Here is a 60,948-nt window from a genome sequence, read left to right as displayed (position 1 = left end):
ACTTTTTCGCTGCGTTTCCAGCAAAAACCTCTGGAAAGGCAATTAAAAGTTCCAAGCTGTTTACCGGCGGGCGAGCAAAAGCCGTGAACAGGTAAACAGAGAATTAAAGTTTCCGAAACGAAACGGGTTCGCCGGCTAGTGCTTAACGAGGACTCACGAAATGCGTCTTTTTAAAAATCCCGTAATTATGAAAACCTTCGTTATAAACTCCACCGACCAATCGTAAAATTTTAATGGTGCCACTTGGATCTTTACTCTTATTAATTTGATTTCACGCGTATAATTATCGCGGGAATAACGGCGCTGGCGGCGGCGCGTCGCTGTATATAAATGAGAAGCTTTATGCACGACATCGATCGAGTTCCAAAAACAGAGAGATATAGTCGAACACAGTGAACAGATTCCGCGTTATAACGCTTTAAAAGTATTTCCTTAGTTTTCTCTTATCGCCGAATGCCAGACCGTCATTTACGTTCACGGATATCGAATTTTAAACATCGTTATCAAGTCTCTTCCTTTAGTTACTTCGTGTTATTATAGAGTCACAACGTTTAATTGCTTCTTCGCGTGTTCGTTTCTATTCGATGAAACGATGAAACTATCGACGAGTTCGTTCCTACAATATTGATAGGTCGTTTGGCAATCGTGCCGAACTTATTTGCAGCAAGACTTTTTGCACGGTGTCCAACCCCGATAACGATCGGATAATGCACCATCCGTGGCAGAGAATCGAATCTAGAATCGGAAGTTTGAGATCTTAATCTACTTTTAATATCCTGCGTCTGAGAGGTCTCCCGTAGCTCAATGATCGCGGATCAACGCCAAGGAATGGAAAAGTTTGCTCGTTCGACTGGTGAACCGAGAGATACCGGTCGTTCATTTTCTCACGGAGATTGCAATGGAAAAGAAAAGAATACCCATCGATGGAAACCGAAGCTAACTACCCCGAGATCCTGGCCATCCATAGGGTCAAAGAGAAATGTCACGGAGGTGAATCTTGTCGAAACTCCAGACATCCTACCATTCCGTTTTCAACTCTGTCAAGATCATGGAAATTCATCAATCTTTGTACGGACAATCCTTGTCGCGGCTTAATCTGCAAACGTATGTATCTCTCGTCACGTCTGACACGTTCTACTTTCTAACGAATAAAGTTCTATTCAATTGCGTTCCGATCGATCTTCCACGAATCTTATTAAACGATTATTTGTCTTCCAACTTGATCGTTCTCGCGATATCGGCCGGATCATTTCTCCATCGTTAATAAAATGTCGAGCGTAACTAATACGCAATTAATACCCGGCACAGACCGAGCTATCGATGATTCAATGATTAGAAGTAGCTTCAACTAATTACACGCGTATCGCTCCGACCCTACGATTAATCATTAATTATCCTGGCTAATGAATTTCACGCAAATAAATACGATAACGTAGCGAAAAGTTTGATCTATGGCCACAATATACGGAAATACCGATGCTTCCAGTCGAACGATAAATTCAGAACTCCGAGATTAAATATATATATCTTCTTCGATCAAGAAGCAAACACCTGTTTCAGAATAAAAATTCATTACTTTCATTAACTCTGTCGTCGTTTCGCTCGCGCTTACGATACATTTTTGTTACTTGGTCCGTCATTCGTGCGTGTATGTGGGTCGAATGAACGCGATTTCTCTTTCGCCGGGCTAAAAAAGCTTGGTGCATATTAAAGTACATCGTGGCCAACTGCAAATCATAAATCAAAGATTATGTCTAAACCGCGTGCATTTTAAATAGCAATTAAATGTTTTTCCGCCACGTAGAAAATTTAATACATCTTCGTTCTAATTACTTTCCCTTCAGAGTGCTACTTACGCGCTCTTGCGCGTGGTTGCAACAACGCTTCAACATTTTTCCAGCATTTTCTCCCCACATTTTTAATCTTTCCTTCTGCATAGATTTTTTTGTTCGTTCGAAATTTGGTTGACCGCTGTAATAATTTTCGTTAAGTCAGATCCTGTGCTGCTAAGAGATATAGAGTAGGATAGTGTAGAAAAGTTTTGATATACATGATACAGCGTGTCATCCGCATGCACTCGTTAATTTATGAAACTGCGAACCATCGTTTCTTGAACGAAACCGACCTTCATCTACTTCTAAGATATTTCACGCTTCTCAGACGTATATGACAAAAATTGTGAAATGGCAAGTTCGAATGGATTCAACTTACAGTCATGCCGGTATGGAATAGCGTCGATTGAATTCTACTCGAGATCTGAAAAAAGTATTATTAAGACGATAATATTAATTTTCAGGCGGCGTATAATATGTGCGAGACTGCGAGATCAATTACTCTTGGAATCGTGTTACAAATTGTTTAACAGCACACACAATATTGAATTTCGACAGACTACTCTGTTTCGATTACATTCGAGGGTAACGGAATACATACCTTGTCTGCTTACTACCTAATGTATATCTGCTTACCAGAGATCCTTCATCAGTTGAATTCTAGGGGCGTTTGACTCGCAATATGCACAACGATCTCCAGTTGCAAGTTTACTTGGGCTCCGTTCATAATGGAATTGCAAGCGAAAACTGACTTTCGTCAATTCAAACGATCTTTTTCTTTTAATGCACGCCTTCTTGCTCTCTTTACGTATCGTCTGGTATGAAAACGAATCGTCTGGTAAAAATCAAAGTTTAACGTGGGAAGGTAAGAGCTGAAAGCGAGGTTTGCAATCCGTCATGAAACACCGACTATGTGATAGGTAAACGCATACTTTGTGAAACTTTCAAAACACAACACAGTGAATATAATCGCTGTAACGCATCGATTAAATTAACGAGACAAACGAGTGGAACTCGTCGCATGACTATGGCTTTCAGAAACTGTCTCTCGGTTGTCTAGCGGGTATATCATCGATATGATCGAGTCTGCTATCGACTAACTTGTATCACCTTCGATTCACGGTAACGGCGAATTCCCTCGAGTCTCGGTACCGACGTCTTACTTTATCAAATTTTATGGAATGGAAAACCCGAGTATTTTCTCTGTTCGCTGGACAAGCGGCTTCTCGTGGGGATCAGTGAAACAATTTGTAATATATCGAAAGCAACAAACGGCAAGGAAACGTTGGATTAAATGAAATTGATAAGCGAAACGATCGCTGTCTTTCTCTCTCTCTCTCTCCTCTTTCTTCGTAGCTGATATTTCTTTTTTCTCTCTTGTCAGAGCAACAACGTATTTGCTTGTGATCGTAGAATCCTTCAGGAAACCACTGCATCTCCAGAGACATCGCAGGAAATCTTCATTACCGGTATAGATAGGAAGAGGAGAAAATCCGATGAAATAGTCGGACGACGAGGCAGATCGGGGCAGGTGTGGAAGTTTCGAATCCAACGGGAGAGAGACTGCGTACACGGGTCTTGCATCAGAGCGTAATAAAGGCGATGAGCGTTCTTTCATCAGGGAAAAAAGTTTTGTCCCGTTTTGCCGCGGGAACTTCCGCGGCGCCAAGAAAATCTAGTTTGTCCCTGAGTGAATATGCATGGAATAGGAAAGGGAGAAAATATAGATATCGTTCTTAATGCGACGCGCGAAGATACGTTCACCAAGGTAAGAAGCAGAGGAGAAAAAGGAAAGAAACGAAAGGAAGAACCGCGTTAACCTTTGTCTTTTGAAATGGGAAACGCTATTTTTATTCGGCTAAATACAACGGAAACATTCCACGGCAAAGAAAGGTAATTTACAATATGGCAAGGGGAAGGTTTTAACGTTATATACCAGCGAACCAAATGAAACGAACAGTCGATTCTATATCATCGACGTGCGAAACCCTGAATGATCATCGAATGAGCAATTATATTTCGAAGAGATGGAGCTGGTTTCGATCGAAGGAACGATAATATTTTACTGAACGACCAAGTTAGAAAAGAGAGAAACCAAGGATGATGGAGGAGAAAGAAGAGATTAACGCGTTTTACGCACGACCCACCATTGTTTTAATTTAATTTTTACTCGCGCGTCTGTATAATCCGCAAGGGAATACTAGCAAACGTTTTCCTTATCGTGTTCGTTTTACCCTGTGTATGGCGCGTTCGTTTTATCGGTATACTTCTAGTTCCATTACACGTATATACAAACAGGCACGTACCAGCGTAAATACAATCAGAGTTTTTAAAGCCAAGAAGTGTGGAAATATTGTGTTCCTAGCGTCTGTATTAGAACGCACAAGCTTTTTCAGTCTCTCCCACCTTTTGTCTTCAAATTGGCGCGCTCGCGCCGCTGCAGCCGGAATATGAGCACCAGACGCGTACATTTTGCTTAACTTTACACGTTGTTCTCCTCCTGTATCCTTTCGCCAGGAAGCTTTGTAACTTTGTCGCGCTAAACGAAAGAGTTCAACGTTTTCTCTTATCCAGTTTCTTAATTTCTTTTCCATTTCCAAATTCTCCCACCTAATCTATACTTAGAGCTTTAACTTTATTTATAATTTAAGCGTATAACGTGGCAAGTTCTGATCAAATTTCTTGTTTCAAATGTAAAGTTACTGCATACCGTGTTCAACCGAAACCGTGCACACGGTTATGCACGCTTGAACAAGGATAGGTAAGAAAAAAAAAAAAAAAAATCGAGTTGACCGATTCGTCGGTTATTCCATTAACTTTGGTCAGTGAGCAGTAACGAAGCGGGGCTCGGCAGGGAGTGCAATGTAAATTGGCGGTAAAATAAAAAGAGAGGAAATTGACCAGGGGGTGGTGGCGATAGGCAGCGCGCGTATGGAATTTCCGGTGGTGTCCTTTGAGCCTTCAGTGGCGAAATGAGAAGCAAAAAGTGCCGGAAACAGATGTATCCGTGCAGTTTTTGCTTTTTCCTCGCCTCCCTCCCTATCTCTCTCTCTCTCTCTCTCTCTCTCTCTTTCTCTTCCTCTGCCTCTCTTTCTCTCGATCGATTCACCATTTTTCTATTTTTTCCTTTTCCTTTTTTCGTTTCGAAACACGGTGGCTTCCTATGGTGATATCGAGGGGATGCACTTGATCGCTAAAACGCGTAACATTCTTTGCATATAGATACGATATCTCGGTTTTTCTTTTATGATGCATTCACCTTCAAACATTCACCTATAGATATACATACAGAGTGATAAAAGTCGAATTTGAAAAATTTATGTTAAAGTAATACGATATATCTTATTTCTACTGTTTTTTCATAGACAAATTATTGATTGTTTGTGAATTATCTTCGCCGTGTTTCTGATAAATATCTCCTCAAAAAATATGCACGATCTATAACAACGAAATTGTTTCGTAGAGTCATAAAGCTTCGGTGAAATCCCAGGCCACGAAAAACGATTGCCTTTCCAATTATACAACATAATCAACGATGATGCATTAGGCGATCCATCGTTCCCAGTAGGAACCAGTTGCGAACGAACTCTCTGTTTGATTTCAATCTCTGAAGAAGTAGAACTGAGAAGATATTTGCCCGGTAATCCACAGGGTAAGCGTATCCACAAATCTAATAACGTAATTGCATGATACGAAGAACGAGCTACTGATACCCGTTCTTCAAGGCGAACAAAATAAGGGAAATAAATAACACGTCCACGCGAAACTAGTTTTTTGCTATATAAAACAAAAGGGGAATAACAACGTTCGTTCCTATTCATGACCACAAATATATCCGAATATTCGTCATTGATTCGTACAAAACTACACCTGTGTGCTACATATATCTATCTATATATATGAGTGTTCAGCATTCACATAAAATATGTTATCTACGCCAGATAAGATACTCTTTCCACGTCGGCGAGTATAGCAATAAAATCAAACGTAGTAAGCGTCGATCCGTCAATCGATCGTTTTATCGGCGTCGTGAACTTTGCCACGTAGATAATACCGTAGAACAGGTAGAAACTTTCCGCATTTGGTCGTCGGTTATCGAGCGAAATGTTTTCACCAGCTACGCTCTTGTTTTTCCTCTCATCTGTTGTTCTTTGTCTAACAGCAGAATCCACGGTACGTATTTACACGTTTTTAACACGTTTAATTGTACGAACATTAATTAAGCACTTTCAGAACGCTTGTACTCTATTTTCTGTTCCATCCACCATAGCATAGTTATAGGAATTCATTAATAGTCATGCAAACTCCGTTGCCTAATTTCAAACAAATTTTCGTTAGATTTCCAGAGAGTATAGTGAATACTTACAACGCACGAGGTAATTCATGACAGCGAGTATTGCAAAATATTCGTCGGCACGTAAATACAGGCGAGTTAGCGAGGAAAGCAGAGACGTTCCGAGAGTTGAACGTCGTCAGCAGCCGTCTTCTTGCAATCGGTGTAAAATTGGAAAGGAAGGAAACCGTAGGTTCCAGTAGGCGTTGAACGCTCTCCTCGGGGAGCTTTAAAGCCGAAACTTCTCTGGTTTTCGTCGTCTGCATAACTATTGGTTGGCGCGCGCACACGACCTCGTAAAGTTCTGCGCGTCGAAAGTCCGCTCCCGGTTATCGCGTGATTAAGCTGTTTATGCGACCGATATTGCGTTTCCGGGTCACATGATTTTAACAAGGCAAGTTAAATAATAAACGAAAGAACCGTCCTATCTGACAAACTTTTAACGAGAACAACAAGACAAGCGGTTGGCCAACAAATATTTTAACTTAATTTCGTGAGAGATCTCGAGATCGTGAGATTGTGCCTTATTTTCTCGCGATAGCAATGGAATTCTTGCAATTTTCCCTTTGTAGGGATCGTAAAATCGAAAAACATTCCCTCGATTCGATTTTCGAATCGGAACAGAGTTTCAATTTTAGTTATAATATCGTCGTGTTGGAAATGAACCGCCAAAAATGTAGGTGAAATTATTATTGGGCCTTTTGCGAGCGTGTCACAGAAAAAATGTCGATCGGTATCTATATAGACGTTTACTTTATGGAAATGTGGCGTCATGGACTACGCTAGGAGATTCCAATTTCGATATTCGTACATTCAGCTTTTCTTGCTATTGACAAAAGAGCAAATATTTCGTTGGAGAAAGTTATTTCAGTTGTTTGCCTTTAAGAAAAATTCATACGAATACCGGACTTTTATGATTCTTATAGAACATCTTCTTTTCCTTACAACCACAATCCTTGCAGCCTTTCCTATTTCCTTGAGCGTTGTCTCTCTGTCGCGCTGTTAAGCTTCGTGTTTATATTCTAATGAATCGATGTCCAACTTTGATACGACAAACGTATTACAATATAACTCAAAGAAATCGTGAGTTACCACGGGATCAATACGATTTACGGAACGAATCTTTGGTGTTTCAGCGGACGTAGCGAATAAGAAAGAGAATGGTCAAAGTTTTACTTGTTTAGTTAATTATAGACCGATTCGTCGGTAAGAATGAAATTTTGTTTGTTTCGGTTGCCCCCGAGTTCGGTTCAACGAAACAAAGGCCCGGAGAATATTTGCATCGAAAACTGGATTATAAAGTTTCGTTGTGTTATCACTACTTAAGAGATTAAGGTTTTCTTGAGCAGAGTCTCTTGGGAATTCTAATCGTGCTCGTTAACACTTTGAAACTCGATCGAGGGTCTTTGTCTTCTCCGTGACCAAGAAAAATTGCGCTCCATCGTTGATTAGAATTCTCATATGTCGCAGGAAGCTACAATGAAGAACACAGTTGTCACGTTATCAGACTCGGAGATTCTTCTAACAGTAACGGCTTGCACGACTGCGCCCGTATTAGTCGTTCTTCTTCCCACGCTCATTTACTAGTAGGTATCCTATAAAAAGAAAGGAGCGTTTTAGCCATTTTGTGAAATGTACGTTCTTTGTCCTAGTCGTTTGCTCGATATCGACGGTACGTCACGCCATAGACGGTATAGAACGTATTTTGCACTAATGAAAGAACGTATTCTCAGAGGGTGATAAGGTTAATCGAACTGGCTAATGAAATCGCTTTGTTTCTGTCTTCTATTTTATCAGTTTAATTTTCGTCGTGTATCACGTGGTAGCGTCTTGTGTCAAATAAAATAATTCCTATGTTTTTATTCGTTTAAGAATACGATACTTCGACTACTAATTCATACCTTCTATTTTGTTTAGCAAATACTGTAAAAGCGACTTGCTAAATCAAGTCGTATAGAGCTGAGCATTGACCAAAAGCACGGGGACAACACGACCGTCGTAGTATAAAATGTTGTAAAATGTTTAAATGTGTAAACACGTAAATTGTTATGGAATATGTAAAATGATGTAAAATACAGATCTCAATTTTCATAAAACCAGTTCGTCTATCTTGTTGAATTGAATTGAATGAATGAGCGAATCCGAGTCAACCGCAATTATCAATTTCATAGGGCATTTCATATGGGAAATACGATGTCCACCGGTGTCCTCGTTATACAAATTTTCTATCCTCATTACGATGAAACGCTACTGTCCACTCGCTATTAGTACCGTTAACGCAGAATTAAACGTAAAATCATGTATGATACATGCGCACCGATTTTGATTCGTGAATAAAGTTTTACGATTAGCAAAGGATCAGCCAGTATAGATCGAATAGTCTTTTAAACTCGATAATAGTGTTTGAACGTCGTTATATGTTGTCGATAACGGTATGGCAACGAACACAACGGTGTGTGGACTACGTTCGCGTTGTAATTTTGGGGAATGAAATTTTGGAGAACGTCGGTTCGGATAATTACTAGGATGTATCGGCATGTGTTTGTTAAAGCCGGTTATTGAATAATAATTTCGGCCATGCAGTCGCGGCATCGAATAGTCGAGTGGTTTGGAATAAAAACGTGGACCCATCGTTACCGATCACGCTGTTCGCGTTTAGTTACGCAGGACGCGCGACCATTTCGTTTAATGGAATATCAGTACACGATTGAACAAATCGATCGGCAGAATTTATCATATTACTACGGGGCGTTGAGGAACACGATGCTTTCCGATTCGTTTGGCCGGCTACGACATCATGGGAACAATTGAAATTGCTGATAATATGTTTCATCGATTCAGTCAGTTTAACCCGTACGATGTTTTAACTTCGATGGATATTCATTTTTCATTTCTTATCGTACATCGCGAATATTTTCTTGGTCCGGTAGTTGTTTCTTTTTTCCAGTTCACTATTTTCGTAAATTGAATATCATATAGCGGGAGAATAGGGAAATTGTTTTAAAATTAGATCGAAGGATCAACGTTTGGCTCTTGTCGCCGCCACTTATACTGTCATGCTCCATCTTTCCTTGACAACTCTGTTAGTTCAACGTGTAATTGCACACAACGAAGTATAGAAATTCGTCACTGTAAATTCCGTATAAGCGCTCGAACTTGTGTCACAGATACATGTCATTCGCGTTCAGCAATCTAATTCGTAATGTATTACACTTCCATTGGCGTTTGTAATTATACAAACTCCAAACAAGCTTGAAACAAGAGAGTTTCTATATTCGTTTACAAAGGATAACGTCGAATATTCATTACATTTTGCAATTCAGTCGAGTTGAATACAACTAATTTAAAGAGCAAAAATTTCCAAGAGCATAGGACAATGTAGTAAAATAAACCGTATACATAAAGCGAATAATAATATCAAATTTGATATAACCAGAAACTTTCGCGAGGTATGATCGGATCGTTACCCGACTCGGCAATGTTTTCTTTCATTGCATTGCAAATTCGAAACGTCTCGTTAACGCGTGAAAACGTCAAGTTTTATAGAAACGTAGAAGCTTACTCAGGAATTTCAAAGCTACTCACCGTGAAAATTTTCTTGTCGGTCGTATATATGTAAAGTTACAACGCGTATTTTTATTCATTTCCAGTGAATAAACAGCAAACACCTTTCCCGAATCTTTTTATACCTGAAATCATTCAATAGGTATACCCGCTGCCAATTAACCACGCTTATTGATTTATCTTAATAAATCAGTTATTTCCTTGGTAAATTTATCCACAGAATCGTATTGCACAATAATTTACTAACCAATAATATTAATGAATTGACAAGTGATGAATTATGAATTCGAAATGTTTGTTCCACGAACACTCCTTATCATTTCACCTCCCATACGACAATTCGCTGACCTATAATCTGTAAAATTTACTTAAGCATTACTCGTTTTATTATTACACTTATTATTGTTACGTAAGAATATCTATTTATTAGTATTTTTATAATACTTGTAGAATTTTATTAACAATTTTCGTTTTATTTTATTCAATGCAACCCGAATGATAATATAGAGCGATATCGATCGTCTATACGTTTTCATTGTACGGTAAGTACGATTTTACCTACCGTCGACAATACAATATCACATAGAGGTAAACCTTACTATTGGCAGTGATAAGAAGTCGGAACACGTCTCGAATTCTAAAGGTGTAAAGCTTAGGAGGTGAATGAAAAGTCACGCGATAAGGTGAACAAATATTCGGGTTTACCGTGTCGCATAGGGTAGTAGTATAAATTTGTGGTATAGGTAAGTCGTATTGTACTACTGCAGCTTTCAATTGGATTACTATAATGGGATAAACTAAACCTCGATAACGGATTCGGTATCGCATGTATCCCAACCGCGGAGGTTTACGTGCATGTGCTAAAGAGTATTTTAGATCTCAAAAGCAAAAGAATTCGGCGGTGCTCCGAAGCTCTAAAGTAACAGAATCTTTACACCTTAAAACATCGTAGCACTTTGAATTTCGTGGCGTTGTGCATCGTGTATGCCATGTGAAGCAACTACCTGCGTATGGATGCAACAGAGAATGAAATAATCGAATATGAAAGATATACGTATAGATGATAACATCTGTATCGTGCATACACCAACCCCGTTCCCTATAATCTTCGTTACTATCCAACAATTACGTTATAAAACACTACTTGGAACATCGAGGAAACTACAAAACGGACCCTTTACTGGGAAATAATAACTCGGGTTTTCCGGATACTCTGCGTGTGATATGTAATAGTCCCACACTGAATGATTAATGAGAATAATTTATTGATCTTCGTTGGCCGCTGTTTTACGAACATTTACATCAGGGTGAAAGTTATTTCGTTCGGTGTTCCATGTTTCTAAAGAACATTCAGTGAAATGAGCATGTTTAACGTGAACATTCGTCAAGTACTGTACATAGTGGAATTGGCTGGAATGTTCACGTGCACCTGGCCAATTGATCCGAATAGTAGTAAGAAACAAATCTTTTTTCGCAACATTCGATGGTCGTTTGCGATATTAAATGTTATTTTCCTAACGATATCCTTGGTGTTCGCTATCTTTCACTTTCGACACGATATACCTATTTTAATGAAAACTGTCTCCGAAGTAACAGCTCTACTGGAGGTGCTCTTCGATTTGATTCTTTGTAGAAGGAATAACGCTCAACTACAGGTTATTTGGGTTTGAAGCACGAGCTTAACGATGTTTCACACTAAAGATACGGTAAAAAGATTTGTCGATTTTTTTAATCAATTCAGGTTCTGATAGGAAAAGTCAAAGCATTCCTGGAAGTGGCCAGTGAACATGAGACTGAGGCAATAGAAAGATACATGGATCGTTACAAGCAATTTCTCTCGGTAACTGCAATGGGATATATCGCAACCGCGATCTCATTTAGTTTGGCGCCTTTCTTCTCGGCCCAAGAATTACCAGCAGATGGATGGCTTCCATTTTCCACCGAATCACTCGGAATATATTGCATGGTCTACGTTAACCAAGTTTACTGCATTTTTCAAACGGCATTCTGCATTGGCGTTGATTTCACGATCGCTGTTTTGTTCAGTTTCTCCGCAGCCAGACTAGACATACTAAGAATGAAACTACGGCACGTGAATAGCTCTGACATACTGGTAAGCTGTATCAAGGAACACCAAGAAATAATAGGGTAAGATAAATTTCTTTTCTATTAAGATATACATACAAATATAGCCTTAGTGTAACGTTTGGGCAACAGAACAACGCACAATGAGATATTTGAAAAAATTAAGTTAATCAGATATTTCAGAAAATTGAAAAACATAGTAAGGAAATAATGGTTTGAAAAACAGGCTACTGACTATGAAGCGAATTTTTAAAATACTTACTGTCAATCGCTCTAAAGATAACATCCAAGGTAGCATAGCGGTAAGAAATGCACTCCTCTCACACGCACATCGTTTCTTCCAAGTGTTCTCCTCAGGGCGACAACACCATTTGACTGATTTCTAATAAATATACATATACAGGGTGATTGGTAACTGGTGGTACAAGCGGAAAGGGGGTGATTCTACGCGAAAAAAGAAGTCGAAAATATAGAATAACAATTTTTCGTTTGAGGCATTGTTTTCGAGAAAATCGACTTTGAATTTTCGCTCGGTACGCGTGCACTTTATCACGTCTCGTTATAACGGATCTCACTGTAGATCGTTGTCTCGATGGAAAAATTAAAAAGAAAAATTAAAAAAAATTTTTATTCCATATTTTCGATTTCTTTTTTCGCGTAGAATCACCCCCTTTCCGCTTGTACCACCAGTTACCAACTACTCTGTATAAATATCATATGCTCTATGATACAATCGCGATATTTTGCTAATTCATCGTACTAATAGATTGTACTGACATAATCAGTAGCTTCGTCTAAACATGAATTTCAATTTTTGTACTATTATCTCATGTTATCACTTTGTTATTAAATACCTATCAAATAATCGTTTAAGAAAACAGCCGAACATGACGCTAATGTCTTTTGTTATTTGAATTTTTCTTTTATATAATCAATATTTCATTGACTGCGTTGAATCAATGCATGATGCAGTGCATCGTACTGCATTTATCATTTAAAGGTATAGAATAAACAATGCCAGAGAGTTAAATCTTTACCGAATTAAGTAAATTGAGACCGTGTCATGGTCAGATTTGTGGAGGATACTAAAGCTACTGTTGAGACTTTATTATTCAAAACGAACGCCACGATGGGAAGCGCTGTGATATGCGGAGCTTTCCCTCTGATTTACGTGAGTCTGGCCTGCTCGACAGCTTTCCTTTCTGCACCATTCGTAGCGTAGCGTAATAAATAAGCAAGGAATGGGATCTTAATGTATCACACATCGAGTTGTTTTAAATGAATATTTTTATAATAACATTCAGAATCAATCATTGGCCGTAATGAGTCAGTATCTTTCTTTTGTGGTGTCTGGTTGTACCCGCCTGTACGTCATCTCCTGGCCAGCGGACGATTTAAAAGAAAGTGTAAGCCAACCAAATAGTAATGTTGATAGAACATCATCTCATCTGGCATCGACATCGTCTTCATACATTTTCTTTGCAATTAAACGAAATTCTACTTTCCTCGATTCCAGAGCCCATAATTTTTAGCTTGATAATTGAAGCTAAACTTCTATTTGCAGAGCGTGCAGTTCGCAAAATCGATCACCGACGTTCAATGGTTAGGAAAGCCAAAAGACATGAAAAGCTCCATGCTTATTATGATGCAGAGAAGTCAAAAACCGCTACTCATTAGAATGAGTGGTTTGCTACCGCCTCTTACCTTGGAATATTTCGCAAACGTAAGCATGTTACTTTCAGAAGTATTTCTTAAAAAACTGATATAATTATTTGGTACAATGATTTATAGTTTATAACTACAGTATCGTCCTACTTCATGGCAATGAGATCAATGATTGAATCGTAATTTTCCTGATATACGTTATTTGAATATGTAAATTACTGAAACATGTAATAAATTTATTGTGTTCGAACAGAAAGTCGTACAATATTTGCTTAATATGTTTCTTTAGAATTAGATATATTAACACTAACTTTACCAGGCCATTATCAGGCCAACATCGATCAATTTCTCAATTTTTGTTAATATAACACGTTTTGTTAATATTACGTAAAGAAATTAGACGAACAAAAGAAATAACAATGAATGTAGCATTTGAAATTAAATTTTGAAACCGGTCATTTTACCGTGCCTGGTAACGTTAGTGTTAGTGAAATGTCTTACCGATTAATCTAAAGTTTCGATGCGTTGAACTTCTTTAATACCAGTTTTAGCTAATTGTAAGATCTGTGTTCATCGACGTTCACATGTATTTTTCTGCTTGCGTCACTTACAGTATATTTCGCGACATTTCTAAAGACGTTTGTAATAGCACTTTTGGTTCTTTCGAGTGGCAACGTAAGAAGATCGCTTCAGAAATAGGGACGTGCACTGTAGCTTCGTGTAGATATAGAAAACAAGTATTTGTATAGCTGAATATATACATGACTTTATGCACGTATACAATTCTTTTTCGAAGAACGTTTTCTTACTTTCCTGAATTATTAGCCCTGTTGCGTGATAACTACCCTTTGCACCTGTCTAACATGGTACGTACTCTTAATGTATAATGCAACCAATAATGATTAGCGTTAAGTCAGCTAGCAGCGCACTACTGTAAAGAAAATCACAAACCGGTGGAACATGTTCTTGGATGTAATAATTTATTGAATTTCTCGTATGTGTACAGTAATTATATTCAAGTAACATCTATGAATACTCAGTTGCTTTTAAAGCACTTTAGTTACATATATTCTGGATAGTTTGTAATATATCACACCATTGTGCCGGTTCTATCTACTTCGTTGGATTCATAAGGCAACCAATTTATATAGTTATGTTGAAACAAATAACACCAGAGAAAGTTATACATATTACTTGGCTCAGCGTAGTGATAAGCCTTTGTTGGCCACTTCCTATCAATAGCAACAGAAATAAAATCTTTTGTTTCAAGATTCTACAAATCTGTAGCGGTATTAGTGGCTGCTTGCTATTTATGCCAATATTATATTCGATTTATTTGCACTTAAATGATATCGTCATTACTTCTTCCTGTATGTGCCTTTTATTAGGAGTGTCTCAAAATATTTTCCAGACTCTTATATGCTTCATCAAGCACGATTCTCTACAGGTAAGCTTTAATTTCAATCATCATTTGACGTAAAACTAGGTATGTAATTGTTTAGAATACGAGACATCTCACCGATTCCGATAAGCTTGAGATCTTTCTGAGTATGTGCTGCAGTATCAGAAGTGATAAGATTAATCTTAACGACATATTTCAAACTTATCTAAATCGGTGAGACGTGCCCCATTCTACACACTTGCCTCAAATTAAACCAATGTGTTGTAATTACGCGTTACAGCGTACAGTCGAGGAAATGATGACTTATGTTAAAGAAGCACAACAATACGAGAAAAAAATCTTCTACAAGTACATCAAGAAATGCTATGTTTTCTGCGGTGGTTCCATGGCATGTACGTATGTGACAGCGACTTGTTTTTCGTTACGACCTATAATCTTGCCAGTTTCTCTCCCATTTGATGCGGAGTATCCATTTCCTATCAATTATACATCAATGTATGTTATCATATATATGCACCATGCTTGCCTTTGTATTCAAACCGCTGCACATGTATGCGTAAGCTCATTTGGGGCGCTTTTACTTTGGTTTACGGTAGCGAGATTTGAGTGTTTAGCCGCGGAATTGGAGAGGAGCACGGACATCAATGCGTTGGTTGTTTGCGTAAAGAAACAATTACATTTAAAAAGGTAAAGATAGTATTTGAAAGGTAATATGTGTATCAAACGATGCATTTATGTTTTAGTAATATTTTTCTAGATACGCGGAAGAAGTGTTTAATAGTTTTCGATTTTTGGTACTGTATGCCATTGGAGTAGCCACGTTTGGTATTACTCTGTGTTTTCTTATGGTGCTTGTAGTAAGTGAAATTTATAAATTTATCACATTTTATATACATAAATTTTACATAAATTTATCACACTTTACATATAGTGTAATGTAACGTAAAATGATGCTACTATTTAATTATTGACATAATTTATTTAAATAGAATGTACCTCTATTTGTGAAACTACAGTTTATAGGCGTATGTGCCACTGTACTTATGGAAATTTACTTATACGCGTGGCCAGCTGATTATTTGAAAGATATGGTAGTAATAAAGATGTGGTTTCTATGTTCCGGAGAAATACAAATGTTCACTTTTTTAAAATCAGTTAATTTTTCATAATTTCTAGAGTATGGACGCTCCACAAAGTATATATAACTCAACATGGTATGAACAGAAATTGGGAATGCAGAAAAGTCTACTGAATGTGTTAATATATCGACAACCGCTAACGCTTTCAATCGCATGCATAGTGCCAGAGCTCTCTTTGCGTTACTACTGTTCGGTAAGTTGATGTTCGCGTGCCATAATTGTGATGAGGAAATTATTCAAAGATCTTGAATAAATGGCAAATTTATAATATTTCAGTACCTGTCCAATGCCTTCTCCATCTTCACTACTTTGCGCGTTATGATACACAATTAATCCAGGATGGATGTGTTCTGAATGTGGTTCTATTCGTATAAAGGAACATTCGTTGCAATAATCGTGATTAATGTCGCTAAATTTTATAACTAATTGTGTAATAATATCGTATTTTATGGATATAACACACAAATATATGTACGAATAAAAGCTATTATCAAAGTATAATTATGAAACCTATGAAATATGTCTAATTAAATGCGCACAGTTAACAGTGCTAAGTCATTGACAAAATTTGTAACAGAGTATGGAATGATTCTGTGATGAAAAAGAGATGAATAAACTTACATACCTTAAAGAGCATATGACAATACAATAATGGTAGTAGTAAAATTTGTTGCTTCGAATGAAGTATCATAATTAAACACGCGTTTATTATCAGAGTGGAAAAACCACGCGAAAAGTTTATGCAATAAATTTATTTCGTCTGAATTGCAAGCAGTAAGAACATTTCGTTGAATATATTTCTTTAATATCAAATATATAATATTAATAGAATTATTTACCGGGAAATCGAAACCTAAAATTTCTAAGCATCGAGCTTCTTCAATGTCAGTTATGATTAAGGATTGTGTTCATAATCGTTCGCATTTCCCTTCTCGTTGCATTACTTACAGTATATTTCGGAACATTTCGGTGCTTTTTGGATTCGACGTAAGAAGATCGCTTGAGAAAAAAGGACGTGGCCCGTAGCTTCGAGCGGATATCGCAAACAAACTTTTGTGTGACTGAATATGCATATAACATTGTACGTGTACAACTTTATTTTAACGAACGCTCCTTGACTTTCGCGAATATTAACTCCGTTGCGTGATAACTACCCTTTGCACGTGTCTAATACGGTACATACTTTTAATGTATAATGCAAGCAATAATGATTAGCGTCAAGTCAGCTGGCAGCGGCCTACTGTGAAGAAAATCGCAAACCGATAAAACTTGTTCTTCAATGTAATAATTTATTAAATTTCTCGTACGTACAAACCAATTATATGCCAATGACGATTGTGAATATCCGCTTGGATTAAAAACGATTAAATTACATCTGTTCTATCCCTCGATAGTCTGTATATATCGAACTCTGGCACCAGTTAAATCTATTGTATTAGATTCACAGGGCAAACACTTTTTGAAGTCATGACGAAACAAATAACACCAGAGAAAGTTATTCACATTGCGTGGCTCAGTGTAGTTATAACTCTTTGTTGGCCGCTTCCTATCAACAGCGACAGAAATAAAATCTTTTGTTTCAAAATATTGCAGATCTGCAGTATTATAAGCGCCTGTTTGCTATTTCTGCCAATGCTATATTTTTGCTATGTACACTTTGACGATTTGGTCGCTACTTCCTCGTGTGTCTGCCTTACAATAGGTGTATCACAAAATATATTTCAGACTATTGTATGCTGCGTCAAACACGTGTCTTTACAGGTAAGTTTTAGTACCTGTCGTTACTTGATGTAACAATAGATAATTATTTGGAATAAAGGACGCTTCATCGATTTTGTTGAATTTGAGGTATTTTGTAAAGATTAATACTTTTTCTTAGTATGTGCTGCAGCCTCTGGTTTAATGATATTCATCTCATTATTTACTATCATGATTTAGATGGCTGTAGGACTTTTGGCAATCTAACATTATTGTTGTGTCTGATTTAGTTTACTTTTGAAGCATTAATACAGGTAGAAGGGTTAATAACGTAGATCAAACCTAACTTAAATCTAACACAAACCTAATTCAGATAAATTCAAACAAATTCGAAACATTAAGAACATGGTACATAGTAACAATATTTTTACATATCACTGGAAAATTTTAAGCGAGTTAGAATTGTGTGTATAGGGAAAAATTATGCAGCATATAGATCTCGATATCATACATACTTCAGACCTATCAAAATCAGCGTGACGTCCCCTATACCACAGCCAAAATTATACCAATTCATCCTAATTATGAGTTACAGCGTATAGTCGAGGAAATGATGGTTTGTATCAAAGAAGCGGAACAATATGAACGAGAAATTTTCTACAAGTACATCAAGAAGTGCTATGTTTTCTGCGGTTGTTCCATAGCATGTACGTATGTAACTGCGGTTGGGTTTTCATTACGACCTGCAATTTTGCCAGTTCCTTTCCCATTTGATGTGGAATATCCGTTTCCTGTAAATTATACATCAGTATATATTATCATATATATGCAACATGTTTGCGTTTGTTTTCAATCCGCTGCGCAAATATGCATAAGCTCGTTTGGAGGGCTTTTACTTTGGTTCACGGCAGCGAGATTTGAGTGTTTGGCCGTAAATTTGCAGCGGAGCACAGACACTGATACGTTGATCGATTGCGTTAAGAAACAATTACATTTAAGAAGGTAAAAATAACATGTAGAAGATGAAGCGTGTATTAAACGATACATTTATGTACAATATTAGCGATTATTTTTTATAGATACGGAGAAGAAGTGCTTAATAATTTTCGTTTTATGGTACTTTACGCTGTTGGAGTAGCCACATTTGCTTTGACTTTGTGTTGTATTATGATGATCGTAGTACGTATACTTTATAACGTTTTGCGTATAGTATAATGCATGTGACAATGATTATTCTATTTAAGTATTGACACAAATTTGTTAAACAGGATGTACCTCTGTTCGTGAAGATACAGTATATAGGTGCATGTGTTACTGTACTTACGGAAATTTACTTATACACATGGCCAGCTGACTACTTGATAGATATGGTAAATCATATTGTATTTTCCGAAGAAGTAAATATTTAATCTTTGTTAATGTGTCGTAATTCTTAGAGCATGGGCATTCCGCAAAGTGCATATAATTCGACCTGGTATGACCGGAGGTTGGAAATGCAGAAAAATCTACTGAATATGTTAACATATCAAAAACCATTAGTACTTTCCATAAGATGTATAGTGCCAGAACTCTCATTGCGTTATTATTGTTCGGTAAGGCAAATTGGTGTTGAAGTGTCATAGTTATGAAAGAATTAATCAAAGGTATTATATAAATAATAAATCTTTAACATTTCAGTACCTGTCCAATGCCTTCTCCATCTTCACTACTTTGCGCGTCATGATACAGAATTAATTCAAGATGAATGTGCTCTGAACGTGGTTCTATTCGTATAAAAAACCATTCTTTGTGATAATCGCGATTAATGTCACTCTATTTCATAACTAATCGTGTATTAACATTGGCTTTTTATGGATTTTTATGAACACAAATATTTATTTGAATGAAGATCACGAGAAGAATATAACTTGGATCATTGTAGCAGCTAAATTATTCGTAATTGGATACTTGTGTTCATGGAGCTTATACTAATGGAGGGGTCCCAGCACGTACGGATAGGATCAACGGAAAGAAATACACTTTTCTGTTCCTAGTCATTATCGTGGTTGCTGGCCTTGTGGTCATATACCCGTAAGTGTGTGGTCTGATGACCGTATTCTACTTTATCTCTCAAATAACTAAAAGCTCTTTGACCAATAATTTCAAATCTTTTTGTATAATTAAAAAAGTATACGATAATATTGTTGAAATTAATAAACTAGGTCAGGCATGATATTTGCATCATTGATATGGTGCAAAATATAAATTACTTATTAGAGATAATTAACGAAATATAAATGCACAAACAGTTAAACAAAATAGATACATACATATAGTATATATATATACACAATGAAAAAATCACTCTCCTTCGCCCCCACCGCGATCCGTCGTTGTTTGAATAGCGCCCCGCAAGAGAAAAACTCAGAGTGAAGGAATTACTATAGAGACAAAAGGAATACCTCTCGCATAATCACACCTGATACGCATTTTCTTATGCCTGGTATATGGCCAAGACTCCTCCATAGGTATAACCTCTCTGCCTGTGCTATAGTAGCTTACAAACAATACTTTTCATTTAATTCATAGTACCTCCACATGTAACATAACGATAACACTTCGAGAATAACTTAACATCAATTATTTGTTTACTTGGACAGGCAATTTTATTACCTAAGCTATTATCGTTCAAACATTTCGTATACAATTATTATTTCTAATACGCGCAGATAGTGAACTTATGTTACACATTGTACTACGAAATGTATCCAGTAATTTGCTGGCTGTTCCATATGGGATGTCTCCCACAGCAGTAACCACACATGGGTGAATTACGTAATAAAGCGGAATTCAAAAGAAAACTCTCAGGCTGTTATTAGTGCTGCAATAGGGATTCTTTCATATTTTATTTCAATCGTACTAAGAATACTCGCATAACTGTATACAATCGAATCATTACCTCTATATGGTTTCATTATTTGTTTCATTACAATTCTTAAGAATTATTTCAAAGCAAAGCGTTCTGCTTGAAGACAGAACGTTGTGATATCTTGACACGGTAGTTGGCTTTAACTTCGCGGCGGTATGTTTCGAAATGCGACGCCAGAAACGGCAATAGCTTTTACTGAACTTATCCTGGGATTATCCTGTTGTTGGCCGCTTCCATCGACAGCTACCAAGTCTCAGATACTTTATTTCAAAATTTTGAGATCCGTGTTATTTCTCAACTCACTTTTACTCTTTTGTCCCTTGGTATATGCAATATATGTGCACCGTGAGGATACAGCAATGTTTTGTAAATCAGTTTCTTTGACACTTGCTGTTGTACATGTACCTCTGCATTCCACCTACTGCTTCAGTCAACACGATCGATATCAGGTAAAATTCATCTTTAATAGTCATCTCAAAATTTAGTGATCCAAATAACGTACTGCAGCGATTAATCGAAGAGATGAAATCTTGTTGCGAGAAAGGAAATTCGTACGAAAGACAAATCTTCCAACGATACGTGGACAAGTACGCCATATACTACGCAGCATCTGCAATTTGGTTTTATTGGAGCCCATCTATTATTCTCATCGGAACGTTCTTCATATCTGATCCCTTCCCAACAAATGCAGAATATCCGTTCCCAGTTGATTTCGAACCCGTGAGGAGCATTATTTTCTTGCAACAATCGCTCGTCGGTATGCAATGTGCGTCACTTCTGTGCACCAATATACTTTGCGCGTTACTGTTGCTCTTCGCTGCAGCGCGCTTCGAGATTTTAATGACCGAAATACGTGCCGTTAACGGTGTTAAATCATTGATAAAATGCGTAAAAAAGTATTACACTCTGAAAAGGTATGCAACGATTCTACGGTGAAAAAGAACTCGATTAAACTGTATATCTTAGAGAATATAAGGTATTAGAAAATATCATAGATATTTTTCAAACGTGTGGTTTTAGATACGCAGAAGAAGTGGCGAACACAGCTCGATATACAACTCTAATTACGCTATGCATCTGTGGCATAGAAAGCGTATTTGCTGGTATCATTTTTATCGGAGTGAGTAACGAATAAGACAAATTAATGTGCTATTACAATTAAGATTATTAAAATCTGTTCGAACAAATAGCGACAACCATTTACTGTGAAACTTCAATTCGTTACCGTATCTATAACTGTGCTATTGGCGGTATTCATGTGCGCGTGGCCAGCTGACAACTTAATAGATGTAGTAAGTTTTAAATTTTAGTACTGTAACTTCAAATTAAGAATTACAGTTAAGTGTATTTTTCTACCAGAGTGAAAGTACCATGCGGACGGTTTACCAATCTAAATGGTATGAACAGCCTTTGAGGATACAAAAATTTATATTGTTCATGATGATTCCACAATCTCCGGTGATCTTAAGAATCAGGTGTATCATTCCAGCTTTCTCACTCAACTATTATTGCTCGGTAATGGAATGATTTTTCTTAATCGATTTCACTGCCATCTTTATCATTGTAATAATATACGTACCAATTATTTGATATTTCAGTTCATCACAAACGTGCTTTCTATGTTTACGGCTCTACGAGTTGTCATGTTTCAAGATGAAGATGGAATACTTGACGATATTTAGCAGTCGTTTGAATTTTGTAAATTAGGTAATGGTTTAATTGTTATGCAGTAAATTGTTTTTCGTGATTTGCTTATTTTATTGATTAAATTTCACTAGTTCAACTGTTAGGTAAGTTGCATAAGGGAAAGAACGCGTTTCGAATCCGTGGTGCACTGAACATTAAGCTCTACGATAAGTCTTACGGAAAAAATTTGAAGCAATGAATAAAAATTGAGTAAGCTGTCTGATTTAAAAATCTAGTGAAAGAAAATTTATCTAACTGTAAGGTGCCTACCGCTTGCTTGTACAATACCACATAGTAATTTTGTTCTTGAACGGGTGCTTGTTAGAGCAGTGTGAGTTGATGATTGAGCTAAATTTGAGAAATAGAGTAGCAGATGCAATTTGCTATTACAAATAGGAAACATACGGGTCTGTTATTTCATAGAAATAATTACATGCATTGAACAGTTGCTACTTTTGAGAAATAGAAGTTTTGTGCTTCGACCACCTGTGTGGCAGCGCTCAAATGGTACGTGAGTAATTTAGCGGATATGCTATACCCTTTTAACTTGTTCACGCCACTTTTCCGGTGCTTAATAACTGAGACTCTGTCATAAACCTTGGAGTTTTCAAACGGTCATACTACGGCCAATCTAATGGTTTTCGTGATATAAGCTGAACCCTTTTGAATATTCCTCAAGGTTGTATGTTCCACTTCCTGGATACTCGCACATAACACTGGGCCTCGATGACCCTTCCAACGGGCACAACGTGCAATGGAAGGGAACATACGAGGTATTAAGAATACTGAAACAGCACATTTTCGTCAGAATTCTAGTCATATCTGAAAAAAGGCAAGTCAAATTGCTATCTCTCAGTAAATCGCTTCACACATCGCGAGGCGTTTTAATATCGTAACAGTATCGCGAACTCTGCATAGCTATATACACATATATAAAAATCACAATCAATCAATAGTAATTAATCTATCTCTTGTAACTACACATCACAAGAGCAAACATTGTTGGTTACACCCCTTAATCAAATGGGAATCCTTCCGCTCGATTCCACATGGTTCTTGGAACCGTATATCGGTACCAAGGAGGAAGCATCAGTCCGGAAGAAATTGAAGATCACATCACTGAAGTCAGTGACATCAGGAGTGTCATCCTCGGAAGAAGAACTCTATCGAACCTGTGTTTAGAAGAACTCATCGTCGTCAAAGGAGTCGGTTACTCGGAAAAAGTGATATCCAACAACGACAGAATCGAATGAAGCAAATGAAGTCAACCGTTCAAGAAAATTGACATCCGCTCTCAGGACAGGAGCCATAGCTTAGAATCAATTGCATCAGAAGCGTTAGGATCATCACATCCACGTAACACCCCTTCAACGACAAGTGATCACCATGTAAAGTTGTAGTATTCGTAAGCTTGACTAGAAGCAGCACATATCTCTTCATCGTGCCAGTCGTATCGCCGCTTCGAACAGTCAGTCGTACTTTTGCTCCCGAATCACTTATTTATATCACTTAGATTCCGTGTTTTCTTACCCTATCTTCACATAAAAACACATAATATGGCTCCTAGTCACGAAGATCGCATGAAGTTTTTGAAATCGAAACGTGACCCATTTAAAGTAGAATTCGCACGCTTACTCGATAACTATGAAGAAGAAACACCCGTAACGAATATTGGCGTATAGTTAGAAGATTCAGAAGACGAATTTATCTCCTTCATTAAATCACAGATCGAATTAGTTCAGACTGACGTCGTACACTCAGCTCCAATGATCTTAACATTGAGAGATGTTATAGAGAAGAAGGTCTTGACTCATATTCACTTTGTCCGAAGTGTGGGACGATCGTGACTCAAAAGATCTAACCTATCTATGCCTTATCACTGTTACGATCGCAATCCTATGCAGATGCTTATGCAATTTCACTTTCAACCACCTGCATTGGAGTAAATGTAATGTAATAAATACCATTTTCTTTTTTGTCATATATTTTGAACCGCGATCGGTTCACACCACGAGCGAATAATTTATGTGTATAACTTATGACTCTCCGCTCTACAGCATATCCAAAATTCAACGCATAATATAAAACACATGACATGAATTTAACACACAACAATTGGAGTTGAGACCCTCTTTTGTGCATAATTATCAATTGCTCTACTCAATCACAAAATTCGACAGAAAATACACGGAACTTTCAAAACACATTTCAGTCTCATACCGACTTCTTATAAAATGAAATCACATTTTCTAAAATAAATTTACCAATATTTATGGATTCTTACGAAGAATGGCACTGTTCACGACAATATATGAATCGATGAAGAAAATTCATGTATATACTTGCGGTCCTGCCTACGACACGAAATCAGTTAAGGCGATTGAATCTTTCGGTAACAACGGGATAAACTATTCACCTGTTTGGAGAATTCTAGAAAAACGATATAATCAACCAGCAATAATCGTTACATCGCTTGGAGGTTCTACTTGAACTACCGTGAACTTATCGCGCTTAGAACCAAGACCTTCGATGATTCTTAAATCACAGAAAATCTCACTATCGCGCCTTAGAAGCTCTCACGCAACCGACTGTAGATACCCTCCTTTAATACTTATTTAAGTAAAAAATAGACCGCGAGATAACACTGAAATAGAAAGAACTCATACAACACAAAACATTCCCAAAGTTAGAGAAATGGTTCATACTCTTATACGATCGCTACAAGATTTCAGAACCAGTCGGATCTAGTTCGTGCGTTTCATCAATATTAAATATTGAAAAAGTCACCCATTGACGTAATCAGCAATCTTTCAGTCGTAATGCACCACACACAACACGACAAACGTGACGCGAATTATGGCCAATCGTTCAGTGTTCCTTCGTCATCACCAAGATTGCGTGTAGCTTTTCCCAAGAATCACATCTTTTGCAGAACTGCAAATTTACTCATTTACATTAATACTTTCCCTCAGACGTATAGCACTAGAATTCCCTTTGTGTCATTTCTCTTCGTTAACGTAAGTTAGCGTTCGAGTGTCATAATTATGAAAGAATTAATCAGAGGTACTGAATGAACCATATAATAAGAACGTAAAGAACCATTCCTTGTGATAATCGCGACTAATGTCACACTATTTCATAACTAATCGCGTATTAACATCGGCTTTTTATGAATTTCTATGAACACAGATATTTATTTCAATGAAAACCACTTTCGAAATATAACTACGGACATTGTAGAAACTGCGTTATTCGTAATTGGATACTACAGTAACTGAACAAACGATACCTTTCGTTTCATTACTTGTACTTACACATGTAATAAATGCCTGAATCATTTAACATCAATTATTTGTTTACTTGGAAAGGGATCTTTATTACCTAAGCTATCATCGTTCAAACATTTTGTGTATAATTATTACTTCTAATACTCGCAGATAGTGAACTTATGTTAGACATCGTACTGCGAAATGTGTCGACTAATTTGCAGCCTGTTCCATATGCGATATCTCCCACAGTAGTAGCACATAAAGGAGAATTAAGTATTCAAGCGGAATTCGAGAGAAAACTCTCAGGCTGTTATTAGTATTGCAACAGGGATTATTTCATACTTTATTTCTTTCATACTAAGAATACATACTAGTAATTGCATACAACTGAACTATTACCTCTACACGATTTCTTTATTAGTTTCATTAGAATTCTCGCGAATTATTTCAAAGTAAAACGTTCTGCTTGAAGACAGAACGTTGTGATCTCTTGACACGGTAGTTGGCTTTAAGTTCGCGTCGGTATGTTTCGAAATGTAGCGCCAAAAACAGCGATTGCTTTTACTCAATTTATCCTGGGATTGTCCTGTTGTTGGCCGCTTTCATCGACAGCTACAAAGTTTCAGACACTTTGCTTCAAAATCTTGAGATCCGTGTTATTTCTCAATGCACTTTTACTCTTTTGTCCTTTGTTGTATGCAATATATGTGCACCGCTATGATACAGTAATGTTTTGTAAAGCAATTTCTTTGGCACTTGCTGTTCTACAAGTACTTCTGCATTCCTTCTACAGTTTCAATCAGTATGATCGATATCAGGTAAGATTCATCTGTAATAGCAGTCTCAAAAGTTAGTGATTCCAAGAACGTATTGCAGCGATTAATCGAAGAGATGAAATCTTGTTGTAAGAAAGCAAATTCATACGAGAAACAGGTCTTCCAACGATACGTGGACAAGTACGCCATATACTACGCGGCATCTGCAGCTTGGTTTTATTGGTGCGGTGCAATTGTTCCCATTGGAACGTTCTTCTTACCCGATCCCTTTCCAACGAATGCAGAATATCCGTTCCCAGTTGATTTTGAACCCGTGAGGAGCATTATTTTCTTGCAACAATCGCTCGTGGGTATGCAGTGCTCGTCACTTCTGTGCACCAATATACTTTGCGCGTTACTGTTGCTCTTCGCTGCAGCGCGCTTCGAGATTTTAATGATCGAAATACGTACCGCTAACAGTGTTAAATCATTGATAAAATGCGTAAAAAAATATTATTCTCTGAAAAGGTATGCAACGATTCTACGATGAAAAAGAACTCGATTAAATTGTATATCTTTGAGAATATAAGGTATTAGAAAATATCATAGATATTTTTCAAACGTGTGGTTTTAGATACGCAGAAGAAGTGGCGAACACAGCTCGATATACAACTCTGATTACGCTATGCATCTGTGGCGTAGAAAGCGTATTTGCTGGTATCATTTTTATCGGAGTGAGTAACGAATAAGACAAATTAATATGCTATTACAATTAAGATTATTAAAATCTGCTCGAACAAATAGCGACAACCATTTACTCTGAAACTTCAATTCGTTACCGTATCTGTAACTGTGCTAATGGCGGTATTCATGTGCGCGTGGCCAGCTGACAACTTAATAGATGTAGTAAGTTTTAAAATTTAATATTGTAGCTTCAGATTAAGAATTACAGTTAAGTGTATTTTTCTACCAGAGTGAAAATACTATGCGAGCGGTTTACCAATCTAAATGGTATGAACAGTCTCTAAGGATGCAAAAATTTATATTATTCATGATGATTCCACAATCTCCGGTCATCTTAAGAATCAGGTGTATCATTCCAGCTTTCTCACTCAACTATTATTGCTCGGTAATGGAATGGTTTTTCTTAATCGATTTCACTGCCATCTTTATCATTGTAATAATTTAGGTACCAACTATTTGATATTTCAGTTCATCACAAACGTGCTTTCTATGTTTACGGCTCTACGAGTTGTCATGTATCAAGATGAAGATTGAGTAGTTGACGATATTTAGCAATCATTTATGAATTGTGTAATGATTTAATTGTTACACAGTAAATTGTTTCCCGTGATCTGCTTATTTCATTGATTAAATTCCACTAGTTTCAACCGTTAGGAAAGTTACGCAGAGGAAAGATGACGCGCTTCTAATCTGCACTGAACATTAAGCTCTACGATGAGTTTTACGGGAAAATTTTTAAGTGTAAAATTGAGTAAGCTGCCTTATCTAGAGATTTAGTGGAAGAAAGTTTATCTAATTGTAAGGTACCTACCGTTTATTCATATAATGCCAGCTAATACTTTTATTCTTGATTGGTTGCGCAGTAAAGCAGTGTGGTTTGATGATAGAGCTAAATTGGAAAAATAAAGTAGCAGGTGCTATTTGTTATTACAGATAGAAGATATACAGGTCTGCTATACCATAGAAATCATATTATGCATCGGAATAAATTTTCGACTAATTTTTTTATTATTTCCTTCGGGAATTTATTTTCCGTAGTTGTCCCGTTTGCGGGATAATTTTTTGAGCATGATGTGCATATTTTTATATTTGACGTTACATCTTAATAATTTTTTATATTTCATTCTCAGAGCACTACAGATCAAAAGGATAAATTTGAGATGCTGGCAAGATTATAGAAACGATTTTATAGGTTAATTCGTAAGGATTACCTGTACATCTAAAATAGGCACGTAACGTTGCCTATAATGTTCATGGTGTCCCATGGATGGAGATAATGACAAACGTCCGTAAAGATATACGGACTTCAAAGTGCCTGTCTTTCAAATTCTATGTGAAGGTAATCTGGATCTTATAATTTAGAAGTATTGTTAAAAGATTTCTTTTTATATCCATTTTGCAGGTTCTGTACGCCTTTAAGTTTTTAACTTTTTCTCAACATCAAATGTCCGATTACGCGTCTAAACAGTCTCGAATAGATAATAAATTAAACCAAAATCCTTTCTAACAATATTTTATTTCATTTTTTCTATTGACGTAATGAATGTTCAATAAAAATGTACGATAAATCACAACTACTGTTATTTAGTCTAAATTATGCCTCGCTGTATTCGAAGTGTTGATTTAATAACAAAAAACATAATATATTCCTATCTATGCGTTTCTTTGCAGTAACTAGTACTTGATTATTATCGTATAGACTAATATCTATTCACGAAACGGAAACGAAGTGGCTTATTGGGTACATTCACCATCATAAAATTGCTTTTGATGTCAGCATAATCATATTCAACTCTGAATTGTCGTACAAGCTGAAATACGAATAACGCGATCAATTAATAACGATTACAATAATATAATTAAATCTAACAGTAAATACCTTTGCTGTCAGTAGCATCATTTTTAGTTCAGCCATACTTTTCCCTAAACATGATCTCACACCATATCCAAAAGGTAAATAGCTGAAGTCTGTATCTTCTTTTGCATAATTAGACAACCATCTTTCTGGCCGGAATTTTAACGGATCCTCGAAGTTCTCCTCGCGTTGCGAAGTAATTTGATTTGCCATTATGACAAATGTCTATAAGAATTTATTTCTTAACGAAGCAATAATCTTATTTAACTATATTTTGCTATTACGCTTACCCCTTTAGGTATCGTATATCCATGAAGATGTATGGTTTTTGGCAACAGCCTAGTGATGTAGGGGATAGCAGGATGTAGTCTTTGAATCAAATAAATCATTATCGTAATAATATAATAGTGATGTCTACTTGATATGTACTCTTATGAAAATTACTACCTTAAAGTTTCTTGAAGACAAGCTTTCAGATATGGCATATTTTTCAATGTTCTTTCCGTGAAAGGAGCATCGTTATTTGGCAAAACAGAAGTAATTTCATCGTAGAGTCTTCTTTGTGTCCGTGGATTCTTTGCCAAATTATATAATATAAACGCCTCGGAGTTTGCCGTCTAAAAATCGAATAAACATTAAATTTCATTATACATAATTGTCACTGCTGTTATGCTGTCAATAATTACCGCTTGAACACCTAAAATGATCATATCCATCAGCAACGTACAAATGTCGTCTGGATGAATACCTTCGTTCACGAGAAGCTTTTCCAAAACAGGTGAACTATCCTCAGCCATTAAACTTTTCTCTGCATGAGATTTGCGAATTCGAAGTTTACCTTGAGCTTGGCGGACATATTTTCCTATGACACTGAAGAAGACGTTCACGAAATTTCCTGGAAATAATTCCATGTACAAAATTTTGATCATCAACTTACTTATCGAGCACGTCACAAGCTTCGAAGAGCTTCTTAGCGAATGGAGTCAAGAAAAATCGCCACACTTGAAAGCCAGTTTCACAGCGGCTCATGTACTTGTGAGCTGTTAACAAGGCGTTAATAATTCTTGATGTTTCAGACGTCGGATTGTAGCCTGGTGATTCCAAAAAGCCGAGCCGCTTGTTGAATGTTACGTCGTAAAAACACTCCAGGGCCCAGCGAATCATGTCTTCGTGGAAACTAGCAGACACCTATTCGCGTCATTAATTTATCGTGTTGTATCGTAAGGCTTACATTACCAAATTGTATAAACTGTAATATATATACTTCATTTTGTCTGTTACGTATTTTGTATATCCTAGTAATAACTTCGTCGCAAATCGTATCGATCTTCCCAAAAAAGCTTGGGGCAATTTGACCGAATATTTGCTCCACCTTTTCTCTCACTTCTACCCATTCTGTACCTTGCCTAAATAATTTTTTGATCAATAGATTTCAATTTTACGTGTATACAAATTATCTGTGATAGGTGCAGGTATTTACTTACATAGAAAACGGCCCTGCAAGACGATATTTACGATAGTTCAGACGATAATGTTGTAGAATATCGATTCCGCTTCTTATAGGCGTATCGCCTTCCTGCTTAAGGACCTCTGCTATGTGTTCGGGTCTACATTAATGAACAAGGGTAATGAGCAAAAGCGTAATAAGACAGAGCTATCGAAAATTATTACCTTGGAAAAGGTTACCTGTGAATCATGACAATGTCTCCTGAAAGAGGTCCATTAATTCTTACGATACAACCGTATTCGTTGAATAAATATTTTAAGGGTGTTACATTGCGATTCCACGTCAGTCGTCCTGAAAATTTGTTCGTCGTTTGAAATTTAACAATCACCTATCTCCGCAGAGACAGGATTGACACTGAGCTATTTCAAACTTTTACGAGATTTACGTGATGAATTTTTTTATTTTTTGTAACTATTCTTTCATCGAGATACCAAAGGGAACGCGCAATTGGAAATTCGAAGAGCAAATCGAATTTTCCTTTTAAAAGTTTTCTGTCCACTATTTCTTACAATCACATTTAAAATTCTCCAACGATAATTGTACAGATAGAAACAATACTGGTCTCTTCGAATTTCAACCTATTGGTACTTCAACAGATCGTACCCTGGGTGAATCTGTTGATTAGCAGACTGGAAAGCACTTGCGTACCGAGGAGCGGCACGTATTTCCAATATTTCTCCCAGATCTTCAAAATCGCCGGTCCAGGGATCTCTTCGAATGGCAATGGCGTCTTATCACCGATAATCTGCGACTCGATCTTCGATGTGGTTACCTCGAACGTAGTAGTTGAAACTTCTGCGGCCGTTTGATCCAGCAGAGGAATCGCATCTGCGCGTAAAGACTCGTTGACGACAGAAGCTGCTTGTGACTGAGTCATGGATGCAGCTAAAATGCAGAGAAATATTGATAACCTAACGAGGACAGTGTTTTCAAAAATACTTACAGAGAAGATCGGAAGTGTCGATATTTAGACATTTCTGACTCTCGCTTGCTGCCAGAGGTTTCGACATCTTCATCACCGAATATTGTCGAGAAATCGACATTAAACGTGGTAATAATCGTTGCATTTTAAACCGCAGTTTGTTAGCCCCCGATTAATATTTTCTTTTAGGAAAGAAATAACAGCTTAGTTGTCCTGGTAACCGGCAAAAAAAATGTTAATATCGTTTTTGCAAATGGCGTCACAACAGGGTGAAGTACGTGTCGAATCCAAACAAACAGAATAAAGCTATTTACGTATAAACTTTATTTAACATAAAAATTTATCATTACAGATTACAAACTAGACGATATGAAACATCGTAAATGTACATTGTAAAATTCACACATCAACTTCGATCTCCACATCCTCTTCGTCTTCCGAAACAGTCTTTTCAGTCGTTGCACTCTTTGTATCATCCTTCGCTAATTTTCTAGACGATTCCTTCTGGGAATCGGAGTTCGATAAAGCAGTGTTTTCGCTCTCTTTCGTATGCCGCCATTTCATTCGTCGATTTTGAAACCAGACTTTTACCTGAGGAGAACAGATCATCGTTCGAATTCGACTTTTCCAATTGCTTTACGTTCGCAGCTAATTTAATGTTATACTTGTGCGTCTGTCAAGCCTAAAGTAGCAGCAAGTTGCCGCCTGTCCGGTTTCGTGATGTACTTTTGCAGAGAAAATCTTCTTTCCAAACCTTTTCGTTGCAAAGAACTGAACACAGCCCTCGACCACGATCTTTTTCTTCTGGTATTGGTCTCTGATTGATTGGTCGGTGTCGAGGCAGACGATATCGGTACTGTAAAAGTTCGTAAAAAGCTAAAAGGTTTTAATCGCTCTCGAAATATTTCTAGAACCTACACAAACACGGTAAGGGGAAGTGCTTGGTTGGATAAAACAGAGGCCTGAGGATTCGTCGCGGTGGACGCTAGTACAAGATTACAAATTAGAGGGAAACGTGACATGATGTAAACATTGTAAACGGTAGTCTTAGCTGGATGGGTGTCTGTTTCAACAGATCCTATCCCGAACAAGAGGCCTCCAAGATTGGGTACTTCTGGCTGATTTACAGCCCTACAGAAGTATACAACATGTGTACGAGTTTAAACAGTGTGGTTCTCTCTCCGGTTGGTACGGTCCTCCGCATGAATTGGATGGCTAACAGTTAGTAAGGTCATACTTATTTCGGGAACTTTGTGCTATCGTTTGAAAGTGCAACTTCTATTGATAAATTCTTACTTATTCTATTGTTAGTCGTCGATTATAAGCGGTTGAATCATTTGGAAACATCCGTTTCTGCTTAGTTTTCGGTGATCTTTTATTATATCAATATTTTTATCACATGTAAACAATATACGAACGAAAAGCAAAGGGGAGTCCAGGTTTTCGACTTTTTAGCTAACCAAGAAGGAGTACGACGAAACCGCTGTTTACATCGACTATAAACGAATGGTGGCACTTAAGATGTCGTTTAAACACGAACAGGAAACACGGGAATACACTGACGCGTAAATATTTTGCTCTACTTGCTGTCGAGTATTCGGAGACAAGACAGTAGTCCATATGGTCACATTTGTTAATGACGCAACTTTCGTTTCATGAGCCAGGGTTTTTAGACGATTTCCGCTAAAGGCATCGAAACGATCACGAATAACGTTAAATCGATTAACTCGCGTAATATAGTTGTATTAATTTTAGAAATACGTCTATACATAGAACAAAGAATAGATTACGAGCAAAGATTACACTTTTCAATTTCTCACCTCTGGGAACAGGTCGAAGTGGAGCCGGTCGATAAATACTGGTATAATTTTCGACTACTCCGTTTCCATGGTTGGTACTTGCGTAGTTTCCAGAAATCGCAGTTTGAACGTAAGAAAATGGAGGGCAAATTCGTAGGGCTTCGCACCTGACGCAACCTCCAGGACAAGGACACCGCACCGTAGAAAATTGTACCGGAAGCGGCCTTAGTACATCTTTCGAAACATATATATATATTCAGAAGTTGACCATGCAGGTCTAACAGGCAGTACGATGTCCATTTCATAACGATTACTTTTTTTGAAAATCGAGTCAACTAATGGAAATAAAGAAAATAATTTCAAGAACACGATAGATAGCCGTTTTTCGTTCCATTACCTGTTTTCTTCGATGAAATTTCATCCGACAATATACGTTCTACTCCAAACTTCAATTGCTTTGAACAATTCGTATCCACAACGCGGGTTTTCACTTCGTTCATCTTTATCTTTTCCCTTTAACTCACTTACACAAGATTCCGATTATCCTAATATTTCCGACGCACACTTTTAACGACTACGACATTTTCCAACAATGCTCCACTTAAAATCGTAATCCAAATAAATCACGCACAAGTACACTCCACCGAACTACGAAGTTTATGTCATGATTAAAAGTGGACACAGTGTTTTTGACAATGATCCGATTCTTCGCCGATTACAAATAGAAGATGATCGAATTATCAGTCACTGGTGTCAACGAAAATAGTTACACGCTAAACAATGACTTTCACGGAAGTGCATCAGAATGAACGAGTGAACGAGTTCCTGCCATGTTCAGAACGGAATTTGGTTTAAAAAAAAAATGATCCGAGCTCGCTGCAATTTCGTACGTGGGATTGGTCCACATGGACGGTGTAGGCGTGGCTCTCAGAAGATTGGTCCCTGAAGGACGATGAGTCTGATGTCAGACTCGATGGAGCATTGCTCGGAAGAATTCCCGTTTCGATGCGTTTCACCAAATAAATATTATAAAATACGCTTAACGCATAAAACGGGATAAATTACCGGGAAATTTAAAAATAAATTTAAGAAAAAAAATATAAAATATAATTAAGAGAACACTTTGATATTGCAACTAGATATAGTTCCATTTTATTCGGATATAATTTATTATACAGGTTACAATTCTTTAAGGTCATCTTTTTATAGAAATTATAGTTTTCACATATACTACTGTAGATCGTTACCTACCGCTATCATTAAATAAATTCGATTACATCGAGGAATCACGAGAACGAAAATTTTGAACGTAATCGGTAATCTTTTTAGAAATGAAGTTCCAAAAAACAGAAATAGACGCTATTCGGGTTATACATGTCTGAGGAATAATAGCATAGAGACGTATGGCTGATGATATCTCTGGAAGCCATATGGTTATCTTTGCATGCAGACTTTCGGAGTATACAGTCACTTAGGTGTTTATTTGAAGAGCCATGTTTGAAGCAGCCTCTACCCACATGCTAAGAATATTCTTCGGGATATGTACACACCGTGATCCTCTATTCGATTTTATTAGGTTTTAGGATTTTCAAGAGTCCGGCGAATCATGATAAGCGAACCCCTAATTGAGTCCGTCAATCACGATCAGAAATTTTTACCACGAATCTCTTATATTCTCGTGTCAATCGATCAGATCGATCCTCGAATACGAAACTTACGTTTTCAACTATCCGAGATTCTACTATCCGTGATTTTCTAGCAAAAGTCTAGCGATATCCATCGATAGTGGCGAACGTAAGTCTTGTATTTCTACTTTTAGATCCATTCAAAGCATCATCAGTTAATATTGTACATTGTATAAGATTTTGACAGCAGGATCATTCCCTGGTACAGCTTCTCGATTTCGGAATCGTTCTCTGCCGCATTGTGCATAAGGGAGTTTCTTTTTGGACGATTATAGTTTTGCAAACCCTGCAGATTCTGAAATCCGAATGTCATTTTTGTATGTAGAATATTTCAGCTTTGATTCTCAATTTTGTAACTCGATCGCCTAAAACAAAAGATCAACTCACTGAGAGCACTATAACGTTTCCATTGCCCGTGTTTCCCATTGCGTTTTGACGAATTGCTGTTATTATAAGAGTAAGCAAATAGCCACCGAAAGCAAGAAACGAAAGCGCTGTGACTGACAATTGGAATATCTTTGAAATTTTCGTATCTTTTCCTTTCTCTTCGTGATAATCTTCGTAACGTCTCATTGGCTTTTTGTTCATTCTTTTCAAGGGCTGTGCAACGGGCAATGATGACGAAAATGTTTTACTCGATATCTCTTCGGCTTGTACATCTTCCTCGACAACATCTACGCTCGTAAATTTATTTGATTTCATTTTTCAATTACCTTGTTAAGTTGAATGTGTTTCTAAGGTTTCGAAAAAGTTTACCTTCTTCATCCGCGAGTGAGGACTTTATTTGAATTAATTCACTCATTGGTAGTTCGCTCAAACAATAAACTTCCTGCGTATAAAACGATGTCCGATTTGCCAATGTAACTTTCAAGCAGAGACATATCAATAGAAACGGTATCACGCCGATATTCATGTTAAACTGTATTTTACGATTTAAACTAAGTTGTGAATCTCGCGAACGATGCTTCACCGACAACGATGTTTCATCGACAAGGTTCGTTTCGTACTAGTTCGAAAAGGTAATGAGGTTCTCCGAATCTGGAGATCTCGTCTCTCGTGCTTGGTTGACAAAGCGAAAAGAGTTTGAATCGTGGTCATCACGCGACCAACTAGGAACAGGAACGTTACGAATCAACAAGGTGGAAACAAGTAATTAACATCCGTTAGAACCAGGTCGAATGTAACTCTTAGTGTAGGAAAAGCTCCAGTCGCGATACAATGCAGAAGTTTTTGTGTACCGCCTTCTGCATTTCCACTATAGCGTTTTGTGCCTCCGGTTTACCTCAAGAGGATGATGGTTAGTCGCAAAACTTAAGCTTCACGATAAATCAACAGCCCGTTAATTGATTCGACTCGTAGGTGTTCTCGACAAGATAAAGACAGGCTTGGAATATGCGACCGATTACCTGGAGACTGCGAAGGATATCGCTGATCTGGTTGCAAAAAGTTTAGGCGCTAAGCAGAAGGAAAGACGAGGAGAGGATGATAAAACAAAGGAGAAAGGAAGTTTTGGTCCTTCTAACGTTATGTCCGCGTTCTTCCGTCTTTTTGGACTGGATTCGCAGAAAGTTACAGCCATTGCTGTGAACAGCGTTATATTTCTTGCGCAAATGGTACGTGTCTATTGCTCGATGTTTTACTATCAAATAATGGCGAGTCTCCGATCTGCAGATAAGTTCGTTGTTTAACTTGAAACCTCCGAAAGAAAATTCCGCCAGGAGTTTGGAAGACGAGACTGATGCTTCATCTTGGAATCCAGCTAAACTTATCACGGAGAGCAAGAGCGAGAGAGTGAGTCACACTGAATACAAAAATGAAACAGAAATTGTAAGTTACGAGATAACAGATGCGAATAATTTTCTTTTTAGATACAAAACTTAATCGAGCAAGCTCATGACGAGAATCTACCGGTTCGACTGATCGAGAAACTGGATGGTGCTGATTCCGCGTGTATCAGATTGCTGGTATGCAAAATTTCACCGGTGATAAGGGCGACGCAGAATTTCCTAAAAAACAAAGCCCAATGTAAATCACATCAAATGACTTCGTGGTTGCCCAAAAGAGACGAGTTCGAGGAAAACAGCGATGAATGCGAAAACACGCATACCGATTGCAATTTATTTTCCTAGCGGTAGTTATTGAATCGACCTGTAGTTTATTTAACTTTATTTGCCGCGAACTTGGTCGGAAAAAAATGACGGTAGGCCTGCAGGAATTTTTCAGAAACGCTGTAAAACTGAACACTTCGAATATCGTATAACATTCACGTATTAAATTGAAAGGAAAATAGTCGAGACCTCTTTACGTGTAATAGCTGCGTATGATGGAATTTGCTAGGGATGAAGGTGTTGGTTTGCATAGCATATATATTTGCGTCCATACAAATATATACTATAATACAGAATATACAAGGTATTCCAAAATTAATTTACTGAACATTGCACATAGTAATATCTCTGGCGTACCGCGAGCATTCGTCGATGAACGAAAAGAAGAAAACAGCGAAGTCAGAACTATCTTCTTTTCTTCAAATATGCGCCATTTATTTTGAAATAAACAGCGGTGAATTAAGTTTGGCAATACCCTTTATATTTCGAGCCATCTCCGGGATGGCTGCGGCCGCATTCGATTATCCAAATAAAATTATATTGCTTGAAGTCGTTTAATCTTTACAAACAACATTTGTCTCTTGTATGTTACATAAGAAAATGCTTGTGATCATGGAGTATGGAATCGAAGCGTTTTCATGGAAAAATTATCCCGACCGTGTTACGAGGACGCTTATCGTCCGCTTACCGATTTTTAGCGACGATTAACGAAATATTCATCGATAATATCTGTATAAAACGCATTGTGCGAGAGACATAATATTCAGTTACGTAACAAAACTACTCAATCGAGTTATAAAATGAACTACTCGCAAATTATTGCACTGTAGACGAAGCACCTTTTGACCGATTAAATAAACGTAGAACCATCGGACGTAATATATTAACGATTTATCAACTTCCGAAGCAATAAACGATGACGATACATATTTTTCACCGAGGGAAGATACTTGTATGATTTATAAGGACGGTGCTAATGAATGATCTCTACTCTTTGAAATCTTCGTGTCAGACGAAAGTGTCAAACATCTTAAAGTGACCCTACGATTCCAAATATAGACTCAATGTCCTATTGGCATTAACTTTAATCGATACAAAATCAACTATATAGTTTGTTCGATCGCTGTTCTTACGATACACGAACATCGATTAATATCAGGGCCGATTGCTAAGTAAAAGAATATCGAATGAAATATCAATGATAAGATTATAACAAGAAAGAAGGAACCATTCGAGCAATAACTACTTTGAAACAAGGTTCCTTGCGAAATTACCGGAAAGTTTTCTACGGTATAGTTACGTGTCACACATTTCAGTGTAAGCTGTCACGTTCCACAGTGTAGAAACTTTAATCGTTCTACGCTATACATCTAATGAGATCAAAATTATTGCGATCCATATGCTGTCGAAGGTTAAATGTCGATCGAACGTTTCTAAAATTAATAAATCGATACGATAGCGTTAATTAGTGGCTTCTGATGATCGATCGATCGAGAAACCTTACGGTATATACCGTACTTACGCGCGAATCAGTTTAGAAAGTCGATAATTATGAAACTTTGACGTTTGATAGACATCATGGTAAACGCAGCAGAGAACTTCGTATGCGCTGCAAGTTCGAAGCTCGAAGAAGTTGTCGATAAACTAACTCGAGTCGTCTACGAATCCCTGTTTACTATGGTATGCGACTTACAACATACACGATAATTAAGTAACTCGATACAAAAGCTAAGTCTTTCCGTTGACAATTTTGATTCAGATATCACATACGATCTGATAAAAGAAAAACCGTATCGACACTTCTCGTACGACGAAGATCACGCATCGGTTTCATCGCATATCCGTCTCAAACGCGATGAACGTTACCTGAAATCATTCGAAATATCCGATACATGTATATTATAGTAACCGTATATGATATAGGAGGTACGCATATTATACATTCTCGTTACATTTACGGAAAAATCGATCTCGAAAATATATAAAGGTTCAACAGACTGTTCGGGAAAAAGGAACCAGCGGGTCGTATCGAGCGATACGGCCATCGAGAAATTCTTATTTACAACAGAACTCCGTCGCGCCTGTATTGATCTTTGGGCTTCGCGCAAATTCACGCATTTGGCTCGTTCCCTCAACGACTCACGAGCTTTGCACGCTGAACGGCGCGATGATTCGTTTCCCTTTATGAAAGTCTTCCGTTTTTACATGGTCATCCACTGTAACGTTAAAGTTACTATTAAACGAACAGTGTCGGTTAAAATTTTTGGGTAAAATAATAATTACATCGTCCTATAGGCTGCTGTTCCGGATAAAATTTTAAGGAACGCCGATGCGACCGACCGTATTAGAAATGTAACGCGATCACGTGCATGACAGTAGTCTCGTCTCGAAGCTCGTATCCGTTTCGTTTGATGTTAGAAGCTCGAGACGACGACCCTGCGTGCATTCGGTGAACGTCCGCGCTTCATTGCAGTCTTTGTGGTAGATTCAGCGATGAAACGAACTGAACTCGATAGGAACAAGCAAAAAGGAGGTTCTCGAATCAGCATAATAGGCTTGGCCAAGATGGGTACACGATCCAAAACGTGTTAACGACGAATATCGATCGAAACTCTCGCTTCCAAACGACTTCTAACGACTAACGAAAACACGTTTTCTTGAATTGGTTTAGAAACACGTGTAAGTACATAGAATCTACATCAACGAAACGGGTACTCGAATCCCCTAGCGTATGTCGTTTGGAACCAAACTTTTCGATGGACTGTGGATTGTTTTTTAGAGTGTCGTTCGACCTGGGCTGATCTGTGCTCTCGACGCAAGTTTGTCGCAGCCAATCCCGTAGATTCCACGTTCTCTCCATCAGGTTCGAAGAGTTCTTCTCAACGGTACAAACGCTGGTAGTGAAACCGCTATTAGGACCATATTGGGCGATGATGTTTTGCGTGTTGGGTGTCGGTGGTTGCGTTACAGTTAACTGAGACAAGATGTTTGACTGAATATTCGGCGTACCGAATGTCCCTGAAAGAATTTCGGAACTTAAAGAGAAAGTCTTCGTGAAATTATCCAAACGAAGATTTATACTCACCTTGTATATTGTTCGATTCGGCTGTAAGGTGGTGGAAACGTAGCCATCGCAAATAAGAATACATCAAAGTCGGCGGCGGTGGTATATTAGTATCCTGGCGTTTATTCAGCACGCCCCAGATCTCACGTATTTCCGAGTTTAGGTTTTCCAGGCTTGCGATGATTTCCGTCGACTCCTGGTAGTGATCCGGTTTGTCTGAGTACGAAGGATCAAGACCACAAGATCGAAAACAAATTCTTGAGTGGAAAGAAATAAACGAAAACAACGCTTCGATAGATTCGAGGAAAATCATTTAAATCATTTGTGAAAATAACTAATTAAGTGACAAAGAAAAGGAAGGCAATGAAACAATAACTGATAGCGGAATAGTGAGAAAGAGAGAGAAAGAGAGAGAGAGAGAGAGAGGGTCCGTTACAGAAACTTACCTATAAACGTATCCGTTCCCAAGTCGGTTGAACTGATACCACTGCTCACGCTAGACATATCGCTCAACGTCAGTTCTTCGTTTTTCGTCGTAGTCGCGTCATTTTCGTTGGTTTTAGCAGTAACCACTCTCTCCAGAGATTGCTCCAAGTGCCTTAATTTTATCACTTTCTCACCCAGAAGGCTCTTAGTTCGATGCAAGTTCACTTCCATGTCCGAGAGTTCGCGTTCCTCCTAAAATTCATCGTGCGGATTTAACGCGCAGCTTTTAGAAAATACAGATTGAGACGCAGGTGTATAAAAATAATACCTGAACTAATTGCTCGAGAGTTATTCGGACGCTACGTTGTTTCCAAGCCCTCTGCCGTCCCTGGAATACGTTCTCCTGGTGTCGAAGCGCCTCCCGTGCCCTCTTCACTGAATCCCTTTCGACGTGAATTCGGTGCCGAAAGAACTCCAGCTCCGAAGAGGCATTCGCCGGCGCTAAAAAATCGAGCAAAATCCTTTTCGATGTCATCCGACTAGGTCGCACACGCGCGATGCTGGTGAAAGTAGCGTGCAAAGAAAGATGTAACGAAAAAAGAACCAACGAGGACAGACTCGACTCGTGGCGATAGAAAGAAAATAAAAAATCTGGTGGCGCACTTACGAGCAGGTGAAAGAATACAAGCCGCTAGTTAAAGTAGAGTGTACAGATGCCTGGGAAAAAACAAATAATAACCGATTCTCAAATTTCAGAAATAAACATGGGAGTATTGGGAGTAATCGAGAGAAACAAACGACTAATAAAAAGAAATTCTCATCTACGTTTCGCGCGCGTCAGAAATGGAAGCAAATAAGCGGTGAATTTTTAATTATCCGTTTCTGAAACATTCAGATTGCTAAAAAATGAATATCGTACTAATAACTAGGTGGAAATCTTCTGAAGAGAGTTACCTTTGTCTTGGAAAGGATATCGCAATGTATAGGCCGTTTCGTTGCTTGGCAATTGATCACCGAGATCCTCGAGCTTTTCCAATTGTTTCCTAATGTTCTCGACCGGGTTCTCGAGGTTATTATTATTGTTATTATTGTTGTTTCCGGTGGTAGCGGTGGGTTTCGCGGTGCTGGTTACTTTCTTGCTGATGTTCTTCTTCGTGGTGGTTGTGTTCGCGTTCGTCTCGCTGGCGATGCTCGTGTCGTCAGGTTGGAATCTCACGTTCTTCGCGTTCGACGTAGCTGTGCTCTTCTGAAACCCCGAGTTCGCCTTCTGAACGTTCGGTTCGTTCGGATCGTGTAATTCTTCCGACTGCTCGTTCATGGTCGTCTGAGTCTCGTGCACTTTAGTGTTCGTCGTCGCCGAGCTCGAGTGCGTGTTTCGTAGTGGAGTACTGCGAGCACGATTTAAGGCCTATAGCCAGACATTAGGACGAATCGTATGAACGTGAGGGAGTACCTTCACAGTTTCTATCTCGCTACGTGAATAATTGAACGAACACCGATGGGTTTAGTTATTTACAAAGAGCGTCGAATTTCATCATCGAGATATGGAAGATATACAACATACAGAAGATATACAACAAATGTGCTTGGTCAAGGTATAGTAAGTGGTATTAACTATGAAGGTACTGGAACTGGTGACAAGGAGAATGGATGTGCAAGAACTTAATACTAATATAGTGAACACTTGATCCAAACATATGAGTAAATATCGTAACACGTAGATAAAAACTGTGCTTCCGACTGATTTGTTAAAGTCATGGCACGTACAAGTAGTTCAGAGCGCGATCCAACGTGTCAACCCTTCGCGATTCAATTCGTTTTTCTGATTTCACGCGCCCTCCTCTTGTATAACGCCGCCACAATGGCGCGACATCCTAAAATATTGCAATGAAATACCGAATATTGCACCAAGTATGTATCTAATTATGTATGTATTACGGGAAAAACACACGGTTGATCGGAAGAAAAACTAGCGAAGCGACAAATCTAAACTCGACTCACTTTTGTTCCGATGACTCGGTTCTGTCGGTTCTCGTTCTCGTTGACGTTGACCTTTCGGTTTCCGAAGCCGTGGTGTATCCCTCCTTCCTTCTGTTCCTCTTGTCGATAGCCGAACGAACCTCCTTCTTTAACTTTATATATTTCTCCTTCAACGCCATATATTTGTCTTGTATCAGTCGCTTTTCGCAACGCATTTTCTCGAATTCGATGCTCTCTTGGTGAGTAGCTTTTCCTGTCTGTTTCCTCGCTTCTTTTTCTACTTCGCGTGAAAAATCGGCACGAATCTCCTCCAAATGTTGCTTATACATCTTGCGAGTGCGATCCTCCTGAAACCGCAACAGCGAATTTTTTCCAGTCACGTGTAATCGCAAATACGTAATGTAACCTTTCTTTCAGCTCTGCGTCTTCCATCGTGTCAAGAATGAGTTGAAGTAGTTCTTTTTCTTTTTTTTTAACATACATGTATTACAGGTAATCAGCATGTCGTGTGTGTCTAGGTTAAAGTATAAATGTAAGAGTGCAATTTTGTAATAGTATGCTCTGCAGCTTTATTGCTCTTCGAGTATAATTTTTCAAGATACAACAAGAATTTAGAAGAATCTGTCTTAAAGCTATCTTATAAGGCGTGTTCGAAGCTGGACGGTGTTATACAATCGTGGGTAAAACTGGGAAATTGAATGACATATTTATTTATACCAAAGTAGCTGGTAAATGGATCGCTTTAATGCGTTCGCAGAAAAAAATTGCGCCTAATGGGTTAACTAATCATTGCATAACATTCATAGTTCGCATCATATACACAATCTAATATCCTTAAGAAACAATGAACATTGGACTAATAACACATTCAACAAGGAAAATAAAAATCTTCGGAAACAAGAAAAGAATGTTGCATACCACGCAACAACAAAGAGTTAAGTTTTTTATTAGAATAACAGACATCGTCAGGTACTCACGTTGATTCTAAAATCGCGTACAATTGCAACCAGACGTTGCTCGTGCTCCTCCGTGATTTTCGAAATACTCTCCCTCTGCTGCTCCCGTACCTGAGAGCGTAATTCGTCAAACTTCTTGTCCAATTCTTTCTGCAAAGCTTTAATTCTCACAGAGTGTTGTTTCGTTAGTTTGATCTCGTTAAGTTTCGCGAGTTTCTCCTCGTCTAGATCACGTTCGTGTTCGTTCTCCAACTTTCCTATTTCTTGGTTGCGTAGTTCCAGCAGCTCGCCCTTTCTCTCGTCGAGTTCCGTCTTCAGATTCGCCAAAATTTCCTGTCTCTCCTTTTCGTAGCAGACTTCCAATTCGGCCTTTACCTTCCTCAAGTTCTCCAATTTAGCCTCGTCCATTTCGGCAATTAATTTTTGAATCTCCCGTTCCTCCTTAAAAGGTTATAAAAGATAACAAGATGAGATCTAAAATAATAACAGAAGCAGTTTAATATTACAAAATACCTTTTCAACCATTTTCCGCCTCAATTCTTCTAGCTTGTCGTTCATGTTTTTCTCTAGCTGCTTTTTCTGCGCCATGAAATTTTCCTCCAACTCTTTCTTCGTTTGCTCTAATTTATCTTTGTACTCTTTTTGCAAGGCTTCGATGTCCTTTTCGTGTTCTCGACTCAATCTTATTTTCGTTTCCTCCAGATTCTTGTCCTGCTCCTGTTTTCCGCCAGCATCACGATAAAGCTTAGGAAAGTCTGAGGTATCATCGTCATCGGTCTGCTCGTTTCGCGAGAAATCTACTTTTGATTTATTCTTCCGGCGCGCGTCGATGTCACTGTAATCGGTTTCGCTTTTCGAGTTCCTGCCTTGTTCCTGTTTCCCAGCAACCTCGTTGCGTTGCTTCTCTACGAGATCGAGTTCGCGATAGACTCTAGGAACGTCCGAGGTATCATCGTCGTCGGTCTGTTCGTTTCGTAAGAAATCCACCTTCGATTTGTACTTTCGGCGCGCTTCGGAGTCGCTGTAATCGGTGGTCTCGCTTTTTGATACCAGATCGATGTTTTTGATTTTGTTAAATTTATTGGTGTACGTGTAATCCAGGCTGCTCTCCCTCGACAAACTTTCTCCGGATAAACTATCCCTTGTCATCTGCATACGGTGCTCCTTGTCAGAAACGTTCTGCGGAACAAATCTTTTGCGATGCTCGTTCTCGGAAACGTTCCGAACAACGAACCTCTTGCCCACGACTTTTCCATTTTTCTTCGATCCTTCGATTTTCTCTAACGACGAACTCTTCCTGATAGCCTCGTCGATTTTGTCTTCGGAATCCTCTTTGGTTTCCTCGTTGAATCTTTGGCAATTTGCCTTTTGCGACGAAGGAATCCAATCGGTATCTCGGTTAGAAAACATCGCGAGCATCTGAGCCTCCTGCTCCTCAGACTCGGATTCCGAATCGTCTTCGGACCTGGAATAGGTGAACCTGATGTCCAATTCCTTTTCTATGTCGAAGCGTACGCTTTTCCGCTCTTCGTCCACTGGTCTGTCGTCTATTGATAACCGGTTAAAATTTAATAATCTGTACCAAAACGATAATAATACTATATATAAGTTTCTTACCATCCTCGGATTGTTTTTCTCTGAGAATCGATTTCAACTTGTCTCCACCGACGTTGCTGCTCTCGTCCGGGATCAGCATGGTCCTGAAATCATCGAGTTTAGCGCCTTCGTGACTAGGTGTAGTGTCCCTGCTTCTGTTGCTCTTCAGAAACATAGTCCCTCCGCCACTTAGAGTGAGTTCCTTTTGTTGACCAAACTGACTCGGGTGCTTTTCCTTATCAAACTTTTCAGACTTCTCTGATCTAGCTAACGTGGTGATGCTGAGTTTATCGATATCTATAATGTTCTCTTCGGAACTAAATCTGCTGGACAACTGTTCCCAGTCTTTCTCGTGCCTCGGACTGAGAGATTCCGATCTCTTTAACACTTCTTTTAAATCTATCTCCTGCTTTGGCGTAGTAACTGCGGTCGTATTGGTGGCTGCGGTTGATGCGATTGTTTCTAGAAGCTTAGGGCACTCGTAGAACCTCGGATCTTGAAATTTGAGGTTGGTGTAATCCCTGGCGGCTCTGTTAGTTGCCAGAGGATTATCTATTTTCGAGTCTTCTCGTTTATACAGCTGTTTGTCTTGACCCATAGCGTCCTTCTTCCTTGCACCATCAATTTTATCCAATTTTTTCAGAGGCGTTAACTTCGTAGGGATCCTGGTAGGTGGGGGAATGGTTTTGATAGATTGTTTTACAGATTCCTTCGACGGAGAGGATTCCTTAGGCAGAGTTGCTTCCTCGTGAGACTCGAAATCCTTCGCTGTTGTTTTCGAGTCCTCTTCTATCGATCAGAAAACACACTTTATATAGCTTCCTAACGCTGTTTTCCCTATGTTGTTGGGAGAGAAAAAGCTCAAAAGAGGCAAGAATCGATAGTCGTTCCACAGATCAGAGAAAACGCGCGTAAACTTTTCCACGCTTACGATGACCCTCTCGAGTGAAAAGAGGCGACAGTGTCAACGTTCTCTCGCGAGCGAGTCAACGTCTGTTTTCTCTTTTTCTTTCACTCTTTTTTCTTTACACTCGTCAAAAGAGCAGAGAGGGATGAGCGATGAAATGGATAAGAAAATATGTTTAAAAGCTCAAAAGTGCGCGAAAGCGACTATTATATAACAACGAAAAATACAGTTGTCCTGTTTAAAACGACCTGCATATTTTTCAAGCGTGATTTTTTTTTTTTTTTTTTGTAACGATTTCGTGCCTCCTTTTATTCATCACAAAAGAAAATAAATCTTTTCCAAACAAACTATACACAGTGTCGGATTTGTTACATCGATTCATGAGACTTTTGTAGAGGCAAAACATGTCATATCGCCTTTGACACTTGCAAAACAGATGTACATGGAAATGAATATCGTATCAGTCGCAACGAGGCAAAGTAGATAAGAAATAGATCCATGCATATACATTATAGCATCGATATACGATGACCTGTGTAACAGGTGATACGATCGAGAGCTAAGTACATACTTAGGTACATATAGAGCCTGTTTTACAATCTCGAATTACATTTTCTAGAACAATGACATTTATCTCATTAGGGTATGGACCCTCTATCTAAATAAACATTAAAATTCCTCCATCACACAATCCTAATTTTTTACTTTTGTGTATCACTAAGTGTAATTTTTTTAGAATATCGATAAAATTGATTTTCAAAGAATTTTATTGTAAAATCATATTTGAAAATAATCCATCGCGAATCTTGTTTCCTGTTGAATTCATTGCGGCGTAGGGAGGATGTTACTTCGTAAACAACCACCGAGAATACACGATGGGGGAAAATTTTAAAAACTTTACCCTTTATACTAGCATGCCTTTAATCTTCCACTGTTTCCGGTGTAAAAAAAGAAGAATATCAAAGGGAAAGGACTACCAACAAATATTGACTTTTCGCGCCCGTGCAGCTCTCTCCAGGCCACAAAAGCCACAGCGTGTTGAACTTGAGACAATGCTTTCTATTTCTGACTAAGGATGGACGATACACTGTAATTGAATGATAATCTTTCGAGTAAAGGGACACGTTGCACGGTATTGCATCAAATGTTTATCGCGTGCGCCGTGAAACAGTAGTTCAAAGCTCATATCGAATCGTTGTTGTTTCATTGCCAAAGAGAAGTTTCGTAAAATTAGAGTTCGTCCTAACGAAACTGAACGAACAAGGAGAACGACGATAATTTCACGTGAAAGCTAATTGGCTTGCATCCCTTTGGGCCGTGACTGTGTCAGCAGCTGTGGAGCAACAGCCGGTAAGAAGTGTCCGCAATACCAGCCGAACAATTCGCGTTCGATGGACGGGGACGCGATAATTGGACGGATCGACGTTCAAGCAACTATTACGTACTTGCACGAGCAAGTGCACCAACGCGCGAGTGCCTTGATGAATATGTCGTACACTAAGGACCAGCACGTAAGAGTTTCAAGGGTCCTTTATGCAGCTAGCAGCGCGTCCACGCGCACAGCAGCTCCATCCAGTTGGAGAAATCGCGCGACAAATTCAATCGTGTATAACTTTATTGTACCCGAACCGATTACAATAAACAGCTTTTAACCTCGGTTCACTGACTGCGTCTCGTTTTATACGAAAACAATCGTTAGATTTTAGTTACAACGCTAGAGATAGTCTTTTGGCGATGAACCTTGACATAGAAGTAATGTTGTAATTAATTTACACTGTACAAATGATAATCTTGTTTCTTATATAAAAGCAACGGAAGAGTCGGATAAGATAAGATTAATGTTACCGCAATCAATACCGTGTTCGTCAATAATTAATAAACGAAGCGAGTCAATCTCTCGATTCTATCGCATGACACGCACGCGAATCGAAAGGTTACATAAAACTTGAATGCCGTACTGACTTACATACATACTTAGCAGTAAACCACTCGGCGTTACGTAAAAAACTCGAGTCAATAAGTAGAGACTATTTCGTTGTCGGAGATCTGCGGTCATTGAAAAAGAAAACAAAGTGGTCTGTAATTGTACGAACTCGATGCTTCAAGGTCGAACGCAAGAAAATATCTTCACTTTACGTAATTGATATGAATCGCCTGAGTGTCGCGTATCCGAATACGATCGACTATCAAGCTTCAACCCGAGATTAAAAAAATCCAGATGCGTGATCGCAGATGAATATTAAAAGATAAAGCCAAAGCTGAAAAGCCTAAAAATACAAGTTTACTAGTTGAAGAAAAGCCAGCTTGGGTTTCGATTGACAAACGAGTCCTTGTCGTTTGGATATAGGAGTTTGGCAATGCGAGTTGACAACACGATGTAGAGTACTATAGTGGGAGACGCGTAGAGCGATAATTGCCGAGATTTTGGCAATCGAACCGTAGAAAACACATGTCTTTGAAACATATGCCGTCTGGTAATTGTATTGGAGACAACTGTTACTTTTCCAATGATTTAAAGATTTAACGACACAAAAATCACGGGCATACGTCCAATTTCGATGATTAAAAATAAGGAAACAACGATTATGCGATATTCGAGCAAGTACGATTATCTTATCTTGTTTACTGGTATTCACGTCGATAAGCTGTTCGAATACGAAAGATATCAAACTGATGAATGCAAATTCTATTATCAAAATGTTACGTTATCTATTGAAAGTCAGACTTGAAAAGTCTCGATAAACTATAGAGTCGTCGATTTCGATACTCAGAAACGAATGTTGAACAAAATAATAAGAGAACGATTAGTAACCTTTATCCCTTCGGGTGCCAGGTTTAACCCTTTGCACGACAACTTCTTACTGCATTGTCTGGCATAAGATGCAAAGAAAAATGATCATGCCATTAAGATTCAATGATACGTATATTATACTTTATTTATATACCATCATCTACATACATGTACAAAACGCGAAGATACGTGGTTCGATAAATAATCTACCCTCGTTTGGAGTAGCAGTGGTCGGTGAATAAAAAAATATTACATCGTGTGTCATTTGTAATCAGTCTTCTCATCAATTATATACGTTCTACAAATCGATATGTATCGATCGCAGAATAGAACAAATACAAACGTGCGATTGGACTATATCATTCACGATCTACCTTCTATCGACTATGTGTGTACCAATAAAAAGGTGGATGATGCATCGGTTAATCAGTCTTTGACTCTGTTAAACGCTAAGTGCAGCCAAGTGATAACAGTCCAAGTGCAAAGGGTTAATCCTATATTTTCCATTCAGCCGTAATGACGAGGCAATCCGTACCAACGCTGATTTGCCTGGTGTTATCAGGTTTAGCGTTGCCAGCCCTGGCCTGCTCGACCATCTCCTTGTAGACTGCGTCCAGAGGATGTTGCCAGGTGGTAATTCCGGTGGAAGCCTGATAGTAGTACCAAGCGCCGCTGGTTTCGTGGAAGCATGGTAACCATCCCTTCGGGAGGGCCGCCATCAGGCCCTCCCGAGCCAAATTCAGGAGGTGTGGTTCTGTTTCCGGATCGATTCCCAAGCGCCTCGCATATTCGAGCACCTCTGAAAAAGCATAGGTGCACCATTAGCTGATTACAAACAGGGCGGTGGACCGTTAGCTTCTTTCGGTATGCATGGGCATTAATTTGCCTGGAAACGCGTGTGTCGAGCAAAACATCAAACAAGGTCAAGGATTTGCGAGGGAATAAAGATGAGCGAAAAATAAAGAGGTTCTTCGCTCGTTGTTTCCATGAGAACGTCGTTACATTTTTCCGAGTATCTTTAACGCAACAAAACTCTATGAGAGTAAAGCTTTTTATACCTTGACAGAGGATAGAATTTAGAAACTATCGGATACTGTAAATATTCTCGTCGATAAGTAACGAAGAAAATATTAATAAGCTTAGTTAAAACAAGCAATTTCAAGGTTCTCTGGGTCAGCGTATGTAAAGCGTAACGGCGTTCATCGATTGTAAGCCAGGTGGAAGTACACGTGGTAATATGGAACTATCCCACTAGAAAAAAGGGATCCCAAAAATGTTTACGCATCGTATGTACGTTCTATTGACATTTATCTACGATATTAAAATTAATACTACATATAAAATAAAAGTTTATTATCAGGGCATAGCAGGGTAATTGGCATATCAAAGTGCAAACAAATTAGCGATAACTCTAAAAATTCGTCGATCCGAGTTCTCGCTGTCTGAGTAAATTTTGCCATTGAGTCAGTCACTTGTGTTTACAGGTGAAACACTTCAAATGAAATGCGTACAACATGGCCCGATATAGACACGAAAGCACGTTTATGAAAGAATAAATCCATTATTGTTAGCGTTAAATCTACCACTCTATTAAACAACTCATTAGTTACGTCATAGACAGATACGGTTATTTGCTTCTCGTTAAAAATAATTTATGTTTGCAATCTATCAAAAGCAAGAACTCGCATCAGCAAACATCGATTTCGATTATTGGTTTCCATCGACGATGGGAAGAGTTACCTATTCCTATTAATTTCTCCATCTTTATTTGCATCGAGCATCCGCTCGTGATTCTTTCACAGGAAAATGTATTCTAGTAATTGTGAAATCACGATCAGAAGCCGTATGTATCGGCGGAAGTACCGATAACGTCTAATATTGAATACGCAATTAATAGCAAAGTCGCCGAATAAAGAAAAAATGTATCTTCAATTATATAACCTGAGTGCTTTGCATCTTCTTAGGAAACTCAAATCGACAGACAGCGTTACAAAAAGGGCCGATTAAAAATTCCATCATGGAAGTCTTTGACAGGTGGCTCCGGGTACAGGGGAAACCGCCACATCTGTCTTTCTTGCGGTGGCTAAAATTTCGTAGCCATAACAGTAACAACTCACGAGAATTTCATGGAACTTCGGTAAATAATCGGCAGAAATAAGGTCGCAGAATGAATTCTACTTATGAATTTCGTCCATTTGAAGGATTTTGCCCTGTGTAAACTAACCAGAAGTACAGATAGCAAGAGGGGAGGTCCTCGAGGCTTATGACAAAACTTTCGCCGCACTGCGGATTCTATTGATTTTCCTCGCCATGCTAGGGTACGAGCTCAGTGTTCCCGTCCTACCAGGGTGTAAATAAACAAGGAAACTCACCGCCGAAACTATTCGACCTTCTCTCACTTTATCCGTGATCTTTTACATTTTAATCTCGTCGTGATGATTTTTTACCTCCTTTATCCACTTATTATTTCTCAAATGGATTTGACCTTTTTTCTTTTAGGCATAATCCAGTTTTAAGTAACTATTGCTTTTCTTTCTTTTTGCACTTCCTTCGATCGAAAAATGAACGCGAAGAAATCGTAAATTTGGCATGGAAAGACGGTATCTAAGTGCGTATTTTGAAATTTATGTTTGCGGAATGGACAAAAATCAAACGAAGCATATCAAAAAGACATCGCCTCTTGATATTTTGATGAAAAACAAAGTTATTGTCGGTTGGTTTAAACTGCGAACAATTATAAGATAATTTCTCAACGTTTCTCGTTCTACAACGTATCGTTTAATATGAATAATCAAATATTTAATGCAGGTTATTCAATCTTTGGTTAAGCTAATTAACTATTTCATGGTCTGATTCGCTGATAGTCCCGGGAAACTAGATGAAGGATGAAATAAATATTCCATCGAGTCAGTGATTACCGAATCACTGTCGTTTCCAAGGATTAACGAGAGAGAGAGAGAGAGAGAGAGAGAGCGAGCGAAAGGGAGTCAGAAGTGTGAATAACAGCCGATGGCGAGCGAAGAAAACCACCCCGTGCTACATCGATCGAGAGCGTAAAGGAGGAAGAACGGAAAAGTAAAAACTAGCATACGGTCATCGAGTAAATTCGCGGATTTACACGTACCTTCGTCTGACGGATGCGAGGTGCCGTCGAAGATCTCCTTGCACACGATTGTGGCTGCGCTTTCCTGAGAAATACTCATGCTAGCACGAACAGCCGTGTCCCAAGTGCAGGAGATTCACATAACACGTCAAACGCGGACGTGCTTGGACCGCGGACAATACACCGAGTAGTCGCGTGGGCCGATGAACGTCATTTTCCGTAACGACGACGCGTGCACGCCAGGCTTTCGCTCCGTTGACGAGGCCTGTCCGACGACAGTCAACGTTCAATTCGACTTGAACGTAGGCGGTGGAAGGAGGAGCGAACACGAAGCGTACAGCGCCCCCGGTAGTCTGACCTCGAACTAGGCCAATGATAAGGAAACGAGTTACAGCCGGCGGCAACTGTCTTATCGATTAACCGAAACCCAGCGGCGATATTGTTCTTGTTGGCACCACCGCGCGGGAAACACCTCGAGCCAGCTGTCCAACTTGCACTCTGACTTTTTTCCTTTTCGCTTCTTTTTCTCATTCTAGGTTGATTCGCGTCATGGAGAATTGGAGTGGAACGCGTCACTTTTGTGCAACCTAGAGAATAGACCGTTGTGATGGAAATGACCTCGCCGTTGCGGACGCCACTTCGACCGTACTTACTTACCTTCGTGCTTCAACTTCTTAAAGAAAATGAATCTGAATGAAGCTTGCTCTTATAATACCTTGATGGACTGTTCTAAATAAGTTTACGGATGCGAGTTTAAATCTCTCGCGTGTTTCGCGATGCTATATCTTCGGAACTGGATGAATTTGATGAATTTGATGAATTCGTAAGTAGAAGAATACCCGAACGTCTTTCTCTAACTAAAGAACCATGGTCATTCTCCTCCATTTTGAAATATGTTAATGTAGTGACACATATACTGCGCAATATTTCAATATTTGATGAATAGAATACGGATATAAACATGTATGTACTTATTTATGAGGGAATGAATAACACATTACGATCCTGACATCTTAAACGCAGTCGATTGTTCTTGGAAATGATACATGTATTTTTAGAAAATAAATGATCCGTGATTTATTCCTTCAGTCCTTTTTATAAAGAATTTTTAATCTTTGTACTGGTATACAACGAGAGTCTAGTTTAAAAATGGTATTATGAGTATAATAATAAAAGATATAGCTCAGCAAACGTAAATAGAGCCTGTTTTTTTACAAAGTAAAAAATGTATTTGTAAACAACTATTTTTAGACATCTATTTTTCATATATCTACATTAATTTTAAAATATACGATCTTTTATATTTTATCGATCATCGTGTAAAGTCTAAAATCTAGTGAGAACGATCGTAGCGCCAGTGTAGCAGGCATCGAATCTCATAGTGAATTTCTAGAAGATAACAGTTTTCTTCTTTGCCGATAATTTCTAGTGTTTCTGGTTATCAAAGGATGAAGAAGTTTCCCCTAGATTATGCGTACATTTTTAAACAAAGAAAAAAGTTCGATTAGATTGTCAAAACATAATCAGGATTGATTATTTGTTATATATCGTATCGATATCGTGGTTGCATAACTTGTATAAGTTGCAAAATATTAAGCAAGAAAATCACTACATTTGGCTGTCCTCAGTAGAGATGGCGCCAATATATGCTTAACTTCCTCAAAAATTAATTTTTGCAATAAACTACTAACGGGTTTCTGACAAATTAATTTATTGCTAAATGAACAAATTCTGTAAATGACGTCGAACCTCAATCACTTTCGTCGAATGAGTATTTAATTTTTATACATTTTGGACCATTAACTGTTTCGATTTACGTATTCATTATGCGATATTATACTTCAATTTAGTTATATGAAGCGCTAAAATATTTTTTACAATTCCAAATTATTCTAAAAGTATTAAAATTTTGGAAAAATGAATGTACTTTGACTTAAAACTTTACAATGCAGATTGCAGCTTGTTATCAAGTATTACCTATTAGTTCTTTCAGATTTGAATCTTTAAACTAGTTCCAAAAGTAGAAAGTGTAATACGCTTAGATTTGAAACACTATATTGAAATACTATTATTTTAGATCAAACAGTATATCAACGTTCTACAATTCAACAGTTTGAGACTTCGAAAAGAATAAAATTTACGAAAATTAGCGATTCTAAATATCAGTAATAAATTCGTTACGACTAAAAATAGATAGTTTTGCCATTGAAAGTGTAAGCTTTGCGTTTCGTTGATTAATCCAATAAATCGAGAATATGCAATTACAACCAAAATCAACTCGTAATACAGCGACAAATTCTTTCACCTAGTGAAATAGAATCAACATATATAAATTACGATCACTAAAGTTACTTTTTCGAAAGCGAACAACAACTTCACTTTTTACAAGTGGAAATATTTCTTTTAACAGAAACAACATTGCATTTAGCTTCCAATCAAATTGAAGTATCTCAAACAATATCTGTTGCAGCACAATCAAAGATACTACGATTACGAGTCAATCCTACTTTGCACGTAGCGAAATAAGAAACAGTGAAATAAAATAAGATGGTGTAAGGAGTGGAACGGTGAATTTGTTGAGACGCGGATCATTTTGGACAAAATCGACATTTCTTGACTCGAAGAAATGTTTGAAAGATGCATTTGTTCGCTGGAACACTGGTAGTTTCAATATCTTTTCCCATTTCGCCGTGGTACCAGTTACACGAGAAACCTGTCGCGTTTCCAGCAACAGCGAAAATAATGATCGGCCATCGATTGGGACATTTAAATTTCACGCTCTATAGAAAACAACGAGGACCGCCGAATCATGGTGTTAACGTTAACGACACCAGGTTTCGGGCGCCGTTTCGTCAAACGCGAAAATTAAATGATAATGATATCCTACAACGACGCTGAGCGAAATACTTGCGGCCTCGAGTCGAGAACATTTATTTTTTTCCTCTCTCTTTGGCCATTCTCGTCATTCTTTTTCTTTCTCTCTTCGCCTTAGTCTTCGCATCTCTTTCCCCTTTTTTCCATACTTTCGTCTCTGTTCGTCCTCCGTTCCTTTCCCCGCACAGTGCATTTTTTGTTCTGTAAAAATCCTCGTTAACTCGAATCACGACTCTCGCGTATTATACGTGTAGAGTCGGTACCGACTCTCCTCCACTTTTCCCGGGCTAAATAAATCGTTAGAGGTGGCTTGGTAACCGAGCACGGGCTAATGGCGTTCTTTTTATTATTCTTCTCAGTGTTCCTGGTGAATCGTAGGCTTAATCAACGTTCGTAGACGTAGAAACTGTCAACGGATGGCATCATCGAATGTTTAATTAACAGGCTTCCGTGATAGACCGGGCTCAAACGTGGCACTTGCCTTCGCCGGATTTTGCCGGGGAACAAACAAAATGGCTGAAATATATACCTCAATGGGGAAATATTCGTTTGGTTGGCAATGCAAGCCATATTTTTTTTCTCGGTAATTTGGCATCGATAGAAAAATGCAATGCATGAATTAAAAAATTCAAAATGATATTACGAAATCGATCGATGAAATTGAATAATATCTCATTGTTGAAATATTATGTCACGATTAAATGATATTATGGTACAGAGAAACCGTAATAAGTTAAGTTGCTTTTTAAACAATATTTCCTTTTCAGGGTTTTTGTCGAGAGGAACCAAGTAAGATTAATGTAACAAAAAGATCATTTTGGTTTCTCTAAATCGCGACTCGACGTAAAAAAAATTACAATAGAACGAGCAAACCGATGAAGGTATAGAAAATCCGTTACGTAGCCATCATGGGAAAACGTAACAACCGAAAAATCACGTACATTACCCGGGACAATAAATTCTATTGGTTCTTAAACCCTCGAACTCGCGCCGGGGAATCCCCTAATCTGACCTAACACCGTAATGTCGTTACCTTGTTAAAATAAATGTCACAGCAGGAGGGTTGCTCGGGGCTGGGCAGTCGATCCACAAAAGACCAACCCCTAAAAATTGGGCCAACGTCCGCTCCGTTCAAAATGGTGGACCAATGCGCCGCTTGAGAAAGCAGAAAGGCACAAAAGAAATGACGTTCGACTGACTGCAATCTTTCACGGCAATGGCCGATTGCAACCTAACCCCGACGACTCGTTTCGTTGAAAGACGAGATAATCGGGTGTTGATGAAGTGGAACCGTGCGATTCACGTTTGTAACAGACTTGGCGATTGCGATCTTACGGCTCGTTTGGAGAACATCGTTCTTTTCATGTGACAGAAACTTCTATTGATGCAAACAACGTGCTTTAAAGTATGTAATCTTTTCAATTCGGTTTTCAATGTGTGTAGCTCAACTTTACATATAGATAATTCGAAATAGCTGTTAACATTTTTACAGTCTTAATGCCAGCAATTGATTTTCCTTGCACGAACCTATTAAAAATAAATTTCTCACCAGCGTTATGGATTATTGATTAGCAAATTATATATGTATTTGAATGATTATGATAACTTCTGAAGAAACATCTCTTTCCTACTTGTGAATTATTATTAATTATTTTTATATACATCGGTGAATAAGTCGTACGTGTTCTATGGAAAACTTAAATGATTAGAAACTAGACAACATTTCATGAAAATCATAATGAAAAGCAAGGTTATTAAATTAAGAAAAATATAGAGCTATTACATCGAATCCTGGATCGCAGAATCATAGATGGTAAAATATCCAACAGGTCGGATCTTACAAATGAACGTTACACGATAAATTAAAGTCATGGAGGCTTCTGTGTCACGGAAAATGTTGAAAATGCTTGTAGCTACATATTTTGCGAAAGGCCTAAAAGTAGAGAGGAAATGCGCCATTGCGACGGCAAGCAACTTTCGTATCTGTTATTCCTTAAATCATTCCTTTGCGATCTCTGTATGAATAAAAATATATATAACAGAAATTTTCAGCTAGCCAACGAAAATGTAAATAATTGTTATTTTCAAGATAGCAACCGCAGAAGTTTTTCATAAAGTGTTCGTTATTCCGTGCATTGTGTGCGAGCTTTCTATTCTTCGAGTAGAAAATACTGTTTAGCAAATTCATCCGCCGTGTGTTTTCATGGCTTTAACAACGTGAGCCGATGATTATCGACGATGACAGTTTTCACGGTTTCGAATAATAACGCAATTCTTCGTCATCCGGTTGTGAGATGTTTATCCGAAATCTACGTGCACCTGGTAACAGATGTCCGTTTCTCACGTAAACGACAATCGAGATCACTATCTATATCCTTTGTTTGACCCACCGTTTGATTTCTATTGGATAACCATGAGATGGACGTTTTAGCGACGTGTACAAAGTTATTTAGACTTAATGATATATTAATTGACAGAGACGCTACAGCGATGAAAATAACATACGTAACGGAAATAGATCTTTGAGAATCAGATACGCGAAACAGCATGAAGGATTCGTTTTTAACTCTTCTTGATATAATCAGTACCACCGAAACATAGCCTATCCTAACTATGTCGCGTAGAGAAATAGAAATATCAAACAATTTGTATATTGTGACCAAAGAATCGAAGTTCGTTTCGTTCAAAACGATCGTCGACTAAAAACTACTTGCGAACCGTCTGAATGTAAGCGGCTGCTCCGAAAAGCTCCGTCTCTAAACTCTATCGTCGATAATAATCATTTCCATGGAGCTCATTTAAATGCAACGAAGTCCAAATAGGCGAGAAACCGTGGCGACAATTACGATAGTCAGGTGTGAGCGGCTATACAATGAGAAAGACGATGGAAAGAAGAGCTCGCGGCGGCAGGATCCTCCTTGAGGCCGCCAGGACGAGCGCAGACCACAGGAAGACCATTAGCACCGTATCGTCGGCTCGCGGAGAGACTCGGTCTAGCATTTAAGCGCCATTTTGCTTTTCAATTTTAAGGCCGCAATGCCTGCCACCCCCTCAGCCAAGAGAATCAGCCGTCCGCCACTGTCACTAATTCCTCAATGTTCTTTTCTACGGGGTCTAATGCCAGCTGGAGGCTACGCGACTACCAAAGCCAGGATATAATGCGCGGAGGAGGAGGAAGAGATAGAGGGTGGCCGGGATGGTTACGGAGGGTGGAAAACGAAGGAAGCCGCGTAGCACACGTATGTGCCCGCACGGCATGTGGACGCAGGAACGATCTCACTCACACGCTGACAGAAGCGCGGAGCGCACACACAGAGACCGCCGGTCGAGAAGAAATTTTACAGCGCGACAATCCACAAGGTACGAGAAAATAATTACAAGTTCCGTCAGCGACGAGGGACGTTCTCGGGGCCGGAGGGGCACGCGGAGTAACAGAGACGGACGGAGAGTTTCGAGCAGAGTTTTCTTGCCGCAGGAAGAAGCAGCCGAAGGGAAGGAGGCGTAGAACGGAGCGGCGTGGCGCGGCGCGGCGCAGCGCGCGAGTTGTTTGACGTGCGTGCGACAGAGACGGAGAGATCCAATTAAAAATATTACACATTACCCGCTACACCGCTAAAATGTATTTACTGTTTAAAAGCGGCAGAGACAGAGGGGGCCTGGCTCTCGCCCACACTCCAGATTCGCGCACATAATTCTTCGCGCGCTCGCGCCTTCTTCTACTCGCGCTTGAACGCGTCCGCGCGCCTTCACACACATGTCACTGAATCGCATTATGTGTGCAGTCGCGTGTTACCGCCTCCGGTGATGTGTGTACCTACTCGTGTGAATCTCACGATGCGAATCGCGTTAAGGCAAACTGAAAATATTAATTTGCTCGACGGCGGTCTGGTCGAATTTGCGGCATTGTGACGCATATCGATGAGCGAACTACACCTCGAACATGATTTTTAATTCCCGTGCTAGATCACGATTCTTCCTCGCCGTCGTTTCGTTCGAGAAAATTGGCCGCTTTAACCATGCGTTCTATGATTCCAATATAAACGATATAGAAACGATTAAACGAACACCAAGAATCGAGTTTGGAAATCGTGAGAAATGTTAGTACGCCTCCGTGAATGTTATGTCGCGTGCGTGGTATTGGGAGTAATGAAAATCCAAGTTGTACACTCGGTCATCATTAATTCAACATCAGGCAAAGTGAATTGAAAATGCGAGCATCCTCGGAGACGTGTTACTTTGGTCTTCCTTTTTCTCGTTTTACGATATTATGCCATGATATAACTGTACGTGTACAGGTACATATTTAGAATGACAAATATGATATTTTCCTAAATGTTTGTCAATGTTGAAAATTTCCTCTAGGATAAAGGCACGTTGATTTGTTTTTTTTTTTCTCGTTCTACGATATTATCTTATGATATAGTATTATGAATACGAATACGCGTTCAAAATGACAAATATGATGTCTTTTTAGATTGTCAATGTTCTATTGCTAATTTGGAAAGTTTCTTTTAGGATCAGTATAAGTCGAAATATTTAGTTATCAGATGATGAAATGCCATCAGCTCCTCGGAATTCTTTTTCAAGCTAGAAGCGCGTAAAATTAAATAAACGTGCATTAAATCGTTTCCTCTATCGTACTCGGACGTGTATTAGGCATATTAATTCTCGCGATCTTTGTAATAAATTTATGTTATCGATTCATATATTATCAAATCAATTAGTTGATACTGTTCGTAACGCGTGAATTCGTGCATATCGGATTTGCAGTGCGTAATCGCGTGTAACATTAATTGAAGCAGAAATTGGTCAGAATGCAGTTGATAGTAAATTATATCATTTACATATCAGGAGCCGAAACAATAGAGACCAAAATGAGCGACTATAATCCATGTATTAAACGCAAATGATAAAATGTCAAAGCTCGGCGCAGTCAAATGAAATTTCTCAACCGAAGTCGTCTCATTCCGCCTTCAAGCTTGTAGTAAAGCGACAGCAAAGAGGAACAGATTAAGAAGCATCGGTCATTTACGAAATACGATAGGAAGTCGGAGGTTTACGCATCAAAGGGAATCAGAATTTTACACCGGAAAGGAATGCGACAACAGGAAGGCTCGATCATCGTAAAGAACTCGGGTTTCAATCGCAAATCTAGAAGAGCCAATATATCGATCCCTTTCATACCGTTCATGCTCGTTTGATCTATCTACGAATGATTAAACGTCGAAACCGGAAGAACAGACAACAGCGAGTACTTTCCGATCTCTAGCCTGTCAAAATAATCGAACGAATTGTATTGAATACAGACAACCGAATCGATTTAGATCCTCTAGGTACCCGTTCCTTCTGTTTTTTTCTTTACCTTCTTTTTACGATGTCGACGACGAAGAGAGAAATCAAGAGGAGGAATTCTCGATTCTGCCGAAAAGATCCGATCCAAGAAACGGAACCCCGAGACGAAGCCAGACCGGGTCCAGCCGGTATCGGATCGATGGCTAGCGCCAATATTGGAGGTGACATGTTTTGAAACACACCCCTTTCATCGGTGCCCATGTCTCGGTTTCTATGAGTGTATTTAGGAGGCGGTTTCTTCCCACGTGCTTACCAAGAAGGGATATACGTGTCGTGTTACCCGGTGTTCTGTTGCAGCGCGAACCATGCCCACCGGAAGAAATTTTGACCGGTAGAAACCCGAAACTTCGATGAATTTTTATTTCTCGATTTTCATCTTGATCCGTGTCATCTTTGATCGGGTCGAAACCTTTGATCGACTTGCAGTCAGTTAAATTTCTCAGTACGCCTGCACGGCTTTTCGTACAAGTCAAGAATCGAAATAGCAGTGACAAATATAATTCATCAGAAAATATTAAGAATATAATATTAGGATCCCTTGTTATACGTTCAATTGGAAGTACGATTTTAATAGCTATAAAGCAAAGAACAAGACGAAGATTAGAGCTAAACTTGCAAACTTGCTCTCTTGCTCGAAACACGTCGTGATATGTTCACCTCCGCGTAACAGTATGACCGTAGTATCCAACTGCTGAGCTAATAAAACGTTCCAATGACGTTTAGTGCGTCTCAATACGTTTTAGGATGATCGTGTGACCTGCCATGTATCCGAAGAGATCCATTTAAACGTCTCTCTCATGTCCGCGTCGGTGACATTACATATCCGGCCAGATATCGTTTGAATAAGTTAATTAAAACAGGTACGGCTTTCAGTTTAGCCGAAAACAAAGGCGCTCACTGTCAAACCAAACCAAAATAAGAACCATTCACGGCGACCGTACTG

At 38.6% G+C, this 60,948-nt stretch overlaps 9 protein-coding genes, 1 long non-coding RNA gene and 1 pseudogene across 13 annotated transcripts; 7 read left to right on the top strand and 4 right to left on the bottom strand.

Moving 5' to 3' along the window:
- Positions 1-5,658: 5,658 nt before the first annotated feature.
- Positions 5,659-8,261, top strand: LOC138183173 (uncharacterized). Its single transcript, XR_011174006.1, has 3 exons — positions 5,659-6,005; positions 7,636-7,751; positions 8,083-8,261. It is a non-coding gene; the product is annotated as an uncharacterized LOC138183173 (long non-coding RNA).
- A 2,020-nt stretch (positions 8,262-10,281) lies between these two features.
- Positions 10,282-13,673, top strand: LOC138183172 (odorant receptor 49b-like). Its single transcript, XM_069119784.1, has 6 exons — positions 10,282-11,384; positions 11,471-11,877; positions 12,886-12,985; positions 13,119-13,220; positions 13,379-13,537; positions 13,606-13,673. Exons 1-6 carry the CDS (start codon positions 11,088-11,090, stop codon positions 13,660-13,662), a joined length of 1,122 nt encoding a protein of 373 aa, XP_068975885.1. The 5' UTR covers positions 10,282-11,087; the 3' UTR covers positions 13,663-13,673.
- A 1,309-nt stretch (positions 13,674-14,982) lies between these two features.
- LOC138183257 (uncharacterized) lies at positions 14,983-16,150 on the top strand (annotated as a pseudogene).
- Positions 16,151-17,487: 1,337 nt separating this feature from the next.
- Positions 17,488-19,343, top strand: LOC138183332 (odorant receptor 49a). The gene is made up of 5 exons (XM_069120060.1): positions 17,488-17,781; positions 18,314-18,720; positions 18,798-18,897; positions 18,987-19,088; positions 19,155-19,343. The coding sequence occupies exons 1-5, from the start codon at positions 17,488-17,490 to the stop codon at positions 19,338-19,340; spliced, it is 1,089 nt and encodes a 362-aa protein (XP_068976161.1). The 3' UTR covers positions 19,341-19,343.
- Positions 19,344-20,781: 1,438 nt separating this feature from the next.
- On the top strand, positions 20,782-22,308 carry LOC138183256 (uncharacterized). Its single transcript, XM_069119929.1, has 6 exons — positions 20,782-21,075; positions 21,134-21,540; positions 21,647-21,746; positions 21,817-21,918; positions 21,986-22,141; positions 22,225-22,308. Exons 1-6 carry the CDS (start codon positions 20,782-20,784, stop codon positions 22,306-22,308), a joined length of 1,143 nt encoding a protein of 380 aa, XP_068976030.1.
- Positions 22,309-26,061: 3,753 nt separating this feature from the next.
- Positions 26,062-27,687, top strand: LOC138183365 (uncharacterized). Its single transcript, XM_069120192.1, has 6 exons — positions 26,062-26,399; positions 26,458-26,864; positions 26,971-27,070; positions 27,141-27,242; positions 27,310-27,465; positions 27,549-27,687. Exons 1-6 carry the CDS (start codon positions 26,106-26,108, stop codon positions 27,612-27,614), a joined length of 1,125 nt encoding a protein of 374 aa, XP_068976293.1. The 5' UTR covers positions 26,062-26,105; the 3' UTR covers positions 27,615-27,687.
- Positions 27,688-28,566: 879 nt separating this feature from the next.
- On the bottom strand, positions 28,567-31,458 carry LOC138183063 (probable cytochrome P450 12a5, mitochondrial). The gene is made up of 11 exons (XM_069119597.1): positions 31,386-31,458; positions 31,046-31,327; positions 30,622-30,733; positions 30,420-30,542; positions 30,200-30,341; positions 29,873-30,123; positions 29,622-29,805; positions 29,383-29,552; positions 29,226-29,304; positions 28,960-29,160; positions 28,567-28,891 (listed from the first exon to the last, which is right to left on the bottom strand). Exons 1-11 carry the CDS (start codon positions 31,456-31,458, stop codon positions 28,781-28,783), a joined length of 1,728 nt encoding a protein of 575 aa, XP_068975698.1. The 3' UTR covers positions 28,567-28,780.
- A 203-nt stretch (positions 31,459-31,661) lies between these two features.
- On the bottom strand, positions 31,662-33,982 carry LOC138183170 (H2.0-like homeobox protein). Its single transcript, XM_069119773.1, has 4 exons — positions 33,561-33,982; positions 33,185-33,397; positions 32,030-32,220; positions 31,662-31,955 (listed from the first exon to the last, which is right to left on the bottom strand). Exons 1-4 carry the CDS (start codon positions 33,661-33,663, stop codon positions 31,764-31,766), a joined length of 699 nt encoding a protein of 232 aa, XP_068975874.1. The 5' UTR covers positions 33,664-33,982; the 3' UTR covers positions 31,662-31,763.
- A 314-nt stretch (positions 33,983-34,296) lies between these two features.
- Positions 34,297-36,235, bottom strand: LOC138183724 (uncharacterized). The gene is made up of 3 exons (XM_069121077.1): positions 35,605-36,235; positions 35,236-35,522; positions 34,297-35,143 (listed from the first exon to the last, which is right to left on the bottom strand). The coding sequence occupies exons 1-3, from the start codon at positions 35,759-35,761 to the stop codon at positions 35,000-35,002; spliced, it is 588 nt and encodes a 195-aa protein (XP_068977178.1). The 5' UTR covers positions 35,762-36,235; the 3' UTR covers positions 34,297-34,999.
- On the top strand, positions 36,067-37,027 carry LOC138183255 (uncharacterized). The gene is made up of 4 exons (XM_069119928.1): positions 36,067-36,145; positions 36,208-36,461; positions 36,520-36,639; positions 36,717-37,027. The coding sequence occupies exons 1-4, from the start codon at positions 36,067-36,069 to the stop codon at positions 36,975-36,977; spliced, it is 714 nt and encodes a 237-aa protein (XP_068976029.1). The 3' UTR covers positions 36,978-37,027.
- Positions 37,028-38,023: 996 nt separating this feature from the next.
- On the bottom strand, positions 38,024-52,098 carry Cep164 (centrosomal protein 164). Of its 4 annotated transcripts, XM_069121074.1 has the most exons (12): positions 51,801-52,098; positions 49,212-49,475; positions 45,000-45,767; positions 43,896-44,929; positions 43,404-43,823; positions 42,448-42,773; positions 41,401-41,834; positions 40,775-40,947; positions 40,467-40,698; positions 40,042-40,236; positions 39,749-39,974; positions 38,024-39,172 (listed from the first exon to the last, which is right to left on the bottom strand). In XM_069121074.1, the coding sequence occupies exons 1-12, from the start codon at positions 51,877-51,879 to the stop codon at positions 39,166-39,168; spliced, it is 4,158 nt and encodes a 1,385-aa protein (XP_068977175.1). In that variant the 5' UTR covers positions 51,880-52,098; the 3' UTR covers positions 38,024-39,165. The 4 variants fall into 4 exon arrangements, 3 of the variants coding, with proteins under 3 accessions (XP_068977175.1, XP_068977176.1, XP_068977177.1); XR_011174132.1 differs by lacking the exon at positions 38,024-39,172 and having other exon boundaries at positions 39,835-39,974; positions 40,042-40,216; XM_069121075.1 differs by lacking the exons at positions 38,024-39,172; positions 39,749-39,974 and having other exon boundaries at positions 40,048-40,277.
- Positions 52,099-60,948: the final 8,850 nt, after the last annotated feature.

This window comes from Bombus flavifrons, chromosome 9 (assembly GCF_040668555.2).
Source record: "Bombus flavifrons isolate JBK064 chromosome 9, iyBomFlav1_principal, whole genome shotgun sequence".
NCBI classification, from domain to species: domain Eukaryota; kingdom Metazoa; phylum Arthropoda; class Insecta; order Hymenoptera; family Apidae; genus Bombus; species Bombus flavifrons.
The sequence above is the reverse complement of the archived record's forward strand: the minus strand, read 5'-3'. Positions and strand labels throughout refer to the sequence as shown.

Excerpts from the sequence above, each read along its gene's own strand:
- LOC138183256 (XM_069119929.1), top strand. The coding sequence starts at position 20,782 with ATGTTTCGAAATGCGACGCCAGAAACGGCAATAGCTTTTACTGAACTT. Across the intron at positions 21,541-21,646 it reads AAGTATTACACTCTGAAAAG|ATACGCAGAAGAAGTGGCGA; the intron begins GTATGCAACGAT and ends GTGTGGTTTTAG. Across the intron at positions 21,919-21,985 it reads CTGACAACTTAATAGATGTA|AGTGAAAGTACCATGCGGAC; the intron begins GTAAGTTTTAAA and ends TTTTTCTACCAG.
- Cep164 (XM_069121074.1), bottom strand. The coding sequence starts at position 51,879 with ATGAGTATTTCTCAGGAAAGCGCAGCCACAATCGTGTGCAAGGAGATC. Across the intron at positions 43,824-43,895 it reads GGCGGAAAATGGTTGAAAAG|GAGGAACGGGAGATTCAAAA; the intron begins GTATTTTGTAAT and ends TAACCTTTTAAG. Across the intron at positions 40,699-40,774 it reads CTCTCGAGCAATTAGTTCAG|GAGGAACGCGAACTCTCGGA; the intron begins GTATTATTTTTA and ends GATGAATTTTAG.
- LOC138183332 (XM_069120060.1), top strand. The coding sequence starts at position 17,488 with ATGACGAAACAAATAACACCAGAGAAAGTTATTCACATTGCGTGGCTC. Across the intron at positions 18,721-18,797 it reads AAACAATTACATTTAAGAAG|ATACGGAGAAGAAGTGCTTA; the intron begins GTAAAAATAACA and ends TATTTTTTATAG. Across the intron at positions 19,089-19,154 it reads CTGACTACTTGATAGATATG|AGCATGGGCATTCCGCAAAG; the intron begins GTAAATCATATT and ends CGTAATTCTTAG.
- LOC138183170 (XM_069119773.1), bottom strand. The coding sequence starts at position 33,663 with ATGAACGAAGTGAAAACCCGCGTTGTGGATACGAATTGTTCAAAGCAA. Across the intron at positions 32,221-33,184 it reads ACTTCGACCTGTTCCCAGAG|TACCGATATCGTCTGCCTCG; the intron begins GTGAGAAATTGA and ends GAACTTTTACAG. Across the intron at positions 31,956-32,029 it reads TAGGCTTGACAGACGCACAA|GTAAAAGTCTGGTTTCAAAA; the intron begins GTATAACATTAA and ends TGTTCTCCTCAG.
- LOC138183724 (XM_069121077.1), bottom strand. The coding sequence starts at position 35,761 with ATGAATATCGGCGTGATACCGTTTCTATTGATATGTCTCTGCTTGAAA. Across the intron at positions 35,523-35,604 it reads CTCACTCGCGGATGAAGAAG|ATGTTGTCGAGGAAGATGTA; the intron begins GTAAACTTTTTC and ends TTACGAGCGTAG. Across the intron at positions 35,144-35,235 it reads GAAACGTTATAGTGCTCTCA|AATCTGCAGGGTTTGCAAAA; the intron begins GTGAGTTGATCT and ends TTCGGATTTCAG.
- LOC138183365 (XM_069120192.1), top strand. The coding sequence starts at position 26,106 with ATGTTTCGAAATGTAGCGCCAAAAACAGCGATTGCTTTTACTCAATTT. Across the intron at positions 26,400-26,457 it reads ATCAGTATGATCGATATCAG|CGATTAATCGAAGAGATGAA; the intron begins GTAAGATTCATC and ends AACGTATTGCAG. Across the intron at positions 27,071-27,140 it reads CTGGTATCATTTTTATCGGA|CGACAACCATTTACTCTGAA; the intron begins GTGAGTAACGAA and ends TCGAACAAATAG.
- LOC138183172 (XM_069119784.1), top strand. The coding sequence starts at position 11,088 with ATGAGCATGTTTAACGTGAACATTCGTCAAGTACTGTACATAGTGGAA. Across the intron at positions 11,878-12,885 it reads GAACACCAAGAAATAATAGG|ATTTGTGGAGGATACTAAAG; the intron begins GTAAGATAAATT and ends TGTCATGGTCAG. Across the intron at positions 13,221-13,378 it reads CGGACGATTTAAAAGAAAGT|AGCGTGCAGTTCGCAAAATC; the intron begins GTAAGCCAACCA and ends TTCTATTTGCAG.
- LOC138183255 (XM_069119928.1), top strand. The coding sequence starts at position 36,067 with ATGCAGAAGTTTTTGTGTACCGCCTTCTGCATTTCCACTATAGCGTTT. Across the intron at positions 36,146-36,207 it reads TTTACCTCAAGAGGATGATG|GTGTTCTCGACAAGATAAAG; the intron begins GTTAGTCGCAAA and ends TTCGACTCGTAG. Across the intron at positions 36,462-36,519 it reads TTATATTTCTTGCGCAAATG|ATAAGTTCGTTGTTTAACTT; the intron begins GTACGTGTCTAT and ends TCCGATCTGCAG.
- LOC138183063 (XM_069119597.1), bottom strand. The coding sequence starts at position 31,458 with ATGAAGATGTCGAAACCTCTGGCAGCAAGCGAGAGTCAGAAATGTCTA. Across the intron at positions 30,342-30,419 it reads CTTGCAGGGCCGTTTTCTAT|GCAAGGTACAGAATGGGTAG; the intron begins GTAAGTAAATAC and ends AAAATTATTTAG. Across the intron at positions 28,892-28,959 it reads TGATGCTACTGACAGCAAAG|CTTGTACGACAATTCAGAGT; the intron begins GTATTTACTGTT and ends TTCGTATTTCAG.